Source organism: Podarcis liolepis (assembly GCF_965112155.1).
Source record: "Podarcis liolepis genome assembly, chromosome: 2".
Classification (NCBI taxonomy): Eukaryota; Metazoa; Chordata; class Lepidosauria; order Squamata; family Lacertidae; genus Podarcis; species Podarcis liolepis.
The window spans coordinates 63,773,891-63,834,838 of record NC_139555.1 but is presented as its reverse complement, the minus strand read 5'-3'; the positions used below and the strand labels follow the sequence as shown (position 1 = coordinate 63,834,838).

Genomic DNA, 60,948 nt, shown 5'->3' with positions numbered 1-60,948 from the left:
AAGCTGGAAATCTTGGTAAGAATTCTGCCATGCTGTTGTTTTCTTAATGTTTTGGCAAAAAAAACCCCCACCCTAATAAAACTTTGTTTGGGGGGAATGAGCACACACAACTAAACAACAGGAGAAAACCTTTTTGTTGTTTGTATGCTGCTTCTGTATTGAAACCAAGTGGCTTATGTTAAAACAGACAAGATAAAAAGTTAATATATATATTGGAATAAAGCCTGGCAGGAATTAGCGCAATTAAAATGACAGCAACATGAAACAATTCCAGCCAATGGAGCTAAACTGAACTGCCAGTGTTATTACGACTGGCACTGGAATAGATGAAGCCTTTGATAAAGCAGTGGTCATAGGTCTTTAAGCCCCTGTGTAGCACAGGTAGTTCCACTGGAGACAGGTCCCATGGTCCCTTGTTATTTTTGGAGCCTCAAAATACCACCATGGTCAAGCATTCTGGGTCAAAGTAGTCACTACATATTGGTGTGGTTTTGTTTTCATGGGGGGGGGGGGCTTGTAATGTGTGTCAGCTTGCAAATTTAGGACACAATTATTAAACACCGCCCTGAGATTTAAACATTTTTATTGACTAGTTAAAAGCATTTTGTTAATCCATCATTGTATTGTAAACACTGAGATAGTTCAAAACTGTCCTCTCTTATCACTAATCGCATCCCATTAACTGAATGTACTAGATCAGATCCAAGATTATGAATGTCCTGTGCTGTAAGAAGCTAAAATAATTAACTACCAAGAGTAACTTTTCCACTCTCTCACACCTTCCACATACTCTCAGGAACTAGCCAAACTCAGAATAGTACAGCTGGATTATATGCACCATACTGAACAGCTTATTAGATACAAAAGCTTTAAAGCTTGAGGAGGAAGTGATTAAGCATCTCCTGGAATAGTACTCTCAGCTTTGCAGAGTGAAATGCAAGAGAGACTATAGAGAAATTCAGATTCAGATCTCTTGAATCATACGCTAGCAGAGTGAAGCTAGGGACCAAGAAGAAGTTATTTATATGAGATCTCCAAAGCCAGAGGAAGTGGCTCAATAAATTTAGTTAACTCAAAACAATGGAAAGTCGGACTATTGGTCCATCCAGCATATCATCAAAACTGAATGGCAGTGGCTGTTGGGTTTCAGACAGGACACTTTCCCCGCCATACCCGATATACAGGGGACTGAACCTGGAACCTGATGCATGCCAAGCACACATCCTACTCCTGACCAAAGGACCTTTCACAGCATAATAATAAAGCCCAAGTAGGGCTGGGGCTTCAAAGTGGACTCATGCAGATTTAGAAAAGTATTACTTCGTTTAATGAATTCAAGCTGAATTGGGACTAGCTATTCTGTATCAGCAGAAGTAACAGCTCGAAACACTGAAACCCACGCACATTGAAAAAACAAGTTACTTACCTTAACTGATGTTTGGGCACATTTGATAGCCCATGGTATCCACAAGTTAATTATTTGAACTTTATAGTCAATTTATTAAGCAATAAAATACTCTAAACAAACTTTTGGGTTTATTCAAATCACACAGACCCTAATTTCCCATTTAAAAAATTCTAGTCCTTAAGTTACAGAGATGCTTGTAACAGTTTAACAAAAAGCTAAAAGGTTGACTTTTAACAGAAATGGCTTAAAAGTCTTCTGAGGTTTGGCATTTCTTCACATTATCAATTGCAGAATGCAAACACTGCATAATTCAACTGCAGCACACCACAACTGTGCCATCATATTTGTGTGAAATAGGCAAGTTTGGATTAAATGCAATTTAAAATTGTGGCCCACAACACTGACCCAATTCCTACCGACATCACAGCCAGAGTGCTTCTAAACTGGGAACCCCAGTTATTCACCTAGATGCCTTGCACGTTGCCTTGTTCTCATTAAATTGTGCGCAAGACCATCAGCAACTCCAACAGCTGCAATGATGTTTCTGCATTTTATTTTATTCTGTATATACATTCAACAAAAACAGATGTCTTAGCTTATGCAATACCATGAATATATCACAGTGATAAAGGTTATCATCAGAACCAGGGTTTAACCATTTCACCCTTATTTGAATGGCATTTTAAAGCCAATGATGAGTAACATCATCGCAACACACTACATATACTGCATATGTGCATACTGTAAAAATAACGCACTGTAAAGATTTAGGGTGTCGTTTCCCATAGTCACATATGGAAGGCACTCGCTTCAGAGCTAATGACAGTATCAATACATAGTTGGGAAGTCCTCAGAAAGTATTATAAAATGTTACAGAATTCCATGAGGCTATTAAAAAACAAAACGTGCAACTCTAGAAAACATATATACCCATGAGGAGACATGAAGGACAAACAGATCTTTTGAAAGACTTCAACATACTCCAAAAACTGGATAAAGCAAATCTAGACTTTTTTATTTTTTTTAACAATTTGCCAAGACTGGAATGAGAGATAAATAGAAGGCACAACAATTTTGTTTTCGTTTTAATACAAATACAAACTAAACATGAAAAAAACTTCCCTATTTCAATAAAAAAAAATATCACAAGTTCAGGAACAGTGTTTTAAAGAGTCAAGTTCTAGACATTTAAAACCTATCCCGCAATCCTTGTAAGTGGTAAAACAGTAGTGAGAATTCCTTTTCGTGATCATGTACCAAAAGAGAGCATTCTATTGATACCCTTTATTCCACTTTTACAGCGCCACAGAGAAAGGGTAATGTCAATTTTCAAGCGGCAACATCTCCAGACCCAGGTCCAACAGGTCATGTGACCCCACCCCCCCAAAGGGGTGACGGATTTCCCTGCCCTTGAAACGTTTGTCACGTACTAGTTTTTCCTATAGGCTCCTGAACACATGCAGCTGAAAAGGTTAATTCCACTGACTGAAGCGCACCCCATTTCAGTAAGGAGGGAAAAAAAGCGCCACACATTCCATTAGGAAAAACAACAGGTACAAAAAAAAATCCAGTCCACATGTTTGCAGCAAGCAAGGATTCAGTTCTTTTCTTTTTTAAAAAAAATCCACTTTTTCCCGAAATATTGTTCCACAAAGCTGGAATCTGGGACAAAGACTAGAAAAAAAAAATCACGAAACCAAACACAAACAAAATGGGCCAAAATAGTATCAAACGTAGCAGTCTATAACAGGGTAGGGCCACATTCCAAGATACCCAAGGCTGAAATTCACAAATCTGCAGGAAGAAGGGTTTGTCTCATCATGTCATCCATTAATCACTGGCGTTGCCCGATGCCCCTTCCAGTGCCAAATCCTGGTTTCTGAGACATTCCTCCACGTGGAGGCCCTCGGATCCCACCTCCCAGCCCCCCACGGGGGCCACCAGGCCCACGGGGTCTGTTGTCTCGGCGATCACCCTCCCTGGCTGCTCGCGTTTTTTTCTCTTCCACATTTAAACGCACTTCTCCTCTGAACATGATCGGCTGGAAGAGAAAAAGTGGTAAAGTGGAATCAACGAACAGGTAAGAAAGTACTAAATACGTACAATAATACATTGAAGTGAATTATTGCATGCAACAGACATTGCAGAAAAATAAGATCATGATCTCCCAAAATCCAATGTCTTTGTTTACTCAGGTTGTGAATTCTTCAACCTCCCACCCCACCCATATTTGGCAAGGATAGTTTTTAACTGTTGTGTAGGCCATTGTTTTTAACTATAACTGCAAATTAATATTGTAATCTAGCCAAGAGCACCAACAGCTTTGTCTATCTATTCCCACTTCAGCTGCCACCCCCAAGTTAAACAAAGAAGCCATTCTAATTAGCTTCTCTTGGTTTTTTGTGTTTGCTTTATTTCAAAACATCAGTTTTTAATACACCTCATTATAACCTTTATCACTTAAATATCATTTAATGTACCCTATTGGCAAGGATCTTCTGAACGGGCTCTGGATCGTCAAACACCACAAATCCAAAATTGGGGAGCTTTCCTCCACTGTTGATACGGAGTTCCACAACATTCCCATAACCTGCAAAAGAATTTCCAATTTCTTTGATCACACATTAGACTGTTCTGTAGAAACAGGCATGTACTTTTAGACACAACCCTGAAGCCCCACCACTAGGCAAGCAATATTCAAGACTTACGTTGGAAGAAATCCTTTAGTTCTGCCTTATCCACATCATGAGGGAGATTCCCAACAAACAGCTGGTGACTGTCTGGGTACCTCACAATACGCCTAGTTTCCATGTCACCTGGCTCTCCTTCCCGCACTTAAATTAAAAAAGATAGACATAAATCATTCATCATCTTTTGCTTTCTATAAACACCATCATAAGCTTTGCCTACTGGAATAATGGCAGAAGTCAATAGTCAATAAAGCTTCAAATAAAACACAAGAAATGAGTGACTTGGTGCTCCCATTCAAAAGCCTGTAAGCAGACTGAAGTGTCCACTTTAAGATTAAATTGTGGTACTTCAGATTTTGAAAGCATCTGGTTTAATTTATTCCCAAATTCTTTCCAACTCTTACGACATACTCTTATTGTATTTAGTTTAACATCTTTCAGTATCACCACAAGAGTTGACTTTATCTGTTCCAACAGTGAGCGCTGCTTTAGTAGCTATATTGTTATTACCAAGTACACCAAATTTCTTACTTGGTCTAGGGCCTCTTTGTGGTGGGATATTTGTCCGTTGTTCTCTCACCCTCTGGTCTCGCTGAGGTCTCTGCGGTGGAGTCTGGGATTCAGGCTTTGATTCAGGACGGGGCTGCAAAAATGTACCAGCACAAATGTAATGCATCTAAGTCATGGGTAGGCAAACTAAGGCCCGGGGGCCAGATTCAGCCCAATTGCCTTCTAAATCCGACCCATAGACGGTCCAGGAATCAGTGTGTTTTTATATAAGTAGAATGTGTCCTTTTGTTTAAAATGCATCTCTGGGTTATTTGTGGGGCATAGGAATTTGTTCATTTTTTTATTTTTCAAAATATAGTCCGGCCCCCCACCAAGGTCTGAGGGACAGAGGACTGGCCCCCCTGCTGAAAAAGTTTGCTGACCCCTGATCTAAGTCAAGCTTTGTCAACATCCTCATACCCTAACCATTCTAAACCTGGGAACCCCAAGGAAAAGGAAAAACAAGTTCAAATGCCAGAACAGAGGAAGATTTATCGGCCCTTTCACTTGAAATCATATGCCAAGCAACGAATTTCAAGAACATTTCCCCTGAAAAGGATGCTTTTGCAGAGAAAAACAAAAAACGAGCATGTCATAAAAAGTAAAAATAATGCTCTACTTCTTGAAATACTATCGATTTGCAATTAACCTGACAGTTGTTGATCCTGGTTCAAGTTCATTATTTGGCTGGTATATTTTTACCTGTGATGCAGGCAATTTGACAACGTGAGGTGGTATGCCCGATACTGGAACAGCTCCACTAGGTGGGAGATTCTTACTGGTTACAGATGCCCATGAAGATGTCTAACAGGAACAAACAAGATTTCATTATTTCTGAGTAACACCAGGTATCTGTGCTCTTCAAAATTACACAGTTTCTTGGACACGTACAAATTTTGACATCTTTCTTCAAATAATTCTACAGCCACAAATGTTTATGTTAGAGACAGCATGTGGGCAGACTGCACCTTGCTTAGAGGCTTTCGGTAGATTTTGCTGTGACTGCCAAAACTGCAAACCACCCCCCCCAATCAAATTCATGCCACCAAATTTAGTTGTGCTCCTCACTTGCATGGCAGGCTGAGGGGAGCACTGCTTTCACGGGATGGCTCTCCCTGCATGCCTTTCTACCTTCGGAAACTGCACTTTTCTAAGCTCGAAAGGGTGTTTGGTGGCCTGGGGGAGTGTGATTATGTCTATGAGGGATATCCCTGATGTGTTTCTATCCTTGGAAACCGCACTCCCCCAGCCATGCTGTTTAGCATGCTAAGGAAAACCCCATATCCGTGGGTAGCTGGAGCACAAAGACCCCCAAAAGCCCACAGCCTGTGGCTACTAGAAGAAAAAAAGATTGCCCATTCATTTTTATGTCTTTAAAATATTTATAAACTGAACTCACACAAAAATATATTAGAAATGTACAAAAATAAAATCGAGAAAGCAGAAAGGCTATTTATAGAGAGCCTTTATATAAATAGTATTTAATCCTTGGAAATTAAGGTTCCTTTCAATATCTGGAATGCAAACTTAAGGTGTGCCTTACAAACTGTCCTAAAGGTCTAACAAATGGCTAAGCCTACACAATTTATGAATGGCTGCTATTGTCAGGCTCTTTTTGCCAGCAAGATACCCAATAGACAAAGAGTATTCTTCGAGATACTACTTAGAGCAGTTATGGGGAACAGAAATAGAGAGGTTTTTTGGACTTACACAATTCTTATGCTACAATGTGATATAGGGAATGCTGTAAAGACTGAAGCTCTACAACTTGGCAACTACAGTACAATCCGAACAATTGCCTTCTTGTTATCAAGATAGCGGCCACTGACTTTCTGCTAAGATACAACTGCCTTTTCTTCAACCAAATGTGAGTACACAGGAATTATCTTGAACATCTTGACAGCTCTTGTAATCTTTCTCACTTCAAACTTAAAAATACACACGAGTAAATGTGAAAGGGGATATCATTAAAATCATGCATGTTACCCTTGAGTCCTCTTGCACTACGGGAGCAGGGTCCACAGGGACTGGAGAAGGACTCTTTTCTACAGTCTCTTCAGGTGCTGCTTCCTCCAGCGCTGGCTCAGTTTTTTCTTCCTGAGCCTCTGGTTCAGGCTCCTGTTCAGGTTCAGGTTCAACTTCTTGTTCCGGCTCTGCAACTGGTTCCTCCAAATGTTCCTCCAAGTCATTGCTGTTGGTGGAAAAATATTTTCATTATGGTAGCAATGCATTTGCAGAGCTCAAGCAACAGGACCATAAATGGAATCCCAATATTGTGCTATTTCAGTACCAGGGTTACAAACAAACATCCATCCAATCTGAACCCTCATGCAACAATGCTTTGTTAAGTCAGCAATGTTCCCTTTTTAATCAGTATGGATTATACTCATTCATAGGATCATAGAATCATAGAGTTGGAAGAGACCACAAGGGCCATCGAGTCCAACCCCCTGCCAAGCAGGAAACACCATCAGAGCACTCCTGACATATGGTTGTCAAGCCTCTGCTTAAAGACCTCCAAAGAAGGAGACTCCACCACACTCCTTGGCAGCAAATTCCACTGTCGAACAGCTCTTACTCTCAGGAAGTTCTTCCTAATGTTTAGGTGGAATCTTCTTTCTTGTAGTTTGGGTCCATTCATGTCCTCTCTCTCTCACACACACTCCCCTAGAAATCTGAACTTCAATGCTCCCACCTCAGTAAATTTTAAGAAAGGCCTGGTGGATTTTTAGTTATGCAAAAAGACTGCAGCATTGTTGAGTATATTGATGGACACTTGTTAGAACAACAGTCTTGAGATCAGGCCCTAAAAATTTTTTTTTGCAGTAAAGTCAGCACTGATTCTGCAGGAGACCATTATAAAACAGAAATGAGATTAGGTTTAGTCTGAAAAATTTGTATTCTACACAATATGGGTCTCCTTCCTACATTTCAGCCAGCAGTTATAGGCAAACTGGTTAGAAGCAGTGGCATAGTTATGATTGCAACCGTGTCTGAGTTACCTGACAGACTGCTCATAGTAGGCTGCTGAATCATCAGCAACTGCCTCAGGAGTCTGTTGTCTATCCTCAGGTTCCTCTGCTTCCTCCTCAGATTCTGGTGAGGTAAAAAAAAAAAAAAGATTTTACACCGATCAAGTACAGGACAAATTTCTACATTGCAGTCAGAATGTACACACAGTGGCTGCATTCTCATGTTATAGTAAGCCGTGCTAATGGTTGACCATGAACATGCAAACTGCTTCTATCTCGCTCCTCTTCACTAGCAAACAGGACATCACTAGCACACCACAATGCTTACCTTCATGTTTTGTCAAAACTGGAGACTGTTGCTTATTTCAAATCAAACGAATTATGACTGCTAAGCCAAGAACAAACCTTGGCTTCAGATTGGGATTGGAGTGAAAGAAACCGCAGCCCCCAATCTGGACATTAACACTAGGCCAAGAATTTTGATTCGTTGCTCCTGCTCGCTAGCAAGGAGTATAGGAGAGACAAACTCTGCATTCCTGGTCAGCCACTAGCAAATATACTCAGTGTTTTACATATTAGGCATGGGGAAATTTGATTTTTGTTAGCTGAAATATCCCCTTACCTTGACATTATTTTAATTAAATATTTAAGATTTATATCCTGCCCCCCTCCAACAATGCTAATACCAGGCCAGGTACATTATAAAACAGAGTACGCAACCAAATATATACATAACCAACAGTAGAATGCTAATAATCTAGTTGTTCACATCATTGCACAAACAGCTGATCAATGCTCAACACATATTTCATAGGCATGGTTTTGACTTAAGCTTCTAAACTTCAAGTAAGTACAAAGCACAGGGTTACAAAAGGTATGAATGACAGATGCTAAAGTTAAGAGCTGGTTTTAGCGCCTTAACCAGCAAATCTGCTTCTATGTATTGGCATGGCAATTACAGGAGATTGAAATGCTGAAGAGAGTAGTGAATCCCAGTAGTAAACCTAAACCATGACCAGCAAAGGCCATACCTCCAGTGACATATTCACTATTTTTTCTTCTGTTTTGCCATACTACTTAACAGTCTCTTCATATACAGCTCACACCAGGAGCCATCTTAGATAAGGCGAGTGACAGTTTATGGATGGGATTGAAATTACATAAAAATGGCAGTGAAACTTCTCAAGACTGGTCTTCATCAGTTATTGACCAAGATCAAATTCCTACATTTGGTAACTTTAAAAATTCTTATATAGATGTAAATAAAATTTGGCTGGCTCACGTTTTAGCACTAAGTTTTACTGTTGCTATTAAGGTTTTAGCATGTTCTGATGTCTGGGGAAAAGGTGGGATATAAATATATTAATAATACTAAGTTTATTATTTGTAAGCAACTTGCATTTGACTGGGCAAATCGTGTTATCATTTTTTCATCACAGAGAACTAATTTAGGAGGAAAACACATTGAGAGTCTTGGTACTTACCCTCTGGAGGTTCAGCATCTAAATCACCAAAAACTTCATCCTGGTAACGGAATATGTCATTATGGACATAAAACTTGTTCGCAACAGAACCCTGAAGACAACACACGGAGAAAAGGAAGTTTAGTCTACTGCATTCAGTACCAGTGTACTATGAACACAGTGTTCATGTTTAATCGGGCAGCACAAACCCATTTTGCTTATGTTTGAAACAATCTAACCCTGCTTTACCTACTTGCACTATGCTACAAATATAGAGGGACACTTCAATTGTTACATAAACATTACTTCCTGAACCATATCAGAAGTACGCTCTACTCAACTAAAAAGCATTCATTCAAAATGTCAATGATCAGAAGAAAGCTAAAAAACAGTTTTTAAAAACAAAAACATAATAGCTTTTAATGCATAATTTATTTATTATGATTTACTAAATTTATATACATCGTGATAAAGAATTATCATGGAAGCAGAGATTTTTAGTAACTAACACAGCCAACTAAACAGTGAGACGTCAGGATTAAGACAATGAGTTTACCAAAGCCAGCAAAAATTTAAGGAGCCGTCACACTCAGACATTTAGAAATTTCTTATTTATAAATTACTGGAACCAGGCCTTATGACAAATAGTGCTTTTCAGTCATGAATGCTGATAATTATCCCTTTGTCTATGGTATGCAACAAGAACAGAAAAAGGACTTAACACATACACAAATGCTAGGCTTATTCTGGCAGAGCCACATATCCAAACACAAGTGCATCACAGTTGTTAATGACTCTAAAGTAAAGAAGTTCTGCAGCCAATGACAGAGGAAAGCCAACTGAACCTTCCTGGCATCCCCAATCCCACTGCACTGATATAAAGTCACACACTGATGTTGGGCATACTGGTTCACAGACTAAGATTCCCACAGGCTACATACCTCAGGAGCAAGGACAAAAGTCTGCATGAATCTCCGCATTGGCTGTGTGTTATTGGAGAGCTCACCCATGACCTGTACAACAACACCATCATTCAGAGTAGCATGAGCGTCCACGTGGTGGATCTTCGTGCGGCAATCCTTAAAATTCAGTGACAAGACCTTCTTGTGGATATCCTACAGAAATCATATTGAAATATGTATGAGCTACTTTAAGGATTCAAGCAGAGATGAACTAGAAGTGCCATGAGTTTAGTACTGCAAAGAATTTAAAAAAACCAAAAACCTGAAACATTAATAGGCCCAGACTACCTGCAGTCTGACTTAACTGAAGTCTTGCCTTTCTTACAACAGCCTTCTATTTTATGAAAGCTTTCTTCATTTAAAAAGGGACTTAATAATTAAGAACATAAGAAGAGCCTGCTAGATCAGGCCAATGGCCCGTGTACACTAGAATCCTGTTCTCACAGTGGCCAAACAGGAAGCGGAGCATAGCCATCATGGCTAAAAGCCATTGACAGACCTCTCTTTTAGGTCTAATCCTCTTTTAAAGCCATCCAAGTAGGTGGCTATCTTGAGCTTGTTTGGAGGTTCTAGCAGGGGAGTGCGGCTATCGTATACCCTTGACCGAAGAACGGTACACTCCTTCTATCTGGGATGGTCGTCCTCTTCCACTGAGTGCGCAGCTTCGGGAGGGAAGCACATGGAGCGGTGAGGGAGGAAGGGGACACCCGCCTAGCCAGCCAGATCAGCCGAATCAACCCTGGTGATCAATGGGGTGACAGATGTCGCAGCCAGATCGCCCTCACATCCAGAAAGATGGAAAGGACTTGCTGAAATAGCTAATTGAACTAGAATACAAAAAAGGGAGGTGTGAGGAGGTCGATGAAACAAGTATATGAAAGGTAAAGACATGGAAAGGTTGGATGTGTTTTTAAATGTTTTTGTTCTGTTTTTTCGTTGTTTTACTGTAGTTTTTTGTTTTTGTTTATTTTGATGTATTGTAAGGTATTGTTTTGTTTTGTTTAATTTTCTATTGTTCTTTTTCTCTTTCTGTAACTTTTAAACTCCTAATAAATAACATTTTTTTAAAAAAAGTAGGTGGCTATCATCGGCTTCTGTAGGAGCGAGTCCCATAGTTTAACTAAGCACTGCATGAAGCAGTACTTTCTTTTATCTGCCCTGACTCTTTCAACATTCAGCTTCATTAAATGTCCTCAAGTTCTAGTGTTATGAAGAAGAAAAAACTTTTCTCTATCGACTTTCTCCATGCCGCATCACTCCTTACTTGCATTTTCTCTAAACTAAGAAGTCCCAAAAGCTTCAACCTTTCTTCACAGGGAAGTTGCTCCATCCCCTTGATCATTTTGGTTGCCCTCTTCTGAATCTTTTCCAACCCTACAATATTCTTTTTGAGGTGAGGTGACACAGCATTCCAAATGTAGTTGCACCATAGATTTGTATCATGGCATTATGCTACTGGCAGTTTTACTTTCAATTCCTTTTCTGATTATACCTAGCATGGAATTTGCCTTTTTCACAGCCACTGCACACTGGGTCGACATCTTCATCGAACTATCTATGATGACCTCCCATTCTATGACTGCTAAGCTTACTCATGAGTCTTTGGTAAGGTACCTCGTCCAAAGCTTTTTGAAAGTCATAGTACACAATAACAACTGGATCACCTCTATAAGTTTGTTGACACTCTCAGAGAACTCTAATAGGTTCATGAGACAGGACCTAGAATCATAGAGTTGGAATAGACCACAAGGGCCATCGACCTGCTGTTGCAGAAGCCATGCTGTCTCCCACTTCAGCAAGGTTTGTACTTCTATATGCTTGATTATCCTATCTGCAACAAAACTTTCCACCAGTTTTCCTGGGGCACATATTAAGCTAACCAACATATACATTCCAGCATCCATTCTTAAAGACTCATGCCACCTTACCTGAAAATACATGACCTATAGAAATCTAGCAAATATCTACTTCAATCGAAGTCCATTCACTGAATACCTAAGGACTAAGAATTCACATAGCTGGCACAGAAATCTGATGCTAGTTTCCCACCTCCTCAAATTCTACTTTCTAATTTGAAGGTATTTTTCCTCACTTTGCACTGCATCTTGACTGTGCCTCAGTCAATCATAAAACGATTTTGCAAATGCTTACAGACTGCCCGTGGACTGCATCAGCTGGTTTTCCATTCGAATCCAAGCCACCGTGGACGTAAGAAGAATTCTTTCCATAGAACCTGTGAAAGAGCAATTTACATCCATTTCATCAATGTACAATTCCATCACACGGTCCTTTGCAGCACTAAAATGTTAGCCATATTGTTGACTTTAGGCGTAAGCAATCTTTTGTTTCGATGTGGGCTGATGGAAGTTATCAAACCAGTTTCTGCAGCTGCTCGTTTTCAATAACAAGTCTTTTAACTGTCTGTCTCCAAGGAACATAATCCCAACTTTATCATGATTACCTGACCACCACTGGTAACTAGAAGTTCCCTGCAGGTAACAATCTACATACTGGTGGCACTCAGCTCCCAATCACTACTGGTGACCATAATACTGATGTTAAAAAGCATGGGGGACAAGATGAAACCCTGCAGTATATACTACAGTCAACTGCTAAGGAGTTGAGTACCAATCCTCTGATGCCTCTTCTCTGGTAAAGGTCATCAGCCTGTGCCTCAAGGCTCTTTCAGTTCTGATTTTAGGCCCAAAGCCAGATTGAAATGAGGCCAGATAATCCTTTTCCTCCAAGCACATCTGAAGCTGACTACCACTCAACAACCTTGCCCACCTACCCCACATGGTTTTCTCAATGTATAGTTCCATGCAAGTGTCTATAGTTCGCATAGTCACTTAGGCTTCCATCCACTGCAGTATTGCAAAACAATGTGTTTGATAACAAATGGACTTGCTGTGCCCTGTTGGTTGTTGTTCTGGAGTAAGGTTCCATGTGATTGTGAAGCACCGTGGCAACAATGAGCTATTATGACTTGCTTATTGAATTGTATTGTTTTGATTAGTTTGTTGCTGTTGTTTGCTTTATTTATAAGCTACTGTGTTTGATATTAGAAGGAATGCAATGTTTGGAGTTTTTAAAAATGTTATTGTGATTAATGTGAGCCACTTTGAGCTCAACATTTGTTGTTGGAAAAGTGAAATACAAATATTAAATCAAATAAAAAACCAGGTTTTCACAGATTGCTAAATTTGCCTTATTTTGTTAAGCAGTCCTTTCATATTAGAAGCCCCTTGCTGTTTGGATAAGAGCTCTACTGTATGTAGAAAAGAGCTCTGCTTTTTGTGTAGTTCATTGTTCAATAAATTAAGATGATGCAGTCCACATATTGCCTGTAGCCTGATGTGGTCTTCGCAAGGAACTCTCATCTCAGGCATAGGCAAACTCGGCCCTCCAGATGTTCTGGGACTACAACTCCCATCATCCCTGACCACTGGTCCTGTTAGCTAGGAATGATAGGAGTTGTCCCAAAACATCTGGAGGGCCGAGTTTGCCTATGCATGTCTTATCTCCTTATATTTGCATTTTATTTGCCCGGAGGCTGGGTTATAGGGGAAGATGAGACTGAGGTTTTGCTGATCCTCCAGGAGCTACAACTTCCAAGGAAGAAACCAACCTGGAAACTACTTTTGTATGGAGTTTTATTATTACTATTTTAGGGCAATGCAAGAATAGTGAGTGACAAGAAGAATGTTAAAACTCAGAAGATTATAGGCAATATCCAACTAAATCATATTTAGAGAAGACTCAATGAGATCAATAGGCTCAAGACCACTGATTTCAATGAGTCTTTTCTGAATATTACTAACACTGAAAATCAACTTATTACTTCACAGTGGTGATAGAAGAGGGACTCTGGTCCTGGAGCATATACAACTCTGGCTCAAATTTAAACTGCGGGGAGGACAGAGAATAGAAGAGATGTAGAAGTTTATCTGCAAATTCTACATTGCACCCATAATTTTTGTTTTGCTTTTGGCAAATTAAACTTGTGAAGAGGAACCAGTATTTCTGTACAACAGTGCCCCTGATTCTGAAATATTATTTTAATTAATTCAAATAGGAGACTTTACCTGTGCAAGAAGTCTGGTGCTTGGTTCAGCAGAATATAATACTGTCTTACAAACTCCCGCCCAACCAGCAGGGGACTTGGCTTCTCCATCACCATTTCTTTGGTCAACTGAAAACTGAAGACCAAAACATTTGTGAAAATATATCCAATATTTAAAATATATCCAATGATTATATATAAAAAAAACAAGTGCCCAAAATTTCAAGTATAGCAGCAGAAAATTGGTGGCAAGCAAGTAAATCTTCTTGTAGAATTTAAGAGGCTATATATGGCTGTACTAATTCCCATTAACCTTGTCTGACTTCAGTAGCTGTACTGAAAGGCTTCAAGAAAAGGTGCAATGACCTTTAAGTTCACATACAGTAAGTCATCTAAGCAATAAGCTGGGACATGATACCTCTTATCTAGGAACCCAATTTCTTACTTGATTGGCTCTCCACCCACCCATTTTGCCAAACTCTTTGCGTGCACGCACACCTCACAAACAACCCCCCACAAGAAAACAGTGGAGTCCAGAGCAGAGTAGGGTAAGGTGCACAAAAGGTTTCTGCAGTAGCAAAATTTGGGCACCATCATTCCTTCACCCACCTTTCAGTAAGCTGGATTATTATTTTTTGTACACAAACAATGCTCTTCACTTGAAAACACATTTTATAGGAATGATCATTCCCCTCCATAACAGTACATCTGTTAAAGTCAACTATTCAATTGTTTTCCATTGAGAAACAGCCACTTCACAATACAGTACACATTTCCTAATGCATAAATTTGAATCCTATGCTCTTTCAGCTCATGTGTAGTATGAACGCAGAGGGAAACTTAATCACTCACTAGCCCATCCCACTGCACATCCATAAGAAGCCTAGCACGGGCAAATGTATTCCTGCAGACCATGTTCTTATCTTCATCCAGTACAGAGGGAACCTGACTAGCCAAAAGTGCGAAACAGGGCTTTCCTTTGTCAGGAGTAGGACGGGTCTTTAAAAGCTGAACTGCCATTGGAGCTTTGTCCTTATTCTTGTTGACCGAACTGGAAAGACAATAATGCATTCACCTTCATGATCATGGTATTTGGCTGCAGGAGTTGCCAGAAGGAGGTGTACAAGGTGCCATACAACAGTCTTAAGGACCCCACTCTGTATTTGCATAGGGTTTGCTCCTTAGCCTTTTCTTCTCCCAAAGACAAGGCAGCTGCTGCTTAGGATCAGTGTTTCCCTTCTCCTAGATGGGCTACCTTTCCAGGTTGACAAGCCCCATCTGTCCCTCACTTCCCTGTACAGCAAATGCAGGAACCGCCTTCTTGACAGAGGGACACACTATTTGTCTCATCCACCCAATCTGCCACAACCTGTATTTGCATGCATAGCTGAGTGCATTGTGGGGACCAAAAGTAGACGAACTACTCCGAAGGAGCAGTGTCCCCCACCAGAGGTACTACCCCCTCCCCTAACATCCCATACACCAGTAAAACAATTAAATACCAGTAAAACAATTAAAGTTGATGTTTTATTGTCTTATGGCTGTATTAGGAAAAACCCTGTGATCCTATTTGGATACAAATCTAAAAGTGATACAGTCTAAAAGTGGGGGGGGGGGACTGTCTAAAATAAAATGAAGATTGAACCTTTATCTCAGCTACCAGCTAAGCAATATATCATAAACTTGGTGGAAAGAGTGGATATAAATACATCAAATAAATAGATAATATCACACACAGATGTTGTAGGAAGAGTCAGAGTGGCCTAGTAGACAAGGCCTTAAATTTGGGCCCCCCTTCCATGTTCCAAGAAATATAAACATATTGATGGTCTTAGAAAACTACAAGTCTGAGTTTTAAAAATGGAAACAATCATCTACCACACTGAGTTATCGCAAGGAGTATAAGTGCTCTAAAAAGGTCTGGCTACATCAAGCATCAGCACATTTGAGAAAAGCCAGCAGTTCAACAAAACAGAACTTCTCTTCATCTCCTTTCCCCATGCACTCCCTAGATCTGCTCCTGAGGGTTGGGGAACCCCAGAACAAATTTAGTGGCAGCAGGGGGGGGTGGAGTCTTGTAGCACAGCCAAAATTGCCTACACTACCATAACTGTTTAGTTGGCTGCCACCCAGTCATTTAATGCATAGTCACTAAGAAAGATCACCAGATGGCTTAGGTAAGTTGGTCTGTACTAAGGGTTACTTTTTAAACCTGAACTGCTTGATCTACCCCCTTAGTTTAAATCTGCAATAGGCTAACATGGCATTGAGAAAAATGTATGTTTAAGATGGTTCATACCTGCTTTCATATTTACATCAAACATTAGTGCATGAACAGTTATGTATCATTCAACCACTATTTTTAATGACTTATCTGAAAACAGGCCATAACCCCCAGTGCTTAAATTACTAATATGCCAACATTTACATTCCCAAGCACACTGAAGTTTGACATCTGTCAGACTTGACACACATTTGTTTAGAGCTGCTTCCAAAGAGGTGGCTCCTAAAATTAATAATCACCTTTCTTTCAGTGTAAGATGCAAGTGGAATTGCAATTGGTTTTCCATGCTATTAGGGATATTGCACTTCTGTATGTTCTGTTCACACTAGTGGGAGTGACATAACTGCTATAGATGGGAAGAATGTCCAGTTCACCTGAGCAGCCACCTGAAGCTCAGAACATCTTCACTATGTGTACAATTTTATCACCCAGCCTTTTAAATTGACCTTTAATCAGCATCAAGACTTTTCTGATGTATTTTCTCCCCAAAAGTAACATATTGTTGAAATGTAACTTAAAAATGAAACCACAAGAAGGCATTAGTTTTGCAGCACATATTAGTCTGTGCATATAGTAGCAGCATAACAAAGGTCTGTGACCGATAGAGCAGAGCATGTAATTTACTTCCAATACATTACTCAACACTTTTACACAGCAGTCCAAGGCATGCTGGTTGTGGTGGTGGTGGTGGGCGGGAGGGGGGGGAATTTTTCCAAGATAAAATATTGCAGTCTGACTACTGCAGTGCAATCAGTCTTCCGAATTTCTGGATTTTTCAATGGCCTGGTCTCGTCTTTACAAAACAGTCAATACGTATGTTAAGTTTCCCTTGTGTTGAAGAAGAGTTATCCATGTTTGGTGACTGTTTAATGTTTTTATGTCTGGAATTATTAACACAAGCAACTCAGAATTGTGGAAAACTAATATACTGGTAATCTCTTGCAGCAAGGAAATTACAACTACACAAAAACACATTTAAAGGGAAGGGCACACTTTTAAAGAAAAGCACATGCTTTCATGAAATACAGTAGGTTCTTGGTTCAATACCTGAATCTCCAGCTTGGGAAGGAATCCCATGAGTGGGCCAATGGGATGGACAAATCATCTGACTCAATTAAGTTAATTTCCTATGTACCTACTATGATTCCCAACTATAAAGAGCCACAAATAAAAGCAGAGTAAGAAAAATGTTTATTGCTGTACGTGGCTTCACAAAACAGTGGCAAATATCAAGCTCAGCCTATCCACTGACACCCTAATGAAAATTATTCTTGTATCCCATCCCCATTGCACGTCTGCCAAAGTCACCTTACAAAGACTCTTTTTCCAGGCTAAAAGAGGTCCAGCCATTTAAGCCCTTCCTATTATAGACTGAGGAAGGGGAATCATGTGATCAAAGCTGCTATATTTGAGCTCATCTCCTTAAAGGGAGATGAGAAAAGTCTACAACTCTTCTTGTACAGTATAGCCATTTTATACCCAAATTACCCTACTACAAACTCAACAAAAAACCCTGGAAGCATTCACTTGTTTCACAGCTGCATTTCATTTCAGTCATGTTGCAAACCGAGAAATATCCAATAATCCTTTATTTCTGTCACCTATTAATGAATGAATCAGCTGGAAGCTATAGAGGGTTCTTATGACCATAAACACTTTGTACGATTAAATTTCACCCTACATGTAAGTTCCAGAATAGGGCTGGGCGATATCTGGTTTTCCACATTGTGATGTATAACCAGCTAAACATCACAATATACTGAAATATCACGATGCCTGAAATAAGGATGGAGCTGTGTAGTCATTGGCTGGCTTCATGGGATTTGCATTTGATTTTTGCATGGTGCGCACACGCACACACACGCACATTAAGGCTAGGCAACGTATCAATACATAGTCAAAAAATCGGTTTAAAGTCCACATTATGGTAACAGTTTCATAATATTCAACATAGTGATATATCGTGAATCATGATGTGTATGCTATGTAAAAAAAAATTGTGATGTGGGAAAAACCGTGAAGCCAATCACTGCTTCTCTCATGATTCCTGTCGCTTTGTACTATAAAATAACAGTTGTAACAATGTTACAGGTAAGTAAAAATGTATCAGTTTTAGACTCCTAAACAGTAGCAGTTGTCAGGACATTACCTCGTGCACCTCTATATAGTTAGAGCCTTATTTCAGACATCGTGATATATCAGTATATTACAGTAAGGCTGGCGATATTTCACAATGCTGAAAGCAATACATTGTTCAGCCCTAACACACATCATGATTCGCGATATGCGAGGTCAAAAATTATGAAACTGATATCATATGGACTTCAAACTGGTTTTGGATATATCAGCATATTGCCCAATGCTACCACCTGTCCTACTACAGCTACCTTTCCTAACCACAATTACAGAAGACCTCCTCTCAGGCACACACAGAGGTTAAGTGCCCATGCTGTTTTTGGCAGCACAAGTACCACTTTACACTTAGGAACTCACATGGCACAACTGGTCATCATCTCTTGCATTCAACCAACTACAATTTGTCTAAAATTTGTGTAACATATACTTATCTACAAAGCAAGAGAGATATGACTTTCCATATTCAGCTACTTCTCATTCATTCTGCTTTTCCAATCTCCCAATATTAAGACAGACACTATGAGCAACCCCAGCCAATATGAATAATTCTGGAGATCTCTTGATTTGGACCTACTTTTGGAAGTTGGAACAAACTGTTTCAGTTCTGCCTCCCTTTTACCACTGTTGCACCTTGGGCTAAATGAAGGACACTGGCTGATGTACAGAAATTCAATCTTTACGTGCTCTGTAACTCACTAACCTGGCTTCAACAGACACTCAGAACTGAAGGTCACCCTTTTTTATGACGAGCCTGATTGAGAGAACATTTCACAGTCTAGCAATTACTGCATACTCAAGACCTATTATATTTCAAAGACTTACAAACTAAATTGCTTAATATCAAATAATGATGCTATAACCACATTAAACATTTCTTACTGCCTGATTCTCTGCATGTTTACTCAAAATGAAGGCCCACTGTGCTGGATGAGGCTTACTCCCTTGTAAGTACCATATTTTTCACTCTATAACACGCACCCGACCATAACACGCACGTAGTTTTTAGAGGAGGAAAATCCGTAGGCATGCCACCCATAGGCATTCCCTCCATAACACGCACAGACATTTCCCCTTACTTTCGAGGAGGAAAAAAGTGAGTGTTATGGTGCAAAAAATACGGTATATGTAGGACTAATCTCAGGCTGCAGTTGAATACTGACCCAAGAATTAGCCCCCTTTAAGTCAATGTAGCTGAATAGACATGTACAGGGATGGCACTCCTAATCTCTGTGTTTGTGCCTGAGGCTTACACCATCTCAAACACCAGAATTGATTTTAATTCATTGGAAATATTGTCTATTTTCTCCAGAGTAAAAATATTGTCATATAAGAGTGGAGCTGGGTTCCATATGCTTTGCACAAACAGAATTGGGGGATCCTATACTCCCAGAGGACTGGGGGGCTCTTAAGTCCAATAGCTTAACCTCCTACATATTCTTAGTAGGAGGTATTAATAAATAAGAGGGCAATCTAACACGCATAAATGGTATTTGACTTGGGGGGGGATCTAAAAAAAATAATTATCTCACATTAAGTATAGTTTTTTGTTCATTTGATAATGTATCTTTATTTTCCAACTCAAATAAGTCCACAAGAAGCCTTCAAGGAATAAAGTGTTATAAACCACAAACTTTAACGAAAAACAGGTAAGTCCAGTAGTAGGACCAACACCCTTCATCTGAGTTGCACTTAAGTAAGATGCATGTGGCTTAGATTCAATGTGTGATCTTAGTTGCTAAGAAACTAATCTCAATGACTTAGAAATCCAAAGTTATATTTAATATTGATGGTTGGGTAGCAGAACTGTTAGAATTGCCATCCCTAGAGTGTGTGATGTCATACAATTACCTTACACAAATTTAATGCCATGAGAAACACCATTCCAGAGTGCATTGATGGCTATTGTATATTGCTCCAAGCAAGAAACATTGCGACCCAATACTTTTATCTGGCTCCTAGCCAAACTGACAACAAAAATTCCCTCCCAACATTTATACTGAGTCGCACCTTCCTACTGACAGAAAACATTTCAACTGTGCATTCGCAGAAGTGAGGCAGCATACAAGAACATAAATTATTAGGAGCTTGTTTTCTTTTGAATAATTTTATATCATGTGAGAAAGGCCTGGTTCGTGTCACTTTAAACTAGGCATAGGCAAACTCGGCCCTCCAGATGTTTTGGAACTGCAACTCCCATCATCCCTAGCTAACAGGACCAGTGGTCATGGATGATGGGAGTTGTAGTCCCAAAACATCTGAAGGGCCGAGTTTGCCTATGCCTGTTTTAAACAATAAATGAAACATTGGGATAAAGCAAGCAGCATGCTGGTTCGCAGCACTGTGGCGCTCCTCTTCCAATTCTACCCACAGGACCCTGGAGAGAAAGCAAGAGAGAAGCTGACTTGGCATTATATGTCAACCAGTGCTCATGCCTTGTAACTAGTATTCTGCACATTCTTGCTATATCACATTTAACTTTTAACAATGATTTACTGTAGTGTGCCAACTGGGCCACTGAATTTGCTTTCCTGGGTTCTAAGATTAATGTTGTTGGGTGTTTTTTTTAAAAAAACTATATTGTTATTTGTAAAGAAAATAAATATTAAGACATCAATTGACTGATTCCTGCTATTTTTAAGCTTTAGCATGGGGGTCCCGACATTAAATAATTCAAAAGCAGAGAAAATCTTTGAGGTGTCGATTACAGGTACCACAAAGTTTACACATCTACTCAGAAGTTCCATTTTTGCTCAATTTGTTGGAGCTACAGATGTGACAATGGCAGGCTAGTCTATAAAGAAGTATGAGTTGCTTGGATCAATTTTGAATATATCTCCTGTGAATGCTGACAGTTTGCCGTTATGAAAACCACTACATGTACTTTGGCTCTTGAACAGCAGTTGGTGAAGGTCAGCGTCAACGAACAATGGTCTTCTAGCCAAGACACTGAATGTCTTCCTGGAGAAATGGAAGGTTTCTCCTTCTTTAAAGAAAGTACTGACCATTAGTTAGGTAATTTATATATAGCTTTTCATTTCAGAAAGCTAAGAAAGCCTTATTCTGAGTTGGATCTTTGGCCCATCTTCAGCTTTGTACATACTATACCTTTAAAGCACACTCAAAGCATATCCTTTCCCTCTAAGAATTCTACTCATGCCTCTGTAGCTTTGCATTTGCTGTGGCTAACCAAACCACAATTTAAAACCATGGTTAAACTAAAGGAGTTGGATTAGCTCATAAGGCCAAATCATAGTTCAAACTAGTCGGTTTATAAACCAACAAACCATGGCATCACATAATGGTTTGTTATCTGAGAACAAACCATGAGTTGGCATACTTCAGACATTTAAATCAGACCTCACTTTGACTACCCCAACCATGAGAGTCAGATCTATCTAAGCAAACCTATCGGCCAATGCAAAATGCTACTGTGTGCCTTCTACTGACTAAGACACATTCAAGCTGTGTTACAGCAATTTCATCAGATACTACTGTTTCTGAGTTCAATTAAAAGTATTAGTTTCTGTGTTAAGAACCCTTCAAGTCACTGAACACCAACTTGGACTAGTTGCATTCAGAAAATAAAGCCCTGTTTTATGTCCCCTTCATTACCTGAGGTATGCTTTCCTGCAGCTAGAAGCAGAGCACTTGCAGCAGTGGCTCTGCATGTATGGAGCCAAGTTCACATTCAGACCTGCTAAGACTAAGTAGTGTATCTGTGCTGATCTTTGTATGACTAATCTTCTGGCAGGCTTTTGAATGAGTTTAGCTGCCATTATATAAGCACATAAAGAACAAGAACTTATCATTTGCTCTGGTTGAACTGTGGATTTCTGGATTTTCAGTGGCTGTAAGCATCTTCAGCTGCTCATATCAGTATTGCACTCAAAGTAAAAACCTCTCTTAAACCAGGATTAGCTTAAACAATTGCTACCTAATAAAAACAAGAAAGGAAGCAATACAACTGGATTCTTTTGCTGGCTCAGACCTTGATGACCAGAAATATGTAGTCATAAAGCACACATATTTACGTAATAAAGAAAATGTTTGCACATAGAATTCTAGGTGCTGTCCTTTTAGGGGAGGGGGACAAGCCAAGCAAGTCCCAAGGATTGAACAAAGGGAAATTCATCACCCCAAAGCTGCTGCTTTTGTAGCCAGTTTTGCACTAAGCAGCCACCTTATTTCAAGGATAACCTGCACAAGTTAAACCAAAATTTTCCCTCCAGAAAACTTTACATGTACCGCTGGAAAGAAAACATATATAGGAAGAGGAGGCTCATGTCCATATGCTCAGCTGGTATGATTTCATGTACAGTACTTTGGTTCAACTATTATTTCTGTAGCACTGACCCAAGCCCTCCTACAAGTGTACATGTGCTTAGTACACACAGTGAAACTAAAAGTACTGTATCAGGACCAGTTTAAACAAAATCCTATCAAACTATTTTATTATATTTGAGAAGCAATTCTACACCACAAACTTCATCCTCTCTTCTCCTACATGCTGAAATAGCAGCATCCTATTGAATAAAAATGGACAGACAGCACTGTGGGCTTGCCAATCGGAAGGTCTGAGGTTCGAATCCCCACGACAGGGTGAGCTCCCATTGCTTGGTCCCAGCTCCTGCCAACCTAGCAGTTCAAAAGCACATCAAAGTGCAAATAGATAAATAGGTACCGCTCCAGCAGGAAGGTAAACAGTGTTTCTGTGCGCTGCTCTGCTTTCACCAGAAGCGGCTTAGTCATGCTGGCCACATGACCCGGAAAAACTGTCTGCAGACAAATGTCGGCTCCCTCGGCCAGTAAAGCGAGATGAGCATCGCAACCCCAGTCGTCCGCGACTGGACTTAATTGTCAGGGGTCCTTTACCTTTTTACTTAATGCAAACTAGCTTAATCTGTAGCTTAATCTCAGGCTACAAACTCAGATATCAAACCAGGATAAGATTATGGTTTGAAAACAGTTTAAGCCAGTTTCCCAGTTCAGATATAATGTAAGACTATGGTTTAACAAACCCCAGACATTGTCAGCTGCGACACACAAGAGAAAGGAGGGCAGAACAGAAGCACAAGGCTCTCAGTCAAATAAACCATGGTTTACTGGGCAGAGATCATTAGAAAGCTAACTGGACATCAGCTGTTCCCTTCATGTCTGAAGAAAATCAGAAGACAGATGGGGCTTGTTAACCTGGAAAGTTGGCCATCTAGGAGACCTTAAACTCTGACCTCAAACTCTGCTGCCTTGTGGCTATACTCATTCGTGAGAAAGGCTTCAGGAGTTAATAACTGCCAAGGAAAAATCCTTTTACGCTACCTTGTGGGACATCTCCAGGAGAAGGAAAGGCTAAGGACTAAACCCTACACAAATCCAGAGTCCCCAAGGCAGTAGGATGGCACTTTGCTCACCTCATTCTGGCAATTCCTGCAGCCAAGCTAGTGCCACATGTACTGTTTTGCTTTCCTTTGAACTACAACAGCAAGGCTGGGAGTGGCAGAGGTGGCGTTGTCACCTGGACTGCTGAGATACGCTGCCAAGACTTCTACACTGGAGTTTTTCAGATGGTGCACTCTATTGTCTCTCAAGACAGATGGATGCCAACAACAATGTGTCTTACTGCTTCCCATCTTTCACACAGATTAGCAGAATAAAAAAATACATACCCTATTTATTCACAAGTACTAGAAAACTAACAGAGGGATTTGTCCTACATCTTCTATCCATCTCAGGTACAGTAATTCTCAACAATGGGCAGCACTGATGTAAGGTAGAACACTTTTCATTTCTTTATTTTTCTATGGGAAGTGTTCTAGCCCTAGGCCAGTGGTTTTCAAACAGTGTGCTGTGGTACCCTGGGGTGCCTTGAATGATGGTCAGAGGTGCCACGGACAACACTGGCCTCTGTCCCTCTTTCCTTCCCTCGTTCCTATGATGCCCTCTCGTGTCTGCCTCACAAAGGCTTGCACAGCTGTTTATTGCAATAGCCCTGGCTATAAGCTCTGCAGGCGAATGGTGCCTCTGGGAAGCACCTGGGGGGGGGGGCAGTTCAGAAACCAGGGACAGCAGCAGCAGCAGCTGTCTGGAGGACTCCCAAGGAGAAGGGAGAGGACTGAGGGAACACTCCACCAAGGAGGGTGTTCGAAAAAGGGTGAGAGGCTGCCAGCTCTGCAGGCAAGAGGTGACATAACTGGACTTCTGAGCCCCACGGGAGTGTCGCAGAAAGAATGTAGTTGGTTAAGGGAGCCGTGGACTCAAAAAGTTTGAAAACCTCTGCCCTAGGCATCAGAAAACTTTCCAGCAAACCCACATCACTGTTGTGCAGAGAATCTTGAACTTCCTGTTGGGTATCAAGACCGAGCTACTCACCTTTAAGTCTAGAAATGGGCTCACATCAGAGAAAGCCATTTGTCAAAGTCCATGTGCAAATACGAGTGTTTTATTATTCTGGCATACCAATATTGATGCCACAGCAGGTGCAGTGTTCAAAACTCCTATTGTTCTAGGCACATTTGAGACAGGGAATTTCATTAGCACAAGCAGTTTCTGAGCGCAGTATTGTGCCTATGATTTCAGATTAAAACTGCATAGTGGAAGGAAAGGTGGAGCTTTTTCTGCCTCCCCACTTCCAGCTACTCTCTGAAGACAGGAGGAGACCCTCTTAAGAATATTAGGGGTGTGGGCAGGGGAGATCTAAACCATGTGAAAAATGAACATAGTTTAGCTGAAGTTCATTTTTAGCTTTGTATTCTTGATATTAAAAAAACGCACCTACACACACCTATTACCTAGGTTCAAGGCGCCATTTAGCTCCTAGCTTTCATCTCTGTTTCTAACACTGAGTAGATGTGATAGATATGCGGCTCTACAGATGTTAGACTGCAACTCTCACCATCCCCAATAACTTTCTGGCTGGGGATGATGGAAGTCATAGTTCACAAACACCTGGAGGACCACAGGTTCAAACCCCCCCCCCCGCCCCCAGGGCTTCCAAGGTTGTAAAGATGTTGATGTAACGTGTAAGAAATACTTTAAACATTAAACGTAACTTTTCTTAGGCAGTGTTAACATTTAAGGTGCTGAAAACATTCAATCCTTAAAATTCCTTATTTTACCTAAATGTAAATCATAAAGGTAAAGGTACCCCTGCCCGTCAGGGCCAGTCGTGACCGACTCTAGGGTTGCGTGCTCATCTCGCTCAAGAGGCCGGGAACCGGCGCTGTCTGAAGACACTTCCGGGTCATGTGGACAGCGTGACGAAGCTGCATCTGGCGAGCCAGCACCAGCGCAGCACATGGAAACGCCGTTTACCTTCCCGCTATAAAGCGGTCTCTACTTGCACTTAGGGGTGCTTTCGAACTGCTAGGTAGGCAGGAGCTGGGACCGAACGACGGGAGCTCACCCCGCCGCGGGGATTCGAACCGCCCACCTTACGATCAGCAAGTCCCAGGCACTGAGGTTTTACCCACAGCGCCACCCGCGTCCCAAAATGTAAATCATAGTGGTTTGCAAATAGTCAGAAGTGAAATGCAACTGCTAAGCTGATTTGCACCTTCTGGATTTCACTCAAGACTTATTTTATAGAGTGCATAAGATCCAGTAAAGTGTTTAAACTGCCCAGTCTGTACTTAAGTGTGGTTTTGACTTAAACACCACTGAAGATGGGTGATATCACGTTTAAAACACAGAAGAACATTTCAGAAATGAAACTGAATTCAGAACTATGAATTTGAGTAACTGTCACATGCAAACTGTTTGGAGTGTGGGGAGAGGTAAAAATGTAGTTAATCCTAAACAGTTTTATGTAAAAGCTTTTTCAAACTCATATTTCACAATTATTTCTTCAACAGCAGGTTTGCCGTTTGGGGGTGCTTCTGGATCCAGCTCTATCTCTGGAGGCTTAGGTAGCCTCAGTGGCTAGAAGTGCCTTTTACCAACCACGGCTGGTTTGACAGGTACAGCCATTCCTGGACCAGGAAAGTCTTGCCACAGTAGTTCATGTGTTGGTTGCTTCAAGACTGGATTACTGCAATGCGCTCTATATGTGGGGCTTCCCTTGTGCTTGATCTAGAAGCTGCTGTTAGTGCAGAATGCTGCACCATGACTACTGAGTGACGCCTTGTCAGCATATAACACCTATGCTCAGAAATCTGCACTGGTTGCCAATTTGCTACTGGGCAAAGCTCAAGGTGCTACTATTGGTACATAAAGCCCTCAACAACTTGGGACCAGTTTACCTACAAGATCACCTTATCCCATGTGCCACCCAACCTCTTCAGTCAGCAGAATTGACACATTACAGGTGTCACATAATGCCCATTCCACATTTGTAAGAACTTGGTCACTTAATGTGACACTCCCTGCACTTTGGAATTCACTGCATTTTGAGATCAAGCACTAATAAATTTATGTATGTATAATCAAAAACATGTATAAATAAATGTACGTGTTGATTTTTAGTTTGAACAGGGGTATAATTTTCAAACCTACTGTAATTTTGTAGCTGCTTTTCCTGGCTATCTATGGATTAGCTATTGATCACTACAACCCTACATTTTTCCCAATCCTAAAAAGCCAATGTCAGTTTAGTGAAGGGATAGGAAACCTTATGCCCTTCAAATGCTGATGGAACTCCAATCTCCATCAGTTCCAGTTAAGTATTACCAACGCTCAGAGTTCTGCAGTGTAGAGGGTAGGGTCACAATTTTAATTACTTTATATAGAAGATCTCAGGGCAAGTTATAATTTAAAAGCAATGGGCCAATAACACACAGTTAAAATTTTCCAGTACAATTCAACAATACAAGGATCTGAGATGGGATAGTGGAATGTAGTTATACGTAACTTGGATGGCCTGGAAGAAAATAAAAGTTCACTCCAGTGGTTCCTATCCAAACCTCAAGGGAAAGGACGCTCTATAATGGAGCTGCATTGCCAAAAAGGCCTCCTCTGATCTGAAAGCCCATACACTTTGGGGAAAGTAGCTTCTTCAGGTAACCTGAGCCTAAGCTATTCAGATCTTTATTTGCCAAAACCAGTATCTTGGTCTGGAATGGTTTAAGTTCTGGTTTAGCAATATCTGGAGTACGTCAGGTTTCTCACCCCCTAGTTTAGAGCATCACAACTCTAAAATTTTACTGCAACTTTCAAGCAGCGGACTATGAGTGGGTAAATTTAGAGAGCATTAATCCACCACAAAATGACCCATCAAGGCATTTCTCTTGTCTTCATGCTTGTTATTCCTAGACTTTTAAGTCTAGGTGAGTGAGCAGAAGTACATTGTAAGGAAATTTATCCAACTACCTTATTTTCTTAGTTTGTCTTTGTTAAGGTATCCTTAGCTTAAAAGTCAATAAGCCAGTAGCATATCTGAAATATGTAAGTCCTCTCCATATAAAAGAAAGCAGAAGTTTGTTTCATGTAGTTTGTCTTTAAAAATGACCTGTAGGGAATACCTATTATTAACTCCTTTAAATTATTAGCTTATGAACAACCAAAAAAGGAATCTGTTAAATCCTACATTTCATTACCCAAGACCCTATTGATTATACATATACAATCTAAAACTCCTGAGATTGTTTTATTCAAATACAAAAAGTTCAGTACACCAGGTGAAAATTTTAGTCTAAAATGGATTCTACCACCAGGGTCTGCTATTTTTAGATATAATAGTTCAAGCAGCACTTCCAGTTAAGTACACAGAAGAGCATGTCTGGACAGCACAATGCAAACTTTACCATTGCTGTTTTGGCTGCTACAAACAGAAGTGCAAAAAAGATTTGAATGCCAAGCAATTGATAAATTCATTTAAGTCTCATTTATGCATTTAGCAAATTTGAAATGGTTGGCATCTTTGTGAACCCTTATGGGAACACATGAAGGTATTTTTCCACTTAACCATACAGAACACCTTAGCAGCGGAATTATATTTTACTTAATGACTGACCAGAGCCCTGCAAGTGCCCCCAAAACAGTAGCTCTTAATAAATGGGCATTTTTCTATAGCTTAGTAGTCTGCCTGCGTTTCCTAAACCTAGCACTGTGTCCATGGGAGAGGCAGACAAAAATAGCACAAACTGGAAACATGGCTACTTGCTACAAATACTCCGCAATAGATTATGATGCAGCCACCTGACACAACCAGATTTCAATTATCAGAAAAACATGCCCGTGAACGATTCCCATTAAAGCTATTTCAATAGAAAAACTAATAATTTTTAGTAAGATACTGGAAATTACTAGAAGCTCCAGGCATGCTTAATCTAGTTTCTATGAACACGCCAAGACTAACCTTGAGCAAGTGTCCTTACTTTTCTGCCTTTATTACTTTATTTTTTACAGGCAAAAACTTGTTGGGAGGGCTTTGGCTTTTTGGCTTTTAAGCGTCCACAGCACAGGGTTGTTTAAAACACTACCGATCTCATCTCTCAAGTGAAAGGCTACGCCACTTTAAAACAAAGCTACTTAGCTCTCTATATTCCAGCCTAGCTTTTTTGCCTGCGCGCTAGGGAAAAGCAGGCTGCGTGCGGCAAGGGACAAAAGCTTGCAGCTCCGTCTGCCTAGCCTTGCACAATGAAGCACAGCTCACTTCCGCGGCCCCTTTTCACAAGCGTCTGCCCCACTGAAAAGGAGCACCATTATGCTCCGGTTCCTACGCAGCTACTCCCGCGGACAAGTGAACGGAGCGGCGTCTCGCACATCCCGTCGCTTTCCTCCTCCGCCCCCTACACCGGTGGAACGAGCACCGTTCGTGCATTTCCGCTCTTTCACAAAGCTCGCGGGTTTTTGTTTGGTGGGGTGGGTGGTTCTGGAGGCGCGAGAGAAGCGCGGGGAGGGCGGCAACGGCGCTTCAAGAGGGTCCCGTTCCCCCTGCCCACCCCCTCCCTTTTGGTAGGCCGCTTTACATGCACGATCAGGAACCTTCCTAGTTAGTTATTCATAGCGCGGGGCGAGCAATCGAGTAGGGAGGGAGAGGACCGCGCCAGGCTGGGCGCCGCCTCCTCCGCATGTCAGAAAGGAGACCCTCGTCGTTAAGCCAACACCGAGTTCCCTTCGCAGGCCAGCGCAGCGACCCGCTAACAGCCGCCCAGCCGCTCTCTCTGCCCACTTCTTCTAGATCACGCACTTCCCCGCACGGGCGGGTCCTTCTCGCCTCGCTTTTGCTACCCAGAGGGCTTGTTAACGGCTGAGGCCCGGCCACGCAGAGGGTGCCCCGCTCGCCGCTCCCCGTTATGCCCCAACCTCCCCTTTCTCCCACTCCTCAATATACCGCCAGGCCGGCCAGGCAAACGCCCGCCAGCCTCGAGCGCCCCCCTCGGCTCAGCGGACACCGCCACCGGCGTCCCGCTCCCGCCCCGCGGGGCGAAAAGCGGCGCGGGACAAGGAGGGGGAGGAGCGCCGCCGCAGTAGCCGCCGGGACCCCGCGTGTCTATGGCGACGGTGGCGGCGGCGGAGACGCCACAGGGGTACGCGGCCCCCTCGACCCCCGTGAAGGACGTGACCCCTCTGCGCCCCTCCCGCACCAACCTGCGGGCGAGGCGGAGCTGGACGCGGAGGAGGAGGAGGCGGTTTCACTCCGTACAAGGCGGGCAGGCAGGCCGAAGGGGACGAGAAGCACCTCACGCAACAGCGTGCTCAGCCACCGGCTAAATATACCCGGCGCGCAACCTAACTTTATGGCATGCCCGCAGCCAGTTAGGAGCCAGCTCGATGCCCAGCTCGGAGAACGATAGGCCGTAAGGGAGGGAGGGGAGGCGGTTGACATCCAGAGTGGCCAATCGCGCCACAGCGAGCGCAAAGCCGGTTAGTAGGACTGACGTCCGCATTAGTCAATAGCTGTTGCGGAAAGAGTTCTGAAGGCGGAGATAGTCATCGCCGATTCGGACGAAGACCAATGAGGCGACGCTCCTTTCGTTATTAGGAGAAAGGTTCTGTGGAGGTGTGGCTACCTTGCCCGCCAAGGATAGGTGCGCTGCACAGTAGAAACCCTGGAAACTGAGGCCTGGAAACCCCGTGTGAGGAAAGGCGTGGCTCCAGAGCGGCACCGGGCATACAGTCCAATTACGAAGGACGTTACCCTGTGACGGGCAGGCGAGGAGCTCGGGCTTATTAAAGAAACACAGTTTGCCTTAAAAGAAACAAAAACCCTTTTCTTCAAGATTCATCTTAAACCTCTCAAAGTCGCATTGCCCACTATAATCCCCCTCACCAAACACCACTAGTTACCCAAAACACACACACTCTAAAAATAAGTGCTTGAAATCAGCTGCCTTCCTTAATAATCCCATAATTAGCTTCCATAAAGGAGATGAAACCCGCAACCCCAGAGTCATCTGCTACTGGACTTAACTGTCAGGAGTCTTTTACCTTTACCTTTTAATTGTCATAACTTGAGTATCTTCAGTCACATTGGATTAGATCAGTACAATGCACTGTATGTGGGGACTACGCTTGAATACATTTTGGAAACTGCAACCACTATTGGCTGCAGTTTACATTGGCTGCTTTTATCAATCAATAATTTCATTTGTGTGCCTCCTTTCCAAAATCAATACCTTGCTCAAGACAGCTTACAACATATGTTTGTAATTATGTAACTTTAAAACAACAACACAAAAGTAGTCATAATAAACAAAACATCAAAAAGAACACAACTGAACAATTTCCACATAAATCATAAGTTACAAAATAAAGACACAAAAAATTGACCGCAACAACCCTTTCCCAACAAAAACCTCTAAGTAATACCCCAGCCCAGGATTCTGGTCAAGAGCCTCAGCTTTTGTAGCTGGAGTCAGTCAGGGCCTCACCCTCCCAGACCAGGTGGAAAAGGTGCTACTTTACTGAAATTTGGCAGGATTCATCCCCTCAGAAGGAGATACTCTGCTTGCAAATTGGATCTAATTCTGCTAAAAACAAGAAAGTGAGATTGTTCTTTTGTTAGAGAGGGTGTAAATTTTGGAAGGTGTCCAGTACAAAAAAACAAAACAAACCTCTGGACCTATTTGTCTATAATTTGGCAGGTCTTACCTACTAAGGAGATGTCTATATACCTGCTAACTTCATCCACTTGTGTCAGAAGGAAAACAAAGGATGGGGATATTTTTTTCAGGATAAGTTAGAGGCTGTTCCTATGGAACCTCAATAATATAGATTTAAAACAGTGAGCACTGAATCCTAGATAAAGGCAGCCTTCATTTAAGTAGGATGGAAATATTGAAGCCCCTTTACAGTACTTTCTCTTTTCCTAGTGTAGCTCTCTCTCTCGCCTTCTCCCTCTGTCAAGAGAACTGCCGTCACTAAACTGGCATTTTGGCATCCTCAGATTTTAGTCCTCCCTTCTGCCTAGCTATTTAGGAAAGTGGAACCACTGTGCAAGCTGCCAACTCATAAATCAGCGGCTTAGGCAAAGCTTTTGCAGAACTGATATGAAATAAATGACCAAACAAGAGAGATTCCTTTTCAATAAGCCAACTCCCACACCCAGCTAGTCTTCCAGGAAGAAACTTAGTGCACCCAGCCTGAAACAACAGCCATGGTGACGCACACAACACATTCCCTGCTCTTGCACTAGTCATCCATAATTCCAGGGAAACAGTATCTTCCTACACCTCTGTTTAGCGGTAGTGCAGCTAAACTGGGAGAGGGAGGAAGGGATCTGGATGGCTTTATGAATTAGCTGAGCTAGCAAAGGCTAGCAGAGAAAGAAAATACTGATCCCTGCCTCTTCATTATGCTTCTCCCTACCCTGCAGATGAAAATGATTTTCCTTCTAAGGGAAAATTGTTACAGCAGGAAAACTGTGGGGCTCACTAATATAACAATGCATTTCAGGCCAGGTCAGAATCCGATCTCAAGGCCCTCTGAAAATATCTGCTAACACAGTGGTTCCAGATTACCGTATTTTTCGCTCTATAAGACGCACCAGACCACAAGACGCACCTAGTTTTTGGAGGAGGAAAACAAGAAAAAAAATATTCTGAATCTCAGAAGCCAGAATAGCAAGAGGGATCGCTGTGCGGTGAAAGCAGTGATCCCTCTTGCTGTTCTGGCTTATGGGATAGCTGCGCAGCCTGCATTCACTCCATAAGACGCACACACATTTCCCCTTACTTTTTAGGAGGGAAAAAGTGAGTCTTATAGAGCAAAAAATACGGTAAATAGAAGAGGTGCCTCCCTTTCTTGGAGAGCTGTTTTACTGGGGTGGGGGGATGCACACACGAAACTGTCCCTGGCACTTTTGCTGGGGGAAAGTATGACATAGATTTCTGCCTGTCACGCAGAAATCACAGTTTCTCTGAGCGAAGACGGTGGCAAGCCTAGACACTAGAGTCAGCAATGTCTCTCATGCAAAATGAGAGACTCATAGGGAGTCTGGAACTACCATTTAGAAGACAGAGAAGCAAGGAACAAAATGGATGTTTTTGTTGTATGTGTCTGCCTGTACTGTGTTCTGTTCTGGTCGCCTCATCTCAAAAAAGGATGTTGAGGAGCTGAAAAGGATAAAGAAAATGAGAACTAAAACTATCAGGGGGTTCAGCCATCTCCTGTAAGAGGTTACAGGTTACAATGTTGAGGCTTCTTAGTGTAGGGGGAAAAAATGAATTTAGGTGGGGGGCATAACAGAAGTTTATATAACTGTCCATGGAGGAAATAATGTGGATAGGGAGAACTTTTCTCTTTCATAAAATTTTTACCACCTGGAGCCATCCTGTGAAGGGTGAGAGATTCAGGACAAAGGGAAGAACTTACAACAGTACATACATAGGACTTGTCCACATCTGAGCATTATTTAGCTATAAATCCCCTTCCCCCCCCTTCAACTGCTACTTTGACTGGAGTACATAGGCGCCGACTCCATGGGGCCTGAGGGGGCCCGAGCCCCCTCAAAAATTCGTTTGGGGGGGCTCCGCCCCCCAATAATCTCGGGCGCCCCTCCAGCAGAGCGCCACCGCCGCCCCTCCCCCAGCCCAAAATGCACAGGGTCAGGCTGCATGCCTCCTGCCCTCCCTCCCGTGCAAAAGCTCCACCCAATTTCCTTCGGAGCTGATTAATAGGCGCAGCACGCTCTCCCCTATTCGCTCACGAGGAGGCGGCGCCACTTTATCTGCATATTCATGAGCTTATTTATTATTCATGAGCTTTCCCGGGGGCCCCCCCAATATTTTTTATAAGTCCGCGCCCCTGCTGGAGTAGCACACACCAACATGTTATTTTGTGTATGAGGAACAACTTTGGTATTTCCTATTCATACTAGTAGCTTTCCCTTTTGTATTTATCCATGCCTTCTAATTTGTTGGATCTATTATACCAACTGAATACCAACTGTGTATGGGACCAGATAGGTGCATGTGCACTTTGTTTTTTTAAGTTTCGATTCTACCAAAAATAAATAAAATAGAGAACAGTAGAGCAGCTCAAACATGCAAACTAATATATATGAATGTTGGCATCTGTCTCTAGAGACAATGGAGTGAGCCTTTGGGGATGAGGTCAAACCGCTGTGCTAGCACACTGAAGTGACCTTCCTAGGGCACAAGCTTGGGTGGTGTGTATGGAGGGGCTGGGCTGCCCAAACATCAAGAACCCCCTCTTGGCCTCACTGATGTGGACCAAAGGAAAGCAGAGCAATACATTTGGCACCAGCCTGGCTGCAGGAGTTGCCAGAAGGAGGCATGTAAGATGCCATCCAACCATCTTAGGGACTGCACTCTGGATTTGTGTAGGGTTTACTCCTTAGCCTTTACTTCTCCCGAAGATGTGCTGCAAGGCAATGGTGGTTTAAGATCAGAAATTTCCTTCCCGTAGATGGCTATCTTCCCAGGAAGAAAACTTACACACCCAACATGTTAATTCCCCAAGTTTCTACCATCACCCTCTTACAGATCTAGAGTTAGTGAATGTTAAAAATTAGTAAAATGGTAGAATTTAGATAATTTAGGACATTGAAGGGAAAATACAGGCTGCAGCAGCTCTCCTGAACTGTGCCAAACATGGGAATTCCTGGGGTTAACCTATGCAAACTAACCTGGCCGGGCTAGCTGAGTGCAAGCCATTATGAAACAATGGTCAGTCATTAACATATTAAAGAAGCACCTTTGGGACTGGGCAAAACAGAGTTGCCTTGGTTACTGTGGAGGGAGAAAGATTGGGAGGAGGCAGGCAGTGCCCACAAGGAGAAAAAATGTCCTTTTACACAGAGGCTCGGAGCCAGTCGTCCACAAGAGCAATGCAACTGACTTCAATGATATCACTCCTAGTACACCATTAATTACAGTAACTATGAAGTCTGTTTTTCCTTAGCATAATTTTGAAATGTAACACCCCCAAAAATAAATACTATGCAGGAAACATAACCAAAAAATATAAGAATAGTCAAAAAATAAGGAAGGACAAAAATTTCAGGAGTTCACTTTCGAACCATTGGCATATCAGGCAAAAGAAAATAAGGATACATTACAAAATGCAATGTTACATTATAAAGCATAATAACCAATATTTCAATCTTTAATGAAACCAATCACCTGTCTCCTTGATCCTTGCCCATACTGGCTTATAAAAGCTAGCCGGGAAGGGCTGGGCGGGGTGGTGAATGCTTCTCTCTGTGAGGGAGCCTTTCCAGACTTGCTGAAAGAGGCGGTTATCAAACTGCTTCTTTAAAAACCATCTTTAGATGCTGCCATTATGGCCAACTATCGCCCAGTCTCAAATCTTCCATTCTTGGGCAAGGTGATTGAGCCAGTGGTTGCTGAACAACTCCAGGCACGCCTGGAAGAAGCGGACCATTTGGATCCCTTCCAGTCGGGATTCAGGCCTCATCATGGGACTGAAACTGCCTTGGTCGCACTGGTTGATGATCTCCGGCAGGCTAGGGACTAAGGTGAGAGCTGTTTCCTAGTTCTGCTGGATCTCTCAGTGGCTTTGGACACCATCGACCATAACATCCTTCTGGACTGTCTAGAGGGTCTGGGAGCTGGGGGCACTCTTAGACAGTGGTTCCGCTCCTTCCTCCTGGGCCGTGTTCAGAAAGTAGGGGGGGATGAGTGTTCAGACCCCTGGGCTCTCACTTGTGGGGTTCTGTCCCCTCCCCCATGCTTTTTAACATCTACATGCAGCCACTGGGAGTCCCTGAATGACCAGGTGTGCAGCCTGGGAGTCATTCTGGACTCACAGCTGTCCATGGAGGCACAGGTCAATTCTGTGTCCAGCGCAGCTGTTTATCAGCTCCATCTGGTACGCAGGCTGAGACCCTACCTGCCCGCAGACTGTCCTGCCAGAGTGGTGCATGCTCTAGTTATCTCTCGCTTGGACTACTGCAATATGCTCTGTGTGGGGCTACCTTTGAAGGTGACCCGGAAACTACAACTAATCCAGAATGTGGCAGCTAAACTGGGGGCTGGGAGTGGCCACCGAGACCATATAACACTTGAAAGACCTACACTGGCTCCCAGTACGTTTCCGAGCACAGTTCAAAGTGTTGGTGCTGACCTTTAAAGCCCTAAACGGCCTCGGTCCAGTATATCTGAAGGAGCGTCTCCACCTCCATCGTTCTGCCCGGACACTGAGGTCCAGCGCCGAGGGCCTTCTGGCGGTTCCCTCGCTGCGAGAAGCCAAGTTACAGGAAACCATGCAGAGGGCCTTCTTGGTAGTGGCACCCGCCCTGTGGAATGCCCTCCCACCAGATGTCAAAGAGAAAAATAACTACCAAACTTTTAGAAGACATCTGAAGGCAGCCCTGTTTAGGGAAGCTTTTAATGTTTAATAGGTTATTGTATTTTAGTGTTTTGTTGGAAGCCGCCCAGAGTGGCTGGGGAAACCTAGCCAGATGGGCGGGGTATAAATAAATTGTTGTTGTTGTTGTTGGCATGTGCCTTTGACAGCTGTGTGAATGGCAGAATTCAACAATTGCAATTTTCCCTGGCATACAGATACAATGATGAAGGAAACCACTTTTTGAGGACCTGCTTTTCACACAGCTGTTAAGGACATAAGGGTTGGGCCAGAAAAAAATGTGGTAACCATAACAAACAGAGTCTTCTGTCAGTAAAGTTGATACTTTTTCATTTGTCTTGCTCCTATCTACCTCAAATAAGAGCTTGCAACTTACAAAGTCAGGAGGTAAAGCTTTTCCTGGGAAGGATATTACAGTGGTACCTCGGGTTAAGTACTTAATTCGTTCCGGAGGTCCGTTCTTAACCTGAAGCACCACTTTAGCTAATGGGGCCTCCTGCTGTTGCCGTGCCACCAGAGCACAATTTCTGTTCTCATCCTGAAGCAAAGTTCTTAACCTGAAGCACTATTTCTGGGTTAGCAGAGTCTGTAACCTGAAGCATATGTAACCTGAAGCATATGTAACCCGAGGTACCACTGTACAGTCATACCTTGGGTTAAATGTACTTCAGGTTGAGCGTTTTCAGGTTACGCTCCATGGCAACCCGGAAGTACCGGAGTGCATTACTTCCGGGTTTTGCCGCTCACGCATGCACAGACGCTCAAAATGAGGTCATGTGCAAGCACAGGAGCAGCGAATCACGACCTGGAAACGTGCAGACGTGGGTTGCGTTCGCTTCAGGAAGTGAAAGGGGCTCTGGAACAGATCCCGTTCGCATCTAGAGGTACCACTGTAATGGCTGAAAAAGTTTCACTTTTGCAGAGCATGATCCTAGACAAGTTTGTTCCAAAATCAATCCCATGGAGTCTAAACAAACTTGCTCACAGAGTCCTAGAGTTGGAGGGGGCCTTTTGCTATCATCTAGTTCAAGGTTTCCCAATCTTTGAGTTCATTGACCCCTTGATGGGCTTATAAAGTTGTCATCAACCCCAAGCTAAAAAAAATTTGGAATGTCAAGAAATATCAATATATAATCAACATTCATTAATCAGCATTAGTCACCATGACCAGATATCATTTTTAAAAATAAAAAAATAGGAATTTGTGAGATGTATACTTTTTCCAGGAATGATCACAGGAGAAGATGTGGCAAGTATTAAAGCTCCAGCAGAGGGCACCAGATACCTGTCCTTAAACACTGTGGCATTGGTAGTAGCATCTCTCCCTCTAAAGAATAAAGGCTTGCGGTACCAAAAAACATTTATTTAATCAGTTTTGCAAACTGTGCATGGGCGTATCACAACCCAGCAAAGTGGAAAAAAATTAAATCAACAAGGAAGGCCAGACTGGGGTAACTGTGCCCCTGAAGGACCAGGTGTGCAGCCTGGGAGTCATTTTGAACTCACAGCTGTCCATGCAGGTGCAGGTTACTTCTGTATACCTGAAGGAGCCTCTCCACCCCCATCATTCAGCCCGGATACTGAGGTCCAGCTCCGAGGGCCTTCTGGTGTTTCCCTCACTGTGAGAAGGGACGTTACAGGCAACCAGGCAGAGGGCCTTCTTGGTAGTGGCGCCCACCCTGTGGAATGCCCCCCCATCAGATGTCAAAGGAATAAACAACTATCTGACTTTTAGAAGACATCTGAAGGCAGCCCTGTTTAGGGAGGTTTTTAATGCTTGATGTTTTATCGTGTTTTTAATATTCTCTTGGGAGCCACCCAGAGTGGCTGGGAAAACCCAGCCAGATGGGTGGGGTATAAATAAATTATTATTATTATTATTATTATTATTATTATTATTATTATTATTATTATTATTACTACTACTACTACTACTACTACTACTTTTCTGGGGAGACGCAAGGGTACACATACCCTTAAACATTTTGTGAATCTAAGTTTGGCCTCTTTGAGGGGCAGTATTTCAATATGAGTAGGAAAATTGTTGTTGTTGTTTAGTCGTGTCCAACTCTTCGTGACCCCATGGACCAGAGCACGCCAGGCACTCCTGTCTTCCACTGCCTCCCGCAGTTTGGCCAAACTCATGTTCGTAGCTTCGAGAACACTGTCCAATCATCTCGTCCTCTGTCGTCCCCTTCTCCTTGTGCCCTCCATCTTTCCCAACATCAGGGTCTTTTCCAGGGAGTCTTCTCTTCTCATGAGGTGGCCAAAGTACTGGAGCCTCAGCTTCACGATCTATCCTTCCATTGAGCAGTCAGGGCTGATTTCCTTCAGAATGGATAGGTTTAAAAATTAGAAAATTAGAGTGTCCCTAAAACACTATAGGAAAATTAGAGTGCAGTGTCCCTAAACATTTTCTTAGAAAAAAAGCACTGATTACTATACCCAGGAATAATCTGCTTTAGGAGGCTTTTAATCTCAGAGTCGTGGGTTCCTGCCCACGCTGGGCCAAAGATTCCTCCTGCCTTGCAGGGGATTGGACTAGATGACCCTTCGTGGTCCCTTTCCCCCTCTTACAATTCTAAGATGCTACAGACGCGTGGAATTTCTCCTCCTAGCGGCGCAAAGTGCAAAGAGCGCGCGCGTCCCCGCCTTCCCGACGCCGACTCTGCCGGAGAAGGCTTAGCGCAGGAGGGGGGGCCGGCCAGTGGGAGGGGCGCAAGCTGGTTTGGTGGCCTTTCATTTCGCGGAGGCTGCGGAGGGAGCCGCGTCGTTCTGCTGAGCAGCAGCCAGGAAGGCTTCGGAGGAAGAAGAGGAGGAGCAGCCGCCGCAGCAGCAGCCATGCCGGTGGGTGGTGATTCCTTCGCTAGGCTGGGCAGTCGCGCCGTTGCCCTTTCCGGACGCAGCATCAGCCTTTCCCCACATCCATCTGCCGTTGTCGTTTCTACTGCCGGGAAAAGGAGGAGATGGACTCGCCTTCCGGGGATTCCTAACGATCGGGCCCAGTTTGAAAGACGCCCGCCCTCGGCCCCGTTGCGACTCGGAAGGCGCCCCTCCCGCAAAACGGGGTGACGATGTGGAAGGGTGCTGCTCAAGGCACGGGGTGCTCTGCGCTGGGATCGGGGCGGTACCGGATCTGAGGCTTGGCACAGGCTTCCCTTGGCGGCCTTGGTCATGTCACTTAAAGGCTGGTTGTAAAGGGATTATCATCATTATTATTACTATTATTATTATTATTATTAGTTTGGTAGTATTTATAAAGCGCTTGATCGCAGGAAAAAACAACCTCCAAGCAGTTTTTAGGGTACTGTGAGGTATGGGCATAGTCAGGGTGGTGTGGGAGGGGGCAGCTGCCCCCCCCCAATCAAGTAAATACTGTAAATAAAAATACTTAACTAACTGATCAGTTGTGTTGCAGATACTGTAACTTGGTTCTACACCCCACCCCTTAACATAAGGCCTGCTCCCCACCCCCCAAAAAATAAATCCTGGCTTACACCCATACTGTGAAGTGGTGTTGGCACCAGATTTGCAACGTGGTTTTGTCACACACATTATAGTGGTTCTTAAACTGCTTCTGCTCGCTGCTGCTTGATCCATTTTTAAGTCTTCCATAAGGAGGGTTTGCTGCCACCATTTGCCAAGCCAGGTAGATCACACTGATAATGAGCTGTGTGTTTTAAATCAAGTTAGGGGGAAGCAAATTAAGAGGTTCCCAATAATGAAGAAATGGGAGCCAAAGCTGTATGTTTTGCTTCACCTGAGGGTGTGTGTGAAGGTTTAAAGTGTTTTTATCCCTCTATTAAGTGGGGGGAAAGTCTCTCAAAGCTTCTTACACATATCAGTGATAAGACCAGCCTTAACCAACCTGTCACCATCCAGATGTTTTGGACCACAATTCCCACCAGCAGTCTGGTTGTCTCTTGAGTAATATCTGTGCTTTGGAGGAAGGGTGGTATAGAAATTTAAATAATTACAATATAAACCCTAAGCCTGAGGCCTTGATCACCACCCCCTGTTGTTTTTCTTCATTGCAATCCCAATGGGTAACCTCTGATGGCAGCAACCGATTGCCTCTCAGACTGTAGTTATGAAAAACCAGAAGCCAATCCTAGTGTTGTATTCCACCCTCACAGGATCACTTTGGGAATTGATCCCTAGGAGCTGATGTTACAACAGGACTGCTAATCTGTGTATTGCTTGGTTGTGAGTGCCTCCTTCCTTGAGCAAGGCCTGATAGTGGTATAGGATCCTGCACACAGTGCCCCTCACATACAAGGACAAGAATACATTTTAAACGGAGCGTGAGGATCCCTTCAAGAACATTTTGTGATCTTCAAGTGACGCATTAAAGAACAAGTTGTATTAAGGTCTCCCACAAAGCCTAGGACTTGCCGATCAGAAGGTTGGCGGTTCAAATCCCTGCGACGGGGTGAACTCCCGTTGCTCGGTCCCAGCTCCTGCCAACCTAGCAGTTCGAAAGCACCTCAAAGTGCAAGTAGATAAATAGGTACCGCTCCGACGGGAAGGTAAACGGTGTTTCCGTGTGCTGCTCTGGTTCGCCAGAAGCGGCTTAGTCATGCTGGCCACATGACCCGGAAGCTGTACGCTAACTCCCTCGGCCAATAAAGCAAGATGAGCGCTGCAACCCCAGAGTCATCTGCGAGTGGACCTAATGGTCAGGGGTCCCTTTACCTTACTTTAGTGAAAGTGTCTCATTTGAATAAACCTTTCGGCTTCTAGCAAAGATGGAAGTGACTTGAATCCATGGAAAGATTCTAGGGGTTTGTCCATCTTATGTCATCCAGTTCTGTTTGGCCCATCCCTGATATAGAACAGATTATGTGGCTTGGATTTCAGGCCTCTCTCCAGTTTCATCTTTATGAATTGTGTTTTTAGAGGTGCTAGGAAAAACTGGTTAGTAATGCAAGATCTGGCTCTTTTTTCTCCTCACTCTTCTCCCTGCCCTCCCCCAGTAGACTCCAGTAATATTACACAATAAGCCACAGGGACATACAATTCTCTCAGGGCTGGGCTGTTTACGAAGGATGCAAGTTCTGCCGCAGCTTTTAAACATCCTGGGTTGGGTACATACTTCATACTATGAAGAAAAAAAGTACTGTTAAACTGTCTACTGAGGGGTGTTGTTGTTTACTATAAAATGGCTATTTTATAACTCAGTGTTGTAAATGTCTCTTTAAAAAAGATAGTCTAGTTAAAATTGAAGTACAAATTAAACACACAAATGTTTTTAGACTGAAGGAACGACCCTCTATAAAGCAAATAGTTAAAAGCTGTTCTTATGCATTAGCAGAAAACCAGGAAAAATAAATATTTTGAGGCCAAACATTAATATGGCATAATAAACGTTATTATGGCCTTGATTCCAGGACCAATGAAGTATCTAGTCATCTCTGAACTTCATTCCAGACCCAGAAAATGCCATCCTGGCTGATCATCAACTGCATCAACCCGAATTATCTCTTGTAACTGTGTTAGCTCTGCAATTTGCTCTGTAGTATTTGTTTTCTATCAATAAGCACATTTCCTTTTCGTCTTATGAAAAGAAGCTGTTTGCTTTTTTTGCAGGGTGGGGAGAATGGGTCCTTTGTTGTCTTTAAATAGACATTACAGGTCAAGTGTGTTTTTGATTGTAACAGATTTTAGCTACTTTCTGTTCTTGTGTGGAAATACTTTCTGTTTCTGGTGTGGGGCAAGGCAGGAAAGAAAGCAAAAGTGAAAAAAGACACCCACCCCCCAAGAAAGAGTCCTGTTGGATCATACAAATGCCTATTTAATCTAGTACCTTGTTGCTTGCATTGGCTATTCAGATACCCACCCCATGAGTAGGACTCAAAGGCAATAACTATCTCCTACTGTTCCAGTAAATAATATTCAGAAAGCAGCAATACTATAAAATAGTAGTGTAAATGTTTCATGTAGATGTAGTGTTAATTAGCTAATTGTTTAGGAAATGCATGAAGTACCAATAGAATTTCCTAAATCAGCCTTCCCCCACCCACCTTGGTGATTTAAATTGCCTTGATTTAAATTAATTCACCCTGACAGAAGGGAAGGAGAACATCATTTTGGCTGACAATGTATTCTTAAAGAAAATGCATCTACAACTTGATCACAACATTTAAACAAAGTCTTAGCAAGTTATGTTCATGTGCATACGCTCAAAGACTATGGAGCACAGGTTTATGGGTGCTACAGTTGATATCAACCTGAAATTTATTTATTTATTGCATAAATTTCAACATTTTAACAAGGTATCCAAACCCAAGCAGTTAAGGTCAAGCTTTGATACTAGCTTTTATTATTGTTTAATAAACTAGTTTTACAACATCATTGTGCAGTTGCTCAGTGAGAGATATTTCAATGGCCTCTCCATTCTTTCTCCTTGCAATTTCAGAAACATGAATTCTTTGTAGACATGACCTGTGAAGGGTGCTCTAATGCCGTCACTCGTGTTCTCAACAAGCTGGGAGGTGAGTGATACCTGGCAGACCACAAGACTCTGAACACTCAAGGCTTCTTCTTGCACTTATCATTACGCTTAAAGTATTCCTGCTTGCATTGTTTGAGGCTCCTCATGGGGTCCCTGCCATGGGAGCATATTCACCCAGTGCTTTTCCAACTGTACTGGCTCCCGGTGGAGTACAGGGTCAGATTTAAGGTGCTGGTTTTGACCTTTAAAGCCCTTCACGGCCTAGGACCCTCGTACCTATGGGACTGCCTCTCAGTATGCCCCACGGAGGACCTTAAGGTCCATAAATAGCAACACCCTAGAGGTCCTGGGCCCTAAGGAAGTTAGATTAGTCTCAACCAGAGCCAGGGCCTTCTAACTTGGTTTGCAGTTGTCAGTGCAGCATGCTAGAAAATGTTCCAACTCATAGTGCATTCATCTTTGCATATCGTATTTTCATTGCAGGGTTTTAAAAAGATTAAATGAGCCACTTAAATGATGTGCAGCTTTTGTTTCATTCTTTGCCCTAGCTGAAGTAGCAAGCAACTTCTAGAGGGCTTGCTACTTTGCTCCTAATACAGTGGTACCTCCAGTTATGAACTTAATTCGTTCCTGAGGTCCGTTCTTAACCCGAAACCGTGCTTAACCTGAGGCGCGCTTTCGCTAATGGGGCCTCCTGCTGCTGCCGTACCACTGGCACGCGACTTCCGCTCGCATCCCAGGGCAAAGTTCGCTACCAGGAGATCTACTTCTGGGTTAGCAGAGCTCATTACCCAAAGCGTTCATTAGGAGGACAGTACGTAACCCGAGGTTCCACTGTAGAGGTAGTTAGTCAGTAACTAAATATTGATTGTTGCTGGAATGTTTAACTTTCATCCCGTGTCCCTTAAGACTGTGTAATTTACTCTTCTAGACAGTTGTCCAGTCAACTTTATTCTGTTTACAAGATCAAAGGCTTACTCCAAAACTCATTTAAATCATTGACGCATAACTCTGGTTGCTTCTGCTCTGCAGTAGGAGAGCTGAATCTGCTGCTGTCTTTACCACCATAGCAAGCGTCGAATCTCCTGTCCTCCATTGGTGTCAGCATAACTGTTGCAAGACATTGAAGATTGCCCCCACACAAAGGATTTGCTACACATAAATTTCTTCCACGTTGGGACAGAAATGAACCTCATGTGCCTCACAGTCTTCTGCATTTCATTCTGTCGGCATATACTGAGAAGCCGCATGGTGCCTTTTTGTGTATATGTAACATGTGGTGTGTGCCTGAAGTCCCCATGTGTGGTTCCATGCAGTTTCCTACCCCGATGTTACTTCCCCGTAGGAAACCACCAGCCTTGATAATGTACCTCCTTATAAAAAGTTCTCTTGGTATAGAAAGCTAGCATGTGCAAGGTGTTCTTCTTTCACGAGAACGCCTTTCAGCTGCAGACAACTGATGTTGCAGCCAGGGAGAATCCAGCTCCCAACCATCTTGGATTCAGAGCATATGGCCCTTCCTAAGGGAAGATAGTCTAATGGAAGGAGAAGTAAGGGTGAAATTCTAAAGGAAACATCTGTCTCGCTGCAAAAGCCCAATACAGAGAAGCCCTTGGTCCATCTCGCTCAGTATTGACTGGCAATGGCTCTTCAGGGTCTTAGGCAGGGCTTTTTCACATCACATCATCTGCTACCTGGAGAGGAATATGGGAAACTCCTTTTACACAGAGTCAGACCATTGGTCAATCTCTCAGTATTTTCTTAAGCTGACCAGCAGTTGCTCTCCAGGATTTCTGACAGAGGTCTTTCCCAGCCCTACCTGGAGATCCTGGGGATTGAAGCTGAGACCTTTTTGCCTGAATGCTCTACCAGAGTTTCCCAAACTTGATTATCCAGCAGTTGGTGGACTACAATTCCCATCAACCCTAGTTGCCGGGACCAGTGCTCAGGGATGATGGGAGTTGTAGTCCAACAACAGCTGGAGGCTCAAGTTTGGGAAACCTTGTGCTCTACCATCAAACTAAACCATCTTTTACTCATTTTTCAATGCTTGAGATGTTTTCATGCCTCTTTTGATGATTTTATCCCTGTACTCCATCTTACTATAGCTTTCTCATAGTGAAGATTACAAATCTGTAAACAGATAAGCGTAAGATAAAATACAGCCCCACCTCAACTGATGGATGTATTGCAAGTTAATATAGATTATCCATTTGACATTGAAGAGTTTGGATTTGAAGAGTTTGGATTTGATATCCCGCTTTATCACTACCTGAAGGAGTCTCAAAGCGGCTAACATTCTCCTTTCCCTTCCTCCCCCACAACAAACACTCTGTGAGGTGAGTGGGGCTGAGAGACTTCTGAGAAGTGTGACTGGCCCAAGGTCACCCAGCAGCTGCTTGTGGAGGAGAGGAGACGCGAACCCGGTTCCCCAGATTACGAATCTACCGCTCTTAAATTGCAGGCAGGAGACTTCAAATTTCCAATGCTGCTTCTGTACGCTGTGTCCTCTCTTTTCAGGTGTTCAGTTTGAAATTGACCTGCCCAACAAGAAGGTGAATATAGAGTCAGAGCACAGTGTTGACACCTTACTGAACACCCTGAAGAAAACTGGGAAAGATGCCTCCTACCTTGGAGACAAGTAGCCACACAGGAAGGCTTGGCTGCTGGGGCTACTGTCCTTCAGGAAAGGTCAGTTGCTAGGAATACTCTTAAGCCACTCAGGGCAGAATGCTAAAGATGAGAAGTGTGCTGAAAACAGCAACCCCCACATTGTATAAGAAACAAAATGTATGATGTGACAGAAATCTTGCTAAGAGTTTCCCACCTCCAGTGACTTCATAGACTGGACTGAAGTGAGGGCAAGGAAACTCTTAACTGGATGACTTCATGCCGTGTGTTCTCTTTTATATATAATATCAGAGGAGGAGATAGATCCTGTGCCATATATAAAAACTTCCTCTGCAAGTCCTGATATTTTATGTCCATTGAAGCCGGCCTCTTCTTTTGAAGTAGAGTAGCTGGTGCTGTATGCAAGCTAGGACTCCAATCCAGCAGATTGTGCGTAAATCATCTGCGACTGTATGTGCCAGGCATTTTGAAACCCCGCAAACCAGCTGTTTGGCAAGGACAGGGGCAACTGAATCCTGCGACTCCCAAGGATCTTATCAGTGGGATTTCAGCCTTGTTTAAAGGAGGGATGTTTCTGGGCTCTGCTCCCATTGGACCCAAACCAGCATGGCCAGCAAAAAAGATGATGGAAACTGTTACTTGACAATATCTGGAAGGCCATAGGTTCCTCAACTGGCTTCATAGTCTATACACATGGATCCATTTGTGGAACTGATTTTACAGTGCCGGTTTATTCTAGCTCATCTGGGTGTGTATATCTTGATTGGGCCATGAAACTTTGCAGAGCCATGGAGGCCACAAGCTGTGGCCTTAAGTTGCCATCACCTGATGCTCATTTTTCTGTCTTGCTGTGGTGTCTCGTAAAACTTGATCCCCCCCCCCAAGTTGTATGGCTTAGTAGGAAGTGTGCTGTAGGAGATCTGCATGCGCTGTGGTTTGGTGTGAAACTGATAACCCTGTCGCATAGTTTTTTGTAACAGGTGGAGCTCTGTCCTTCCCCAAACCTTCACTCTTTCTCAAGGTTGGGAACCGTTTTTTAAAACTCTTTAAAAAATACTTGGTTCTTGGTTACGTGAAATAAGAAATACATATAAGCATGTAAAGAGAGAGGGAAACAAGATAAGAGCTTCCTTCTTTTTGAACACTTCCTTAACTTTTCCTGAGACTGAAATTGCCTAGTACAGAAATATCTTCTGAGCCTATCTGGTTACTTTCACACCATTGATTGGCCCTGAATTACCAGAAGTGAATTACATTTAGCACTGGGGTAGGAATTAACGGGCTTCTCCACCATCAGCAGCACCTACAAGGGTGTCCCATTAAGTTTGTAGAGTTAGCGAACTACCAGTTTGGTTCTCTTGCCGCCGTGGCACTAAGGAGAAAATACCTTCAAAAATTATTGTCTGCACGCTGTCAGTGTTTTGGCAGAATTGCCGGCTGTCCTGTGGTTCCATCAATGTGGGAACAATAACAAATAGGTTTTTTTGTGTTGTTGTTTTTGAGGAATGCTCTGCTCCTTGTGCACCATGAAAATTTAAGCCATAATTGATTGAACTTACCGGTTATTCACACAAAAATGCTTTATAGTAGTAGGATTGAGTGGGGCATGTTTGCATGAGAGCAGCAGAACCTAATAACTTTGAGCCTTTCCAAAGTGCGCAGGGAACATGGGTCCGACTCACATTAAATGAACAAGATTTTTATTTTGGCCATATTTAGGCCCAGTTCTGCATGCCTTTTTCTCTTTAAAAAAAGTTCTGCGCACTAAAAAAAAAATCAAAATCCCGTGCCACAATAATGATTCTGTACCCAGCAAAACTGAATTATTTGATGCATAATCTGTTTTGCACAACACAGCTGCTGCTCATCATGAGAACCAGGGTGGAGAGAAATGTATCTGTAAAATATTATTTGCCTATCTGCTTTTACTACTGAAGATTCTGTTCTGTCCTCATACCACCCCAAGTTCTGAGTTTTTAGTAGGCATTGGCTGCGCACTAGAATGCAGGCATGCTAATGCCACATCCGCACCACACCTTTAAAGCACCATGATGCCACTTCAAACAGTCACTTGGTGTCCACAAAAAGAATTCAGGGAGCTGTAGTTTGTTAAGGGTGCCGAGAGTTCTTAGGAGACCCCTAGTCCCCTCACAGAGCTACTATTGCCAGAGTGGTTTAACAATCAATCCCTCTTCACAGGAAACTCTGGGAATTGTAGTTTTGTGAGGGGAATAGGGGCCTTCTAACAAGGTGCGGAAGGAATTGTAAACACACAAGTCAGGTAGGTAGGTAGGTAACCCACCAATCCATATACAGCCAAACTGCTTGTGGATGCCAGCACACCAAGGACTTTCCTTCCTTCCCACCAGCTTTTGTCTGCCAGGAACTGCAGCGATGGGTAGCAGGAGCAGAACATCAAGCACATGATAGGCCGCAAGAAAAGATTTCTGCCTGCTTCTACACACCAGGGGGAGCAGCAGTTGTAGTAGCCTGCAGTAACCGGATGAGGGCCCCCCAAAGCAGCCTTTGTTTAAAATGGATGTTCCTTCTAGGTCCCACCAGCAGATGCTGCCCTTGCCTAACTCTCTCCTCCCTTCCTTTATTTTGCAGCAAGGCTTAACATGGCTTCAGTCTGAAGGCGGCTGTTTACACTTCTGTCAATCTTCCTTTGACCACAGTTGCCCTGCCAGATGTTGGAGAAGAGGGGAAGGGTGGGAAGAAGAAGAAGAAGAAGAAGAAGGCCTTTGGCGGGGGAAGGACTATGAGAAATTTTGACTGCAGATGTCCCACGTATTGTCCTACAGCTGTAGTGTTTCTTCTCTTTGGCTTTGTAATAAAACTTGGATCTGCTATATTCAAGTAAACACCGTGGCTCTTAGTATATATCTTTTAAGCCCTGTTTTCTTTTTGGTGGGGCAGGAGCTGACTTTTAAAAATGAGTACCAATCGTGAGCTGATTTATTTCAGTCCACCAATGAGATAATATTCTAAAGAGATGAACTGAGCATTGCTAAGATACATCATTGGGTGCCAAGGAGTGTAGCTCAGTGCTAGAGCATCTGCTTTGCATGCAGAAGGTCCCAGGTTTATTCCCTGGCATCTCCAGTTAGGGCTGGGAGTATCCCACCTGAAATCTTGGGAGACCCACTGCCAATCATGGGGGCAATCCTGAGCTTGATGGACCAATGGTGTCGCTCGGTATTAGGTCACTAGGTTCCAAACATATTCTCATTTGACTAAAATTCTCCAATGGCAACATAGCAATTGGGTGCCATAGTGGATCAAGTGTCAGACATGTCAGGGAGGTGAAATCTCTTGTCTTATGTGCACTTGGATACATTTGACGACTGACCTTAAACAAGTTACTGCCTCTTCAGCCTAACCTACCTGCCCAAGATAGTGGGCCAATAGAAATGGGAGAACCTCATTTGTATTGCCTTGTGCTCCTTGAAGAAAGGTAGGAAGCAAATGTAGTGTGTCTTAGTCCTTGTACACTGGTACCTCGGGTTAAGTACTTAATTCGTTCCTGAGGTACGTTCTTAACCTGAAACTGTTCTTAACCTGAAGCACCACTCTAGCTAATGGGGCCTCCTGCAGCTGCCGTGCCGCCAGAGCATGATTTCTGTTCTCATCCTGAAGCAAAGTTCTTAACCCGAGGTACTATTTCTGGGTTAGCAGAGTCTGTAACCTGAAGCATATGTAACCTGAAGCATATGTAACCCGAGGTACCACTGTACTTCCAGAAGAGCATCTGCACTTCTTCTGCTGCTATTGAGAAGAAACGAGCCAGAAATGGCTGTGGTCACTTCAGTTTAATATTAAGACAAGAATAGAGACGGCCTTTTTATTTTTATTTTTTTTTGGTCGAGGAGTGGGGAAATGTTCTCACGCTGCCTGCACCGTTTTCTTGGGGAATCAGTGGCAGAAGATAGAGCATCTGAGGAAAAATCCAAGAGAAGGTGCTGTGAGCAAATAAGCGATAATAGTTGTGTTAATATATCCCACAGCTAGCACATCTCTGGAGACGCTAAGCTAATTTCCCTCATAGGTCTCAGGAGTAGGTTGTTGTTTGGAAACTATATATAACATTTTCCATCACAACAGTATACACTGCCAAACAAAGGTCTTGAATAAGGAGAGATGTGCTAGCTACAGAGATGGGTCTCTCTTCTCTTCCCCCACACTTTCCCAGCTATCAGTTCATGCAATTTCCTCCTCTTTTTCTCAGTCCTAAATGTCAATAACAATTGTCGCAATGCCACGAGAGTCTGTAAAATGAATCTGAAATGTGAACCTGAGAAATGCAACCAAAACAAACCTAACAGCTGGGGAGTGGCTTGTTGATTTCATCTCCCCCCTACCCCGCCCCACTTAATCACAATAGAAATGGTGGATGAGGTTTCCTTATTCTTTAAAACACACATATACACACTCCATCTTCCAAGACAACCTTTGGCACACTTACCTATCATCTACCTATTTTGATGTCGCCCTTCAATGGAGGATCACAGGGCAGGTTACAATATGAAAACAAAAAAATTACATATAGTAACAAATGAGAACAGTACTCTCCCCTGTTTAAAAGGCCATAGATTCTCTAATTAGCCAAAGGCCTGAGAGAAGAGGAATGTTTTTGCTTGATGCCTAAAGATATGTAATGAAGGCACTCGGTGAGCCTCCTTGGGGAGAGCATAAGACAAGCAGGGCGTCACCACAGAAAAGGCCTGTTTTCATGCTGCCACCCTCTAGCAAAGGAGGCACAGGAAGAGCAACCTCGCATGATGATTGCAGGGTCCGGGAGGTTCATATGGGGACAGGCAGTCCTTGACGTATTGCAGTCTTAGTTAAGGCTTAGTAGGGCAAAACCAGCACTTGGAATTGGGCCCAGAAACTAGTTGGCAGTTCAGCTAGGATTGGCATTATATACTCAATCCATCTTGCCCAGGACAGAACCTGGCCTCCCAATTCTGCACCAGCTGAAGTTTCCGAACCATCTTCAGAGGCAGCCCCATGTATCATACATAGCAGTAATCTAACCTAGAGGTCACCAGAGCACAGATGACAGGAGCTAGGTTATCCTTGTCCATATAGGGGCGCAGCTGGGCCACCAGCCCAAGCTGATGGAAGGTATTCTATGCCACTGAGGCCACCTGAGCCACGTGACAGCCAAGGATCCAGGAGTACCCCCAAGCTACATACGTGCCCCTTCAGAGGGAGTGTAACCCCATCAAGAGCAGACCACCTCCCATCCATCCAGTTTAGCGGACCACCCACTAACAGCGCCTCAGTTTTATCTGGATTGAGCTTCAGTTTGTTGGTTCTCATCTAGTCCATTACCAAGGCAAGACAACAGTCCAGCACGTTCACTGCCACACCTGTAAGTGTAAATGAGAAGTAGAGCTGTGTGGCATCAGCATATTGCTGGCAACGTACTCTCAAACTCTGGATGATGCCACTCAGCGGTTTCATGTAGATGTTAAACAGCAAGGAGGATAAAATTGAGCCCTGAGGAACTCAACATTGAAGGCTCCACAGGGCTCCTCAAGCATTATCCTCTGGAAACGACCATCCAAGTTGGACCACCCCAAAGCAGGGCCATCCATCCCTAGCTTAGACGGCTGCTCCAGAAGGATGCCATGGTTGATGGTATCGAAAGCCGCTGAGAGGTCGAGGAGAATTAACAAGGACACATTTTGTCACATACAGGGTGACTAAAGCAGTTTCTATGCCAAAACTGGGCCTAAACTCCAATTGAAATGGATCTGGAAAAGCAGTTTCCTAGATCAGGTCTGTGACTATCTGCTCAAGAACCTTGCCCAAGAAGGGGAGACTGGCAACTGGTCAGTTATTACAGTGGTACCTTGGTTCTCAAATGCCTTGGTTGTCAAACAACTTGGAACCCAAACACTGCAAACCCGGAAGTAAGTGTTCTGGTTTGTGAACTTTTTTCGGAAGCTGAATGTGCTCTGTTCTGAGTGTTACGCTTCTGATTTGAGGTGACTGTAGTACATTGTTGCTTTCCTTTTATGGATCAGTGGTCTCGTTAGATAGTAAAATTCATGTTATATTGCTGCTTTAGGGGTTGTTTTTAAAAGTCTGGAATGGATAAATCCATTTTGCATTGCTTTCTATGGGAAAGCATGCCTTGGTTTGGGAACGCTTTGGTTTGGGAACGGACTTTTGGAACGGATTAAGTTTGAGAACCAAGGTACCACTGTACTTAGATTTTCCAAATCCAAGGAGGACTTCTGACGGAATGGTGTTGCTGCTGCCTCCTTGAAGCAGGCAATGGGACTTAACAGCATAATTCTGTATATGTGTACTCCTAGGGAATTCAATTAAACTTACTCTCCTGGCTAAGTATGTATAGGACTGCAGCCCAAGTGTCCATAATTCTACCCTGGATTGTGGCCATATCTCTCCCCCTTCACACACACACACACTCCAGCATTAAAGCATTCTTATTATTTGTTTAAGCCTTACTAAGAGCATTTGAGGTGTGTGACAGAATCATGTCCACTAATGCTGCCGAAGAATCAATCTTTTGAAACTTTCTGGGTTTCATGCGCTCATTTTCTCCACTGGATCATTTGAGTTAACAGCTAGTTGACTCTTGTTTACCTATTCAACAGCTTTTCCTTTTAGTTTCTGGCTAACCGTAAATGTATGGAAACACTGGGTATTTAGTTTAAAGCCCTTCATAGCTAAAATTAGAGTGTGGCTCTTCCAAGGAAGGAGAATGAAATCAAAACACACAAACAAAAGGGCTTAACTTTGTTTGCTGGTGGTGGAGTAGCAACATTTAAAGTAGTTCTTGCAGCCTGCTGCTAAACACTTACTTGGAATATGTTCAGGATCGCAGTTGCAGGGCAAGGGAGCTCAGCTGGTTAGAGTGCTGATAATGCCAAGGTTGCAATTTTGATCTCCGTATGGGGTAGCTACATATTCCTGCCTTGCAGGGGGTTGGACTAGATCAGGCATCCCCAAACTTGGCCCTCCAGATGTTTTGGGACTACAATTCCCATCATGCCTGACCACTGGTCCTGTTAGCTAATGATGATGGGAGTTGTAGCCCCAAAACAGCTGGAGGGTCAAGTTTGGGGATGCCTGGACTAGATGATCCTCAGAGTCCCTTCCAACTCCACAATTCTATGATTCTAAGATGATAATGGTTTTGGCAGCTGGACACCTGGGGACTTCATACAGCCCTTGCCCTATCTATCTATCTATCTATCTATTTATTTATTTATTTATTTATTTATTTTTATTTTGGCTCTCACTTCTCCCTGCATTAAATGGGACATGAGGTGCTGTTTATTGAGCCCTGCGTCTTGATTTGTTTGCAGGGACAATGTTAGACAATGTTGGCTATTTACCGGGCATTCGTTCCAATTTGTTTGCAGGGAGGTTAGATGAGGTGCCAAAGCAAGTGTTATTTTGTACTTTCCAGTGCATTTACCAGATTTTATTTGTGATTTTACTGTGTGTTTCACGTAAACCACTTAGAGGCCTCGATAAACCATATATAAACATCCTTAAATAAATAGGTAGTCAACCTGGTAGTTACCCCTCTCCGATTCCAAGCATTTTCCCTATCAACTGAAGAAAAGATCAGGGTGGTCTAATCCCTCTGCCTCCCCACCACCAAAATAAGAATAATAAGAAAAGTTTCTTCAGATTTCATTGCTTAATGAACTAAACTAGAATCTCGGCATACTCTATAAGCAGGCAGTGAATGCTTAGAGTGGGGAATCTGTCCTCCTTTACAGGGCTTATAGCTCCCACTCTGCTCCAGAAGTGTCCTCTCAGAACAATAACGTATCATTAGTATAGGACCCACAGTTCTCTTTTCCTCTGCCATTATCTCTTAATGGGTTCAGAAAGCCTGTCTTTACCGCATATGTAATTTTCCTGATTCTTTCTTAGTGTGACAGGTTTTAGTTAGCCTCTTCCTCTTCCAGCTCTCTAATAACCAGAATCTTTCGCCTCAGGCCCTTGGTGTGTGGTGTCACTGTCTTGTGCTGCAATATTATGAGTTCATTTTGTGGCGTTTGTTCCACGCCCCCCACCCCCACCCGCCTTTTTCCTTCAATATTTCAGCTCTAAGGTATCTGCTCTTTAGCCATCAGGAAGCTACAATATGCAAGACTGGCAACATATATTAATTAAAGGCAGGGGTTTTTTCAGCTGGAACTCACCAGACCTAATTTCCGGCACTCTCAGGTGGGCGCCATTGCCATTCTAAGAGAATGAGGGAGGTGTTCGTGGTAACTCTTTTTCTAGAAAAAGAGCACTGATTAAATGTATATCCTTACCGATACAGATTGGAACAAAAGATGATGGAAGAGAAGATATCAGAAAAGGTGAGGAAGCCAGCTCTTCCTTTGCCCCTGATTGTTCATCTTACCAGTGGCGTAGCGTGGGTTGTCAGCACCCGGGGCAAGGCAAGTAATTTGCGCCCCCCTAACCCGTGGATTTGCACCCCCTAACCCGTGGATTTGTGCCCCCTAACCCGTGGATTTGCTTCCCCTAACCCCCAGATGTTGCGCCCGGTGCGGCCGGGCCCCCCTGCACCCCCCACGCTACGCCACTGCATCTTACTGTCTGTGCACAATTAATAATGTGGCTTTTTTTTTAATTTATGAGGACAGTTGTTGATGGTGGTTTCATGGCAATTGCCACCCATGTTTGAGTGTTTCCCTTTCTTTCATCAGAATTACATTTGCCTCTGAATTCCACTAAAAACAAAGCTAAGCTCACCATTTGTGCTTTTGTTGAATCGCAGAAGCGATATCACCGACACCCAATTCTGCAGTGTTTTCATCAACTCTGCATCCAGGAATTTCAGAGTGTGTTTTAGTACTATGACAACAAATATTATATGTTTTCCCCATACCTATATCTTTGTGATTATATATATATCACATGTACTGAACCATTTAATGTAACCTCATAGAAAAGTTTTTTCATTCCAAGTTGCATTTAAAATTATGAATGTTTATTCCCTGAGTTCAACTGGTTGATATTAAGCAGGCTTCCTCAACCTCAGCCCTCCTGATGTTTTTGGCCTACAACTCCCATGATCCCTAGCTAGCAGGACCAGAGGTCAGGGATGATGGGAATTGTAGTCTCAAAACATCTGGAGGGCAGAGGTTGAGGAAGCCTGATATAGCATACAGTGCCCATGATGCAGTGCAACTGCCAAAGAAGCACACATGTGAGAACCTATAACCATTAATGCAGCTGTAGGCCTACGCAGCCCATGATGAAAATACAGTTGGTAGAGCATGAGACTCTTAAGCTTAGGGTCATGGGTTCGAGTCCCACACTGGGCAAAAAAGATTTGTGCATTGCAAGAGGTTCGACTAGATGATCCTTGGAGTCCCTTCCAACTCTACAATTCCATGATTCTACATGCGCATGTAAAAAAAGAACCAGAGCCTAACTTATTTTGTTACATCAAAATAAGCATAATTACTTGAATTGTTTGGAGGACTGACAAACCACTTCAGGAAGGGACAATTTTGAGCAAAGAAGCAATTCAAATGCAGTGCTTAGCCTTCTCCTCAGCCACTGTTTCTCCATTCCATTTTGACTCCAAGCCACTGTTCCTCCCATGGGGTTATAAGCATATGCAGTGGTACCTCTGGTTATGAACTTCATTTGTTTCGGAGGTCCGTTCTTAACCTGAAATCATTCTTAACCTGAGGTATCACTTAAGCTAATGGAGCCTCCAGCTGCCGCCGTGCCGCCGCCACTGCACAATTTCTGTTCTCATCCTGAGGTAAAGTTCTTAACCCGAGGTACTACTTCCAGGTTAGCGGAGTCTGTAACCCAAAGTGTTTGCAACCCAAGGTGTTTGTAACCCAAGGCACCACTGTATTTGTCAGATGTGGAACTTCCTGGGAAGAGATAGTGGCATGCATAGAAAGAGTTAAACGACACACACACAGAGCCTGCCACTATTTTTCACTAAAGTGTCCCCTCCTTTTCTTTTAAAAAACTGGTTTCATTTGTGTGTAATGTTTCATTAGATCCCCAAGCCAGCAATTTCAGCTCCCTGAAGAGTCGGACACAACTAAACGTCTAAACAACAACAGCAGAAGAAACAGCACCACATGTGGAACAACCTATAATTGCTGAATGGGCAGAAATATTTCCTACAGAGATTTGCTGCTCGGGATTAGGAAAGCAGGACTGAAAGCAGACTTTCACACAACCTTAACAGTGGATACTGGAGGCCACCATCTGTGGTCCAAGTCAGAAACACAAGAGTTCACAGAGTCCAATTGTTTGTGCCTGGGGTGGAATCTACACACGTGTTAAAAATGTGAAAATGCTTTTTAAAAACTGTTTTAGCTCACGGTCATCATCTAGTGTCACAATTGTATACTGCACTTTACAACACATTCAAAACATTTTATTTGCAGCTGTATAGCTGAGTCTCTAGCGATGTATCAAGGTTGTGTAATGGAGGCACAGGGCCCATCTTGTTTGGACTGGTTTCTGATTAAGATGAGAAGATAACTGAGTGATTTTAATTTAATATAGCAATCTTTTATTTTTCTTATGGATTTATAAGTTGCCTTCTACATGTGTGTCAAGGCGACTTACAAACATAGAGAAACAGTTTTAGAAACAGTTGAAAAATAACCGAAATTAGATTTAAAAACAATACACAATGAACATCTAAATCCAGAGTCCTTTTCATCTGACTGGAAATGCTTGTCAACTGCATTCAGTTGTGTCTGGAAAGTACAAATTGTGAGCACCTGCCATACCTTGACAGGGGCAACCACAATGAAAAGTCTGTTCCGAGTTCCTGTGGAAGGGGGTTCTGGTATGTTTGGGACTCTTAGGAAAAACTGGTCTGCAGAATGCATTGACCTGCATGGTATATAAGGAATAAGGTAGTCTGTGGGCATCTATGGGCATTTCATTGTACTGTGGTTCAAGCTGCCATCACCTGAAGCAGGGCAGGGCAATAATATTGAAAAGGGAGAACTTCCAAACTGTTTCTATTGGTGGATGAGATTCAATTCCATACCAGCGAATTCAGGTTGTGCAATTAATGTTGATTTGGGACTCCTCCAGAACAAATGCATTCTGCACACACACATGCCCTAGAGTCAGGGCCAGATTTAGGTTTGATGAGGCCCTAAGCTACTGAAGGTAATGGCACCCTTTATATGTCCAGCTGTCCTTTGTCAACAACAAATTGTCACTGTTTCTTTTGTTGAATATATGCTATATGGTAATTTATGGACCTAATAGGTATCTAAAGCTATTTGCACATAACAAATAGGAGCCTACACAACACAAAACACTGTTGCTGTAGGTAGGTTTTATTTTATTTGTTTTTTATTTTATATTTTGGAAATGTACATCCAGGTTTTTTTTCCTTTACATTTTTTTGGGGCCCCCCAAGAGTGTGGGGCCCAAACTATATCTTCTTTAGCTTATACGTAAATCCGGCACTGCCCGCAGTCAGATTTTGTGATGGGGATAATACTTGCTTGACACAATGGCACATAACTTGTGTACAAAGAAATCAAGAGGAACGCTCCTTAAAAAGCAACCAGAGAAACAAAATATGCCTTGTTGCTGCCTTGGCTATTCTTGCCTCATTTCTCCACCCCTTTAATACTCCCGTCTTGCTTTCTTGTGCTCCTTTAAAGTCCTTATTTATTTTTCTAAAGTCATCTGCAACAGCAGAGATGGGGGTAGGGGAGCAACCAGCTGTAGCACCGAGGGAATTCGCCAAGCAGCTGTTGAAATACAGAGGCATCCTGGAAATGCTAGTACAAATATGTAACAGATTGTGGAGGATTAGAACTGTGAGCAAGCAAATCTATCAAAGGGAAGCCAATGCACAGCTTATAGTGATATTATTTGAAGGACCCAGGATTGCTTTATCATTCAATTATGTCTGCCACCCAAGAAAAGGTGGGTGCAAGCTGGTCCTGAAATGGGACCTGCTGCCTTCTGTTTTCTGACCACATCTACTACAAAATTAAAACTGGCTTTGAGTCATTCTGTCTTCTCCAAGAACTGTAATTCTGGGAAAGGGCAATAGAGATCTGTAATAGTGGGTTCTTAGCATCTCCGGGAACCACAGCTACACCCTACTTCAGCAGCAGCAGCAGCAACATGGAAAGCGAACTGTTTTCCTGGGATTCTCTCCCATGGTGCTGCTGCAATGTTTGAGGGCCCAGCACCTCACGGATGGAGTCCACCGTCACACAGCTTCATCCCAAGCAGTTGCCACATGTCATCATCATGCTCGGCACTCATCGGGAGAAGGGAAACACTGACAGTGGTGATACCATGCCACATGCCACGAGGGATAAATGTGGGCCTGCGAGGGCCACGCTCCTCCTGTAATTAGGCATTTACTTCTAAGGGAACAAGACTAAGATCGGGCACGCATTACGACTGCTGTTTCCAAACAATGGTCTTTTGTAGGGCTGCTGGTTTCAAGCAATGGGCTATGATTCTATACTATTGCTACTTTCCGGCAATGGTCTATGCGTTGGAAGCATCAGGTCAGTAGTGCTGCTCTTCCCCCAACAATTATGACTCAACTCCACACAATTGGCGTCCTTGGGATCTACAAAAGACATTCAGACTTGGTGCAACTACGTACATCAAAATCTACCACCTGGAAGTGAATAAGACAGGCTGCTTCTAAGCAAACTGCTGATATTTCCACAAATCAGTATCTTTCTGGAAGAACAGGCATGTACAAGACTCTTTGTTCTTAATATCCTTTCCTGTCACCTGAGTGGCTTTCCCCCCAGCCGTGAGGATTGATTAGTTAGCACAAAGTTGCTCCCACTATCTAAGGGATAGCTCAGTCAGTAGAGCAGCGGTTCTCAAACTGTGGGTCCCCAGATGTTGTTGGACTAAACTCCCATCATCCCTGAGCTCTGGCCTTGCTAGCTAGGGGTGATGGGAGTTGTAGTTCAACATCTGGGGACCCACAGCTTGAGAAAGGCTGCAGTAGAGCATGAGACTCCTTAATCCGTGGGTAGGCAAACTAAGGCCCAGGGGCTGGATCTGGCCCACTCGCCTTCTAAATCCGGCCCGCGAATCAGCATGTTTTACATGACTAGAATGTGTGTTTTTATTTAAAATGCATCTCTGGGTTATTTGTGGGGCATAGGAATTCATTCCTCCCCCCCCCCCCAAAATATAGTCTGGCCTTCCACAAGGTCTGAGGGACAGTGGACTGGCCCCCTGCTGAAAAAGTTTGCTGACCACTGCTTTAATCTCAGGGTCATGGGTTTGAGCCCCACATTGGACAAAAGATTCCTGCATTGCAGGGGGTTGGACTAGATGACCCTTCTAGGACCCTCCCAACTCTACATCTCTATTAGGAAATTGCCAGGATTTCAAAGGCAGAATTGGCATCTGGGGGGAATTTCTGAAAGGCCACGCTTTGTTCTGGATCTTAGCGTTTTTGTTTTTAAAAAAGCTCAACAACTTTTGTGTTTTCCTAAGAAAAGCTCAACAATTTCGATGTGTTTTTTTTTTACTTTTGGGGTGTCCTGGTTTTTACTTTTTGAAATATGGCAACCCTATTTCTACGATTCTGTGTTTACAATCAAAGCCTCGTATGTACTGGGTGGTGCTATTTTGGAAATTCACTTCCCAGGCAGTAGGAGTGCATTTGTACAACTTCTTCTATCCCAGCCCCGTTTACCCATAAACCAAATGAGCCGTTAATTATAAGGAGCTGAAAAGCTCTGGCTATTTAAAAACATCTGTAAAGTAACCAGCAAGGCTGCTTTGGTTGCAGAGTGGGGGGGGGTGGGGTGGAGAAACAAGGCAGTAGTATGGATTTTTAAGGGAGAATGGGAGGATTTCAGGGAAGATATGGTTCTCCTTATGAGCCCACTGTAGGAAGTATTGACTTACCACCTAATGTGCTTTTGAAACCTGCTCTGTACAGTAGATACAGGCCTGCCTCTGAAGAGTGTGCAGAAATTTCAGCTGGTGGAGAACGCAGTTGCTCAAATCAGTTATGTAGACAGGTCCCTGGGAGTATGATTACACAAGTGCTCCAGCTGAGAGAGGCATTATCCATCCTCAGTCACAACAAGTGGCCCCAGATAGAGCAGCACATCTCCGCCTGCATTCAAAGATGTCTTCAGCCAGTTCTGGGGGACTCAGGTGAGCATCACTCAGCAGACATAGATGATGGACATCAGGGCCGTCTTAAGTATATCTGGCGCCGTGGTGCAAAGATCCCTCTGGCGCCCCCACCCCCATTTCCCAGAGTTGCCGACCTTTTTACAGCGCTACCGGCAGCTTTGCGGGGCTGGAGGAGGCAGGCAGCGGCTGGAGGGTGGCTCCTACACAGAGGCTCTGGGCACGGTGTTGCTTTGGCAAGGGCAGCGAGCTGATGCTGGGAGGTGCCACACCCAGCCTCCGCCTCTTCCCTGGCACCCTCCAGACCTTGGTGCCCTGGCGCCCCGCGCCACTAGCCTCTATGGGCAAGACGCCCCTGATGGGCATGAAGAGGCATATTATCCACATTGGCTGCCAACATGGGAGCTTGCTTCTACATGGATTATGGCACAGGTAGCCAATGTGGTGCTCTCCAGATGTTGCTGGATTGCAGCTCCCATTATTTTTGACCATTGGTGGCTAGGACTGATGGCTAGGAGTTGAAGTTGAGCAACATCTGGAGGGCACAATGTTGACTACCTCCTAATTAAGGGAGCAGTGGCAAATAGGCATTACGTCTGAATAAATCCAGGGATCATTTTGCCAACAAAACTTAAACATGCAATGATTATTAATGGGGGGGGGGGATGTAGAGCTGGCTTAACTCTAAAGCAGGGGTCTGCAACCCGCGGCTCCGGAGCCGCATGTGGCTCTTTTACACCTTTGCTGCGGCTCCGGGGCGGATACTAGCGAGGGGAGGAGGCGCATTGTGCGCCCCAACACTCCCCACTGTGGCGGGCGCTGTACTGGCTGTGACGTTGCATGGGGGTGGTGCGTGCATTAGTCACGCACCGTCCCAATGTCACCTTCCCGCCCGCTGTCAGATCGGAGGGCAGCAGCGCGCATGCTTTAAATGTCGCAATGGTTTTGCGGCTCCCAGTTGTTGTTTTTCTTCGGAAACGGGTCCAAGTGGCTCTTTTTGTCTTAAAGGTTGCAGACCCCTGCTCTAAAGAAATTGAGGACTGATGCTGAAGACCAAAGACGTTTCCCTCTGTTTCTGAAGTTCAGGCTGTAAGTGCTGCTGCTGAGGTAGCCAAAAGCAACTGCGCAAAATTATTATTTATTTGAATTAGATACCAAGGCCCATTCATCAAAAGATCTCAGGGCGGTTGAAAAGATAAAAGAGCAAACAGTGGGCTCAAAGAATTCTGGGCGCTGTAGTCTACCCCTCACAGAGTTACAATTCCCAGCAACTCTTAACAAAGGACAAGGCCCAGAAATGCTTGAGGGAAAGAATGTGCTCTCAATGTGCTGTGCAAGTCTAATGCATATACAGCCACAGAGTGCCCATTTACCACAGAATCCTGGCTGACTGTGATGGAGAAACAGAAAACCAGGGGGAAGGAAAATGTACTGGAGGACCAGGAGCCCTGTACA

At 43.3% G+C, this 60,948-nt stretch overlaps 2 protein-coding genes across 3 annotated transcripts; one reads left to right on the top strand and one right to left on the bottom strand.

Moving 5' to 3' along the window:
- Positions 1-566: 566 nt before the first annotated feature.
- On the bottom strand, positions 567-30,256 carry G3BP1 (G3BP stress granule assembly factor 1). 2 transcript variants are annotated; one of them, XM_083488445.1, is made up of 12 exons: positions 30,051-30,256; positions 14,130-14,243; positions 12,196-12,277; positions 10,024-10,197; positions 9,104-9,194; positions 7,650-7,743; positions 6,634-6,838; positions 5,350-5,451; positions 4,630-4,741; positions 4,117-4,242; positions 3,889-4,019; positions 567-3,449 (listed from the first exon to the last, which is right to left on the bottom strand). In XM_083488445.1, exons 2-12 carry the CDS (start codon positions 14,222-14,224, stop codon positions 3,243-3,245), a joined length of 1,419 nt encoding a protein of 472 aa, XP_083344571.1. In that variant the 5' UTR covers positions 14,225-14,243; positions 30,051-30,256; the 3' UTR covers positions 567-3,242. The 2 variants fall into 2 exon arrangements, with proteins under 2 accessions (XP_083344571.1, XP_083344572.1); XM_083488446.1 differs by having other exon boundaries at positions 3,889-3,998; positions 30,051-30,239.
- An 8,668-nt stretch (positions 30,257-38,924) lies between these two features.
- Positions 38,925-48,203, top strand: ATOX1 (antioxidant 1 copper chaperone). Its single transcript, XM_083488587.1, has 4 exons — positions 38,925-39,101; positions 42,673-42,748; positions 45,229-45,399; positions 47,950-48,203. Exons 1-3 carry the CDS (start codon positions 39,096-39,098, stop codon positions 45,351-45,353), a joined length of 207 nt encoding a protein of 68 aa, XP_083344713.1. The 5' UTR covers positions 38,925-39,095; the 3' UTR covers positions 45,354-45,399; positions 47,950-48,203.
- The last annotated feature ends 12,745 nt before the right edge of the window (positions 48,204-60,948 follow it).

What these genes read in the sequence shown, in the direction of transcription:
- G3BP1 (XM_083488445.1), bottom strand. Translation starts at nt 14,224, where the DNA reads ATGGTGATGGAGAAGCCAAGTCCCCTGCTGGTTGGGCGGGAGTTTGTA. An exon ending in CTTTTGTCCTTGCTCCTGAG is followed by an intron (nt 9,195 to 10,023) that starts GTATGTAGCCTG and finishes TGTTGTCTTCAG; the next exon opens with GGTTCTGTTGCGAACAAGTT. An exon ending in TACTATGAGCAGTCTGTCAG is followed by an intron (nt 6,839 to 7,649) that starts GTAACTCAGACA and finishes TTCCACCAACAG; the next exon opens with CAATGACTTGGAGGAACATT.
- ATOX1 (XM_083488587.1), top strand. An exon ending in TGTTCTCAACAAGCTGGGAG is followed by an intron (nt 42,749 to 45,228) that starts GTGAGTGATACC and finishes CTCTCTTTTCAG; the next exon opens with GTGTTCAGTTTGAAATTGAC.